At 40.6% G+C, this 72,089-nt stretch overlaps 1 long non-coding RNA gene across 1 annotated transcript in view; it reads right to left on the bottom strand.

Annotated features, from left to right (window-relative positions):
- Positions 1-71,724: 71,724 nt before the first annotated feature.
- The window catches only part of LOC130706682 (uncharacterized), a 5,060-nt gene continuing 4,695 nt past the window's right edge, over positions 71,725-72,089 (bottom strand). Inside the window, exon 3 of the long non-coding RNA XR_009006846.1 lies at positions 71,725-71,819. This is a non-coding gene — a long non-coding RNA (uncharacterized LOC130706682). The remainder of the gene's footprint in view (positions 71,820-72,089) is intronic.

Here is a 72,089-nt window from a genome sequence, read left to right as displayed (position 1 = left end):
GCCAGCACTTGGAAGCAATGAAAATGTCCATCAACCGAGGAATGCACCAAGAAGAAGTGGTCCACGTACACAATGGAATATTACTCTAATAATAAATATAGATTAAATCTGAAAACAAACAAAAGCAAGGAGACATCAACATTTGTGGGTTTACCCGGGCACATTGCACTCTAATTTATAAGCGAAGAACACCACTGGCCGGTAGGTCTGTTTCCCTAGTACCAGCAAGGGGAACGTAGAAAGGCTGCCGCTCTCTGGCCGTTACCTGCAAAAGCAGGTTTAAAGCCTGAGCTAATGGTCACTTCATATGAACAAGTACTGCAGGGCTGTAAATGAAACCTGCCCTCAAAATGTCTTGAGGGAGAAAATGGCCAAAATATTTCAAATGGTGACACATACTTTAAGAAAACACTTTGAAGAAAGAAGCTCTAATCACAGCTGGAAAAATAAAAAGGACATGTCTTAAAGCTCAATTTCAACGCATTATGAGACACATGCAAATTCAACCACAAAGAGGTATCAGCTCACACCACTCAGAATAACCATCAGCAAAAACTACAAAGAATAAATGCTGAAGGTGCTGGGAAGAAATACATACCCTCCACTTTAAGTGGGACCTAACCTGGAAAGAGCCACTAAGGAGAACAGAAGAGAGGTTCCTTTAAAAGGTAAACATTGAGCTACCATATGATCCAGCAGACCTATTCCTGGACCTAAAAACTAAGAAGACAGAATTGGAAGGACACAGGCACGCAAATCTGCATGGCCTAGTATTACAATAGCCAAGATATGGAAGTAACCAAAAAGTCCACAGACAGATGGGTGGACAAAGAAGAACTGCTACCTGTAGAGATGGAATATGAGCTAGTGAAAAAATGAAACAATGCCATTTGCAGCACCATAGATGAGTCTAGAAGTAATCACGCAACTTGGAGTAAGTGAGAAGGCAAAAGACACATATCCTATCATATCACATATAGGTGTTACCTAAAAAATGATACAAACAAAGATATTTCCACAGAGAAACTCTATCATAGATTCATTAAAAAAACTTATGCTTCACCAACTGGAAAGGTGTGAGGATTGGATACATTACCATATTGAGGTTAACAGAGAGATACAAACACATGTGAAATATAGAATCACCAAAGACCTACGCAATACCAAGAGAAGACTACTCAACATTGTGTCATAAGCTACGTGGGAAAAGGATCCGAAGAAGAATAGATATATGTATATGTGTGAAAGAACCACATCTTGCACACCTAGAACAAACAAAACATTGTAATCAAGTTTGCTGTGATAAAAAATAAAAATTAAGTTAAAACTACGAACAAGAAGTAATGAGACATAAACTTAAAGGGCTTTTTCCTCGCACATTCCATTCTAATTTAAAACCTACAACACCACTTCCAGTAAGGCTCTGTTGCCCTAGTAACCAGATTTGGTAAAGGAGAAATGCTGCCGCCTTGTGGCCGATTCCCGCAAGAGCAGCTTTTAACCCACAGCTAATGGTCACTTACCATTCACAAGGACTCAGGGCTGTAAAGGACACCTGCCCTCAAAATTGTGCTGAGGTAGGGAATGGATAAAAAAAAATTCAAAACAGGCAAAATTTTCCAGAAGATAGTATGAAGAGGTAAGTTTTCCTCACTGTCTTTTCAAAAAAAGGAAAATGGATAAAAGCTCCATCTCAGGAAGTATTAGACTCATGCAATCTAATCTACAAAAAGGTTTCAACTCAAACCAGTCGACTGACCATTGGCAAAAAGTCTACAAACAATAAATGTTGAAGAGGTTTTAGAGAAATGTGTACCCTCTAGCTGCTGGTGAGATGTAAAGGGGTTAACCGCCAATAATGAGAACAGAAAGGAGCTGCGTTTAAAAGGAAAAATTGAGGTACCATTCAATCCAGCAGGCGCACCAATGGGCCTCTCACCTGAGAAGACCAGAATGAAGAAGACCCGGGCTGCAAAAGCTGCACTGCAGCCTTATTCACAATAGACAAGACAGTGAAGCAACCAAAATGTCCATCAACAGATGAAAGGATAAAGAAGAAGTGGTCCATGTACACAATGAATACTAGCCATGGAAAACAATGAAACACTGCTCTTTGAGGCACCATAGATGATCTTGGAGATAATCACAGAACACGAGGTAAGTCGGAAAGCAAAAGTCCTATATCCTATGATCTCACTTATAGGCGTTATCTAATAACTGACACAAATGAACATATTTCCACAGAGAAAGTCAATCACAGACTTATTTAAAAAAACACTATGCTTATCTAAAAGGAAAGGTGGGGGGAATGGGTAAATGAAGATTAGCGTTACCATACGTGTACAAATACATATTATATACATATATCAAAAAGACCGACCATATAGCAAGGAAGGATTACGGAACACTCTGGAATAATTTACACGGGAAGAGGACCTCTACATAAATAGGTATATAGGATATGTAGATGAACCAGAGTGTGTACACCTTGGACAAGCAACATTCTAACGATTACCCCAATTGAAAAAATTAAAACAACGAACTAGGAGTAAGGAGACATAAACTTATGGGGGGTTGTCCTGGCACATTCCATCCAAATTTAAAACCTAGGCAAACAACTTCCAGAATGGCTCTGCTGCCCTAGTACCCAGATTTGGGAATGGAGAAATGCTGCATCCTTGTGGCCGTTTCCCACAACAGCAGCTTTAAACCCACTGCAAAAGGTCACTAAATATTCACCAATTGCAGGTGTGTAAATGACACCGGCCCTCCAAACAATACTGAGGTCGAAAATCGACCCAAAAATTCTAGAGTGCCACCTTCCAAAGAGAAAATTTGAAGAGGTATATTATACTCACACATTTTTTTCTTTTTTCTTTTAACAGAAAAGGAAAAGGCGTGGAAAAATGATGAATTGTAGGACTTTTTACAGACATGTAAACCCAAATTACAAAAACCTATCAGCTCACACCAGTCAGAATGGCCATCAACAGAAATGCTGCAAACAATAAATGCTGACGTGATTGTGGAGAAATGCGTACCCTCGATTCTAAGGGGGACGTGGTAAGAGCCACTAATGAAAGCACAATTGAGGTGCCTTGAAAAGGTCAACGTTGAGCTACCATACCAGTCAATCAATCAAACCCACTGCTGGGTCTATCACCTGAGAAAATGAAAATCAAAAATCACAGGCTGGCAATCCTGCACTCCAGCAATATTTACCATAGGCAACACTTGGAAGCAACGAAAATGTCCATCAACAGAGGAACGCACCAAGAAGAAGTGGTCCATGTACACACTGGAATATTAGCCATGGAAAACATGGAAGCACTGCTCTTTGAGGCACCACAGATGAGCCTGGAGATAATCACAAAACATGAAGTAGGTCGGAAAGCAAAAGACCTATAGCCTATATTATCACTTATGGCATTATCTACTAACTGACACAGATGAACATATTTCCAAAGAGAAAGACACTCACAGGCTTAGAAAACAAACCATGCTATCTAAAAGGAAAGGTGGGGGGGAAATTGAGAAATGAAGATTAGTGTCACTATACATATACAAATACATATTGTATACATGTATCAAAAAGACCGAACATATAGCAAGGGAGGTCGACGGAACAATGTAATATTTTACATGGGAAGAGGATCTGTACATTCATAGACATACATAATGTACAAATGAACCAGATTGTGTACACCTAGGACAAACAATATTCTAAACTTTACCCAGATTTAAAAAAAAATGTAAAAACCAAGAAGAAGTAATGAGACATAAACTTATGGGGATTTCTCCTGGCAAATTCCATCCTAATTTACAACCTAGGACAATGACTTCCAGAAAGGCTCTGCTGCCCTAGTACCCAGATTGGGGAATGGAGAAATGCTACCTCCTTGTGGCCGTTTCCCACAACAGCAGCTTTGAACGCACTGCAAAAGGTCACTAAATTTTCACCAACTTGCAGTTCTGTAAATGACACCTGCCCTCCAGAAAATTTCTGGGGTCAAAAATCGACCAAAAATTTCAGAAGAGGGCAACCTTCGAAGAAGACAATTTCAAGAGCTATATTGTACTCACGGTTTTTTCTTTTAAGAAAAAGGCATAGGAATATGATGAATTTTAAAAATTTTAATGACATGCATACCCATATTACAAAAACCTATCAGCTCACAGCAGTCAGAATGGCCATTAGGAAAAATGCTGCAAAAAATAAATGGTGAAGGGAGTGTGGAGAAATGCGTACCCTCGGTTGTAAGGGGGGGCATGTAAAGAGCCACTAAAGAAAACACAATGTAGGTGCTTTGAAAAGGGAAACATTGAGCTACCAGTCAATCAATCACAACCACTGCTTGGCCTATCACCTGAGAAAATGAGAATCAAAAAGTCACAGGCTGGCAAAGCTGTACGCCAGCAAGATTAACCATAGCCAGCACTTGGAAGCAATGAAAATGTCCATCAACCGAGGAATGCACCAAGAAGAAGTGGTCCACGTACACAATGGAATATTACTCTAATAATAAATATAGATTAAATCTGAAAACAAACAAAAGCAAGGAGACATCAACATTTGTGGGTTTACCCGGGCACGTTGCACTCTAATTTATAAGCGAAGAACACCACTGGCCGGTAGGTCTGTTTCCCTAGTACCAGCAAGGGGAACGTAGAAAGGCTGCCGCTCTCTGGCCGTTACCTGCAAAAGCAGGTTTAAAGCCTGAGCTAATGGTCACTTCATATGAACAAGTACTGCAGGGCTGTAAATGAAACCTGCCCTCAAAATGTCTTGAGGGAGAAAATGGCCAAAATATTTCAAATGGTGACACATACTTTAAGAAAACACTTTGAAGAAAGAAGCTCTAATCACAGCTGGAAAAATAAAAAGGACATGTCTTAAAGCTCAATTTCAACGCATTATGAGACACATGCAAATTCAACCACAAAGAGGTATCAGCTCACACCACTCAGAATAACCATCAGCAAAAACTACAAAGAATAAATGCTGAAGGTGCTGGGAAGAAATACATACCCTCCACTTTAAGTGGGACCTAACCTGGAAAGAGCCACTAAGGAGAACAGAAGAGAGGTGCCTTTAAAAGGTAAACATTGAGCTACCATATGATCCAGCAGACCTATTCCTGGACCTAAAAACTAAGAAGACAGAATTGGAAGGACACAGGCACGCAAATCTGCATGGCCTAGTATTACAATAGCCAAGATATGGAAGTAACCAAAAAGTCCACAGACAGATGGGTGGACAAAGAAGAACTGCTACCTGTAGAGATGGAATATGAGCTAGTGAAAAAATGAAACAATGCCATTTGCAGCACCATAGATGAGTCTAGAAGTAATCACGCAACTTGGAGTAAGTGAGAAGGCAAAAGACACATATCCTATCATATCACATATAGGTGTTACCTAAAAAATGATACAAACAAAGATATTTCCACAGAGAAACTCTATCATAGATTCATTAAAAAAACTTATGCTTCACCAACTGGAAAGGTGTGAGGATTGGATACATTACCATATTGAGGTTAACAGAGAGATACAAACACATGTGAAATATAGAATCACCAAAGACCTACGCAATACCAAGAGAAGACTACTCAACATTGTGTCATAAGCTACGTGGGAAAAGGATCCGAAGAAGAATAGATATATGTATATGTGTGAAAGAACCACATCTTGCACACCTAGAACAAACAAAACATTGTAATCAAGTTTGCTGTGATAAAAAATAAAAATTAAGTTAAAACTACGAACAAGAAGTAATGAGACATAAACTTAAAGGGCTTTTTCCTGGCACATTCCATTCTAATTTAAAACCTACAACACCACTTCCAGTAAGGCTCTGTTGCCCTAGTAACCAGATTTGGTAAAGGAGAAATGCTGCCGCCTTGTGGCCGATTCCCGCAAGAGCAGCTTTTAACCCACAGCTAATGGTCACTTACCATTCACAAGGACTCAGGGCTGTAAAGGACACCTGCCCTCAAAATTGTGCTGAGGTAGGGAATGGATAAAAAAAAGTTCAAAACAGGCAAAATTTTCCAGAAGATAGTATGAAGAGGTAAGTTTTCCTCACTGTCTTTTCAAAAAAAGGAAAATGGATAAAAGCTCCATCTCAGGAAGTATTAGACTCATGCAATCTAATCTACAAAAAGGTTTCAACTCAAACCAGTCGACTGACCATTGGCAAAAAGTCTACAAACAATAAATGTTGAAGAGGTTTTAGAGAAATGTGTACCCTCTAGCTGCTGGTGAGATGTAAAGGGGTTAACCGCCAATAATGAGAACAGAAAGGAGCTGCGTTTAAAAGGAAAAATTGAGGTACCATTCAATCCAGCAGGCGCACCAATGGGCCTCTCACCTGAGAAGACCAGAATGAAGAAGACCCGGGCTGCAAAAGCTGCACTGCAGCCTTATTCACAATAGACAAGACAGTGAAGCAACCAAAATGTCCATCAACAGATGAAAGGATAAAGAAGAAGTGGTCCATGTACACAATGAATACTAGCCATGGAAAACAATGAAACACTGCTCTTTGAGGCACCATAGATGATCTTGGAGATAATCACAGAACACGAGGTAAGTCGGAAAGCAAAAGTCCTATATCCTATGATCTCACTTATAGGCGTTATCTAATAACTGACACAAATGAACATATTTCCACAGAGAAAGTCAATCACAGACTTATTTAAAAAAACACTATGCTTATCTAAAAGGAAAGGTGGGGGGAATGGGTAAATGAAGATTAGCGTTACCATACGTGTACAAATACATATTATATACATATATCAAAAAGACCGACCATATAGCAAGGAAGGATTACGGAACACTCTGGAATAATTTACACGGGAAGAGGACCTCTACATAAATAGGTATATAGGATATGTAGATGAACCAGAGTGTGTACACCTTGGACAAGCAACATTCTAACGATTACCCCAATTGAAAAAATTAAAACAACGAACTAGGAGTAAGGAGACATAAACTTATGGGGGGTTGTCCTGGCACATTCCATCCAAATTTAAAACCTAGGCAAACAACTTCCAGAATGGCTCTGCTGCCCTAGTACCCAGATTTGGGAATGGAGAAATGCTGCATCCTTGTGGCCGTTTCCCACAACAGCAGCTTTAAACCCACTGCAAAAGGTCACTAAATATTCACCAATTGCAGGTGTGTAAATGACACCGGCCCTCCAAACAATACTGAGGTCGAAAATCGACCCAAAAATTCTAGAGTGCCACCTTCCAAAGAGAAAATTTGAAGAGGTATATTATACTCACACATTTTTTTCTTTTTTCTTTTAACAGAAAAGGAAAAGGTGTGGAAAAATGATGAATTGTAGGACTTTTTACAGACATGTAAACCCAAATTACAAAAACCTATCAGCTCACACCAGTCAGAATGGCCATCAACAGAAATGCTGCAAACAATAAATGCTGACGTGATTGTGGAGAAATGCGTACCCTCGATTCTAAGGGGGACGTGGTAAGAGCCACTAATGAAAGCACAATTGAGGTGCCTTGAAAAGGTCAACGTTGAGCTACCATACCAGTCAATCAATCAAACCCACTGCTGGGTCTATCACCTGAGAAAATGAAAATCAAAAATCACAGGCTGGCAATCCTGCACTCCAGCAATATTTACCATAGGCAACACTTGGAAGCAACGAAAATGTCCATCAACAGAGGAACGCACCAAGAAGAAGTGGTCCATGTACACACTGGAATATTAGCCATGGAAAACATGGAAGCACTGCTCTTTGAGGCACCACAGATGAGCCTGGAGATAATCACAAAACATGAAGTAGGTCGGAAAGCAAAAGACCTATAGCCTATATTATCACTTATGGCATTATCTACTAACTGACACAGATGAACATATTTCCAAAGAGAAAGACACTCACAGGCTTAGAAAACAAACCATGCTATCTAAAAGGAAAGGTGGGGGGGAAATTGAGAAATGAAGATTAGTGTCACTATACATATACAAATACATATTATATACATGTATCAAAAAGACCGAACATATAGCAAGGGAGGTCGACGGAACAATGTAATATTTTACATGGGAAGAGGATCTGTACATTCATAGACATACATAATGTACAAATGAACCAGATTGTGTACACCTAGGACAAACAATATTCTAAACTTTACCCAGATTAAAAAAAAAAAAATGTAAAAACCAAGAAGAAGTAATGAGACATAAACTTATGGGGATTTCTCCTGGCAAATTCCATCCTAATTTACAACCTAGGACAATGACTTCCAGAAAGGCTCTGCTGCCCTAGTACCCAGATTGGGGAATGGAGAAATGCTACCTCCTTGTGGCCGTTTCCCACAACAGCAGCTTTGAACGCACTGCAAAAGGTCACTAAATTTTCACCAACTTGCAGTTCTGTAAATGACACCTGCCCTCCAGAAAATTTCTGGGGTCAAAAATCGACCAAAAATTTCAGAAGAGGGCAACCTTCGAAGAAGACAATTTCAAGAGCTATATTGTACTCACGGTTTTTTCTTTTAAGAAAAAGGCATAGGAATATGATGAATTTTAAAAATTTTAATGACATGCATACCCATATTACAAAAACCTATCAGCTCACAGCAGTCAGAATGGCCATTAGGAAAAATGCTGCAAAAAATAAATGGTGAAGGGAGTGTGGAGAAATGCGTATCCTCGGTTGTAAGGGGGGGCATGTAAAGAGCCACTAAAGAAAACACAATGTAGGTGCTTTGAAAAGGGAAACATTGAGCTACCAGTCAATCAATCACAACCACTGCTTGGCCTATCACCTGAGAAAATGAGAATCAAAAAGTCACAGGCTGGCAAAGCTGTACGCCAGCAAGATTAACCATAGCCAGCACTTGGAAGCAATGAAAATGTCCATCAACCGAGGAATGCACCAAGAAGAAGTGGTCCACGTACACAATGGAATATTACTCTAATAATAAATATAGATTAAATCTGAAAACAAACAAAAGCAAGGAGACATCAACATTTGTGGGTTTACCCGGGCACGTTACACTCTAATTTATAAGCGAAGAACACCACTGGCCGGTAGGTCTGTTTCCCTAGTACCAGCAAGGGGAACGTAGAAAGGCTGCCGCTCTCTGGCCGTTACCTGCAAAAGCAGGTTTAAAGCCTGAGCTAATGGTCACTTCATATGAACAAGTACTGCAGGGCTGTAAATGAAACCTGCCCTCAAAATGTCTTGAGGGAGAAAATGGCCAAAATATTTCAAATGGTGTCACATACTTTAAGAAAACACTTTGAAGAAAGAAGCTCTAATCACAGCTGGAAAAATAAAAAGGACATGTCTTAAAGCTCAATTTCAACGCATTATGAGACACATGCAAATTCAACCACAAAGAGGTATCAGCTCACACCACTCAGAATAACCATCAGCAAAAACTACAAAGAATAAATGCTGAAGGTGCTGGGAAGAAATACATACCCTCCACTTTAAGTGGGACCTAACCTGGAAAGAGCCACTAAGGAGAACAGAAGAGAGGTTCCTTTAAAAGGTAAACATTGAGCTACCATATGATCCAGCAGACCTATTCCTGGACCTAAAAACTAAGAAGACAGAATTGGAAGGACACAGGCACGCAAATCTGCATGGCCTAGTATTACAATAGCCAAGATATGGAAGTAACCAAAAAGTCCACAGACAGATGGGTGGACAAAGAAGAACTGCTACCTGTAGAGATGGAATATGAGCTAGTGAAAAAATGAAACAATGCCATTTGCAGCACCATAGATGAGTCTAGAAGTAATCACGCAACTTGGAGTAAGTGAGAAGGCAAAAGACACATATCCTATCATATCACATATAGGTGTTACCTAAAAAATGATACAAACAAAGATATTTCCACAGAGAAACTCTATCATAGATTTATTAAAAAAACTTATGCTTCACCAACTGGAAAGGTGTGAGGATTGGATACATTACCATATTGAGGTTAACAGAGAGATACAAACACATGTGAAATATAGAATCACCAAAGACCTACGCAATACCAAGAGAAGACTACTCAACATTGTGTCATAAGCTACGTGGGAAAAGGATCCGAAGAAGAATAGATATATGTATATGTGTGAAAGAACCACATCTTGCACACCTAGAACAAACAAAACATTGTAATCAAGTTTGCTGTGATAAAAAATAAAAATTAAGTTAAAACTACGAACAAGAAGTAATGAGACATAAACTTAAAGGGCTTTTTCCTGGCACATTCCATTCTAATTTAAAACCTACAACACCACTTCCAGTAAGGCTCTGTTGCCCTAGTAACCAGATTTGGTAAAGGAGAAATGCTGCCGCCTTGTGGCCAATTCCCGCAAGAGCAGCTTTTAACCCACAGCTAATGGTCACTTACCATTCACAAGGACTCAGGGCTGTAAAGGACACCTGCCCTCAAAATTGTGCTGAGGTAGGGAATGGATAAAAAAAATTCAAAACAGGCAAAATTTTCAAGAAGATAGTATGAAGAGGTAAGTTTTCCTCACTGTCTTTTCAAAAAAAGGAAAATGGATAAAAGCTCCATCTCAGGAAGTATTAGACTCATGCAATCTAATCTACAAAAAGGTTTCAACTCAAACCAGTCGACTGACCATTGGCAAAAAGTCTACAAACAATAAATGTTGAAGAGGTTTTAGAGAAATGTGTACCCTCTAGCTGCTGGTGAGATGTAAAGGGGTTAACCGCCAATAATGAGAACAGAAAGGAGCTGCGTTTAAAAGGAAAAATTGAGGTACCATTCAATCCAGCAGGCGCACCAATGGGCCTCTCACCTGAGAAGACCAGAATGAAGAAGACCCGGGCTGCAAAAGCTGCACTGCAGCCTTATTCACAATAGACAAGACAGTGAAGCAACCAAAATGTCCATCAACAGATGAAAGGATAAAGAAGAAGTGGTCCATGTACACAATGAATACTAGCCATGGAAAACAATGAAACACTGCTCTTTGAGGCACCATAGATGATCTTGGAGATAATCACAGAACACGAGGTAAGTCGGAAAGCAAAAGTCCTATATCCTATGATCTCACTTATAGGCGTTATCTAATAACTGACACAAATGAACATATTTCCACAGAGAAAGTCAATCACAGACTTATTTAAAAAAACACTATGCTTATCTAAAAGGAAAGGTGGGGGGAATGGGTAAATGAAGATTAGCGTTACCATACGTGTACAAATACATATTATATACATATATCAAAATGACCGACCATATAGCAAGGAAGGATTACGGAACACTCTGGAATAATTTACACGGGAAGAGGACCTCTACATAAATAGGTATATAGGATATGTAGATGAACCAGAGTGTGTACACCTTGGACAAGCAACATTCTAACGATTACCCCAATTGAAAAAATTAAAACAACGAACTAGGAGTAAGGAGACATAAACTTATGGGGGGTTTTCCTGGCACATTCCATCCAAATTTAAAACCTAGGCAAACAACTTCCAGAATGGCTCTGCTGCCCTAGTACCCAGATTTGGGAATGGAGAAATGCTGCATCCTTGTGGCCGTTTCCCACAACAGCAGCTTTAAACCCACTGCAAAAGGTCACTAAATATTCACCAATTGCAGGTCTGTAAATGACACTGGCCCTCCAAACAATACTGAGGCCGAAAATCGACCCAAAAATTCTAGAGTGCCACCTTCCAAAGAGAAAATTTGAAGAGGTATATTATACTCACACATTTTTTTCTTTTTTCTTTTAACAGAAAAGGAAAAGGCGTGGAAAAATGATGAATTGTAGGAATTTTTACAGACATGTAAACCCAAATTACAAAAACCTATCAGCTCACACCAGTCAGAATGGCCATCAACAGAAATGCTGCAAACAATAAATGCTGACGTGATTGTGGAGAAATGCGTACCCTCGATTCTAAGGGGGACGTGGTTAGAGCCACTAATGAAAGCACAATTGAGGTGCCTTGAAAAGGTCAACGTTGAGCTACCATACCAGTCAATCAATCAAACCCACTGCTGGGTCTATCACCTGAGAAAATGAAAATCAAAAATCACAGGCTGGCAATCCTGCACTCCAGCAATATTTACCATAGGCAACACTTGGAAGCAACGAAAATGTCCATCAACAGAGGAACGCACCAAGAAGAAGTGGTCCATGTACACACTGGAATATTAGCCATGGAAAACATGGAAGCACTGCTCTTTGAGGCACCACAGATGAGCCTGGAGATAATCACAAAACATGAAGTAGGTCGGAAAGCAAAAGACCTATAGCCTATATTATCACTTATGGCATTATCTACTAACTGACACAGATGAACATATTTCCAAAGAGAAAGACACTCACAGGCTTAGAAAACAAACCATGCTATCTAAAAGGAAAGGTGGGGGGGAAATTGAGAAATGAAGATTAGTGTCACTATACATATACAAATACATATTATATACATGTATCAAAAAGACCGAACATATAGCAAGGGAGGTCGACGGAACAATGTAATATTTTACATGGGAAGAGGATCTGTACATTCATAGACATACATAATGTACAAATGAACCAGATTGTGTACACCTAGGACAAACAATATTCTAAACTTTACCCAGATTTTAAAAAAAAATGTAAAAACCAAGAAGAAGTAATGAGACATAAACTTATGGGGATTTCTCCTGGCAAATTCCATCCTAATTTACAACCTAGGACAATGACTTCCAGAAAGGCTCTGCTGCCCTAGTACCCAGATTGGGGAATGGAGAAATGCTACCTCCTTGTGGCCGTTTCCCACAACAGCAGCTTTGAACACACTGCAAAAGGTCACTAAATTTTCACCAACTTGCAGTTCTGTAAATGACACCTGCCCTCCAGAAAATTTCTGGGGTCAAAAATCGACCAAAAATTTCAGAAGAGGGCAACCTTCGAAGAAGACAATTTCAAGAGCTATATTGTACTCACGGTTTTTTCTTTTAAGAAAAAGGCATAGGAATATGATGAATTTTAAAAATTTTAATGACATGCATACCCATATTACAAAAACCTATCAGCTCACAGCAGTCAGAATGGCCATTAGGAAAAATGCTGCAAAAAATAAATGGTGAAGGGAGTGTGGAGAAATGCGTACCCTCGGTTGTAAGGGGGGGCATGTAAAGAGCCACTAAAGAAAACACAATGTAGGTGCTTTGAAAAGGGAAACATTGAGCTACCAGTCAATCAATCACAACCACTGCTTGGCCTATCACCTGAGAAAATGAGAATCAAAAAGTCACAGGCTGGCAAAGCTGTACGCCAGCAAGATTAACCATAGCCAGCACTTGGAAGCAATGAAAATGTCCATCAACCGAGGAATGCACCAAGAAGAAGTGGTCCACGTACACAATGGAATATTACTCTAATAATAAATATAGATTAAATCTGAAAACAAACAAAAGCAAGGAGACATCAACATTTGTGGGTTTACCCGGGCACGTTGCACTCTAATTTATAAGCGAAGAACACCACTGGCCGGTAGGTCTGTTTCCCTAGTACCAGCAAGGGGAACGTAGAAAGGCTGCCGCTCTCTGGCCGTTACCTGCAAAAGCAGGTTTAAAGCCTGAGCTAATGGTCACTTCATATGAACAAGTACTGCAGGGCTGTAAATGAAACCTGCCCTCAAAATGTCTTGAGGGAGAAAATGGCCAAAATATTTCAAATGGTGACACATACTTTAAGAAAACACTTTGAAGAAAGAAGCTCTAATCACAGCTGGAAAAATAAAAAGGACATGTCTTAAAGCTCAATTTCAACGCATTATGAGACACATGCAAATTCAACCACAAAGAGGTATCAGCTCACACCACTCAGAATAACCATCAGCAAAAACTACAAAGAATAAATGCTGAAGGTGCTGGGAAGAAATACATACCCTCCACTTTAAGTGGGACCTAACCTGGAAAGAGCCACTAAGGAGAACAGAAGAGAGGTGCCTTTAAAAGGTAAACATTGAACTACCATATGATCCAGCAGACCTATTCCTGGACCTAAAAACTAAGAAGACAGAATTGGAAGGACACAGGCACGCAAATCTGCATGGCCTAGTATTACAATAGCCAAGATATGGAAGTAACCAAAAAGTCCACAGACAGATGGGTGGACAAAGAAGAACTGCTACCTGTAGAGATGGAATATGAGCTAGTGAAAAAATGAAACAATGCCATTTGCAGCACCATAGATGAGTCTAGAAGTAATCACGCAACTTGGAGTAAGTGAGAAGGCAAAAGACACATATCCTATCATATCACATATAGGTGTTACCTAAAAAATGATACAAACAAAGATATTTCCACAGAGAAACTCTATCATAGATTCATTAAAAAAACTTATGCTTCACCAACTGGAAAGGTGTGAGGATTGGATACATTACCATATTGAGGTTAACAGAGAGATACAAACACATGTGAAATATAGAATCACCAAAGACCTACGCAATACCAAGAGAAGACTACTCAACATTGTGTCATAAGCTACGTGGGAAAAGGATCCGAAGAAGAATAGATATATGTATATGTGTGAAAGAACCACATCTTGCACACCTAGAACAAACAAAACATTGTAATCGAGTTTGCTGTGATAAAAAATAAAAATTAAGTTAAAACTACGAACAAGAAGTAATGAGACATAAACTTAAAGGGCTTTTTCCTGGCACATTCCATTCTAATTTAAAACCTACAACACCACTTCCAGTAAGGCTCTGTTGCCCTAGTAACCAGATTTGGTAAAGGAGAAATGCTGCCGCCTTGTGGCCGATTCCTGCAAGAGCAGCTTTTAACCCACAGCTAATGGTCACTTACCATTCACAAGGACTCAGGGCTGTAAAGGACACCTGCCCTCAAAATTGTGCTGAGGTAGGGAATGGATAAAAAAAAATTCAAAACAGGCAAAATTTTCCAGAAGATAGTATGAAGAGGTAAGTTTTCCTCACTGTCTTTTCAAAAAAAGGAAAATGGATAAAAGCTCCATCTCAGGAAGTATTAGACTCATGCAATCTAATCTACAAAAAGGTTTCAACTCAAACCAGTCGACTGACCATTGGCAAAAAGTCTACAAACAATAAATGTTGAAGAGGTTTTAGAGAAATGTGTACCCTCTAGCTGCTGGTGAGATGTAAAGGGGTTAACCGCCAATAATGAGAACAGAAAGGAGCTGCGTTTAAAAGGAAAAATTGAGGTACCATTCAATCCAGCAGGCGCACCAATGGGCCTCTCACCTGAGAAGACCAGAATGAAGAAGACCCGGGCTGCAAAAGCTGCACTGCAGCCTTATTCACAATAGACAAGACAGTGAAGCAACCAAAATGTCCATCAACAGATGAAAGGATAAAGAAGTGGTCCATGTACACAATGAATACTAGCCATGGAAAACAATGAAACACTGCTCTTTGAGGCACCATAGATGATCTTGGAGATAATCACAGAACACGAGGTAAGTCGGAAAGCAAAAGTCCTATATCCTATGATCTCACTTATAGGCGTTATCTAATAACTGACACAAATGAACATATTTCCACAGAGAAAGTCAATCACAGACTTATTTAAAAAAACACTATGCTTATCTAAAAGGAAAGGTGGGGGGAATGGGTAAATGAAGATTAGCGTTACCATACGTGTACAAATACATATTATATACATATATCAAAAAGACCGACCATATAGCAAGGAAGGATTACGGAACACTCTGGAATAATTTACACGGGAAGAGGACCTCTACATAAATAGGTATATAGGATATGTAGATGAACCAGAGTGTGTACACCTTGGACAAGCAACATTCTAACGATTACCCCAATTGAAAAAATTAAAACAACGAACTAGGAGTAAGGAGACATAAACTTATGGGGGGTTGTCCTGGCACATTCCATCCAAATTTAAAACCTAGGCAAACAACTTCCAGAATGGCTCTGCTGCCCTAGTACCCAGATTTGGGAATGGAGAAATGCTGCATCCTTGTGGCCGTTTCCCACAACAGCAGCTTTAAACCCACTGCAAAAGGTCACTAAATATTCACCAATTGCAGGTGTGTAAATGACACCGGCCCTCCAAACAATACTGAGGTCGAAAATCGACCCAAAAATTCTAGAGTGCCACCTTCCAAAGAGAAAATTTGAAGAGGTATATTATACTCACACATTTTTTTCTTTTTTCTTTTAACAGAAAAGGAAAAGGCGTGGAAAAATGATGAATTGTAGGAATTTTTACAGACATGTAAACCCAAATTACAAAAACCTATCAGCTCACACCAGTCAGAATGGCCATCAACAGAAATGCTGCAAACAATAAATGCTGACGTGATTGTGGAGAAATGCGTACCCTCGATTCTAAGGGGGACGTGGTAAGAGCCACTAATGAAAGCACAATTGAGGTGCCTTGAAAAGGTCAACGTTGAGCTACCATACCAGTCAATCAATCAAACCCACTGCTGGGTCTATCACCTGAGAAAATGAAAATCAAAAATCACAGGCTGGCAATCCTGCACTCCAGCAATATTTACCATAGGCAACACTTGGAAGCAACGAAAATGTCCATCAACAGAGGAACGCACCAAGAAGAAGTGGTCCATGTACACACTGGAATATTAGCCATGGAAAACATGGAAGCACTGCTCTTTGAGGCACCACAGATGAGCCTGGAGATAATCACAAAACATGAAGTAGGTCGGAAAGCAAAAGACCTATAGCCTATATTATCACTTATGGCATTATCTACTAACTGACACAGATGAACATATTTCCAAAGAGAAAGACACTCACAGGCTTAGAAAACAAACCATGCTATCTAAAAGGAAAGGTGGGGGGGAAATTGAGAAATGAAGATTAGTGTCACTATACATATACAAATACATATTATATACATGTATCAAAAAGACCGAACATATAGCAAGGGAGGTCGACGGAACAATGTAATATTTTACATGGGAAGAGGATCTGTACATTCATAGACATACATAATGTACAAATGAACCAGATTGTGTACACCTAGGACAAACAATATTCTAAACTTTACCCAGATTTAAAAAAAAAATGTAAAAACCAAGAAGAAGTAATGAGACATAAACTTATGGGGATTTCTCCTGGCAAATTCCATCCTAATTTACAACCTAGGACAATGACTTCCAGAAAGGCTCTGCTGCCCTAGTACCCAGATTGGGGAATGGAGAAATGCTACCTCCTTGTGGCCGTTTCCCACAACAGCAGCTTTGAACGCACTGCAAAAGGTCACTAAATTTTCACCAACTTGCAGTTCTGTAAATGACACCTGCCCTCCAGAAAATTTCTGGGGTCAAAAATCGACCAAAAATTTCAGAAGAGGGCAACCTTCGAAGAAGACAATTTCAAGAGCTATATTGTACTCACGGTTTTTTCTTTTAAGAAAAAGGCATAGGAATATGATGAATTTTAAAAATTTTAATGACATGCATACCCATATTACAAAAACCTATCAGCTCACAGCAGTCAGAATGGCCATTAGGAAAAATGCTGCAAAAAATAAATGGTGAAGGGAGTGTGGAGAAATGCGTACCCTCGGTTGTAAGGGGGGGCATGTAAAGAGCCACTAAAGAAAACACAATGTAGGTGCTTTGAAAAGGGAAACATTGAGCTACCAGTCAATCAATCACAACCACTGCTTGGCCTATCACCTGAGAAAATGAGAATCAAAAAGTCACAGGCTGGCAAAGCTGTACGCCAGCAAGATTAACCATAGCCAGCACTTGGAAGCAATGAAAATGTCCATCAACCGAGGAATGCACCAAGAAGAAGTGGTCCACGTACACAATGGAATATTACTCTAATAATAAATATAGATTAAATCTGAAAACAAACAAAAGCAAGGAGACATCAACATTTGTGGGTTTACCCGGGCACGTTGCACTCTAATTTATAAGCGAAGAACACCACTGGCCGGTAGGTCTGTTTCCCTAGTACCAGCAAGGGGAACGTAGAAAGGCTGCCGCTCTCTGGCCGTTACCTGCAAAAGCAGGTTTAAAGCCTGAGCTAATGGTCACTTCATATGAACAAGTACTGCAGGGCTGTAAATGAAACCTGCCCTCAAAATGTCTTGAGGGAGAAAATGGCCAAAATATTTCAAATGGTGACACATACTTTAAGAAAACACTTTGAAGAAAGAAGCTCTAATCACAGCTGGAAAAATAAAAAGGACATGTCTTAAAGCTCAATTTCAACGCATTATGAGACACATGCAAATTCAACCACAAAGAGGTATCAGCTCACACCACTCAGAATAACCATCAGCAAAAACTACAAAGAATAAATGCTGAAGGTGCTGGGAAGAAATACATACCCTCCACTTTAAGTGGGACCTAACCTGGAAAGAGCCACTAAGGAGAACAGAAGAGAGGTGCCTTTAAAAGGTAAATATTGAGCTACCATATGATCCAGCAGACCTATTCCTGGACCTAAAAACTAAGAAGACAGAATTGGAAGGACACAGGCACGCAAATCTGCATGGCCTAGTATTACAATAGCCAAGATATGGAAGTAACCAAAAAGTCCACAGACAGATGGGTGGACAAAGAAGAACTGCTACCTGTAGAGATGGAATATGAGCTAGTGAAAAAATGAAACAATGCCATTTGCAGCACCATAGATGAGTCTAGAAGTAATCACGCAACTTGGAGTAAGTGAGAAGGCAAAAGACACATATCCTATCATATCACATATAGGTGTTACCTAAAAAATGATACAAACAAAGATATTTCCACAGAGAAACTCTATCATAGATTCATTAAAAAAACTTATGCTTCACCAACTGGAAAGGTGTGAGGATTGGATACATTACCATATTGAGGTTAACAGAGAGATACAAACACATGTGAAATATAGAATCACCAAAGACCTACGCAATACCAAGAGAAGACTACTCAACATTGTGTCATAAGCTACGTGGGAAAAGGATCCGAAGAAGAATAGATATATGTATATGTGTGAAAGAACCACATCTTGCACACCTAGAACAAACAAAACATTGTAATCAAGTTTGCTGTGATAAAAAATAAAAATTAAGTTAAAACTACGAACAAGAAGTAATGAGACATAAACTTAAAGGGCTTTTTCCTGGCACATTCCATTCTAATTTAAAACCTACAACACCACTTCCAGTAAGGCTCTGTTGCCCTAGTAACCAGATTTGGTAAAGGAGAAATGCTGCCGCCTTGTGGCCGATTCCCGCAAGAGCAGCTTTTAACCCACAGCTAATGGTCACTTACCATTCACAAGGACTCAGGGCTGTAAAGGACACCTGCCCTCAAAATTGTGCTGAGGTAGGGAATGGATAAAAAAAAATTCAAAACAGGCAAAATTTTCCAGAAGATAGTATGAAGAGGTAAGTTTTCCTCACTGTCTTTTCAAAAAAAGGAAAATGGATAAAAGCTCCATCTCAGGAAGTATTAGACTCATGCAATCTAATCTACAAAAAGGTTTCAACTCAAACCAGTCGACTGACCATTGGCAAAAAGTCTACAAACAATAAATGTTGAAGAGGTTTTAGAGAAATGTGTACCCTCTAGCTGCTGGTGAGATGTAAAGGGGTTAACCGCCAATAATGAGAACAGAAAGGAGCTGCGTTTAAAAGGAAAAATTGAGGTACCATTCAATCCAGCAGGCGCACCAATGGGCCTCTCACCTGAGAAGACCAGAATGAAGAAGACCCGGGCTGCAAAAGCTGCACTGCAGCCTTATTCACAATAGACAAGACAGTGAAGCAACCAAAATGTCCATCAACAGATGAAAGGATAAAGAAGAAGTGGTCCATGTACACAATGAATACTAGCCATGGAAAACAATGAAACACTGCTCTTTGAGGCACCATAGATGATCTTGGAGATAATCACAGAACACGAGGTAAGTCGGAAAGCAAAAGTCCTATATCCTATGATCTCACTTATAGGCGTTATCTAATAACTGACACAAATGAACATATTTCCACAGAGAAAGTCAATCACAGACTTATTTAAAAAAACACTATGCTTATCTAAAAGGAAAGGTGGGGGGAATGGGTAAATGAAGATTAGCGTTACCATACGTGTACAAATACATATTATATACATATATCAAAAAGACCGACCATATAGCAAGGAAGGATTACGGAACACTCTGGAATAATTTACACGGGAAGAGGACCTCTACATAAATAGGTATATAGGATATGTAGATGAACCAGAGTGTGTACACCTTGGACAAGCAACATTCTAACGATTACCCCAATTGAAAAAATTAAAACAACGAACTAGGAGTAAGGAGACATAAACTTATGGGGGGTTGTCCTGGCACATTCCATCCAAATTTAAAACCTAGGCAAACAACTTCCAGAATGGCTCTGCTGCCCTAGTACCCAGATTTGGGAATGGAGAAATGCTGCATCCTTGTGGCCGTTTCCCACAACAGCAGCTTTAAACCCACTGCAAAAGGTCACTAAATATTCACCAATTGCAGGTCTGTAAATGACACCGGCCCTCCAAACAATACTGAGGTCGAAAATCGACCCAAAAATTCTAGAGTGCCACCTTCCAAAGAGAAAATTTGAAGAGGTATATTATACTCACACATTTTTTTCTTTTTTCTTTTAACAGAAAAGGAAAAGGCGTGGAAAAATGATGAATTGTAGGAATTTTTACAGACATGTAAACCCAAATTACAAAAACCTATCAGCTCACACCAGTCAGAATGGCCATCAACAGAAATGCTGCAAACAATAAATGCTGACGTGATTGTGGAGAAATGCGTACCCTCGATTCTAAGGGGGACGTGGTAAGAGCCACTAATGAAAGCACAATTGAGGTGCCTTGAAAAGGTCAACGTTGAGCTACCATACCAGTCAATCAATCAAACCCACTGCTGGGTCTATCACCTGAGAAAATGAAAATCAAAAATCACAGGCTGGCAATCCTGCACTCCAGCAATATTTACCATAGGCAACACTTGGAAGCAACGAAAATGTCCATCAACAGAGGAACGCACCAAGAAGAAGTGGTCCATGTACACACTGGAATATTAGCCATGGAAAACATGGAAGCACTGCTCTTTGAGGCACCACAGATGAGCCTGGAGATAATCACAAAACATGAAGTAGGTCGGAAAGCAAAAGACCTATAGCCTATATTATCACTTATGGCATTATCTACTAACTGACACAGATGAACATATTTCCAAAGAGAAAGACACTCACAGGCTTAGAAAACAAACCATGCTATCTAAAAGGAAAGGTGGGGGGGAAATTGAGAAATGAAGATTAGTGTCACTATACATATACAAATACATATTGTATACATGTATCAAAAAGACCGAACATATAGCAAGGGAGGTCGACGGAACAATGTAATATTTTACATGGGAAGAGGATCTGTACATTCATAGACATACATAATGTACAAATGAACCAGATTGTGTACACCTAGGACAAACAATATTCTAAACTTTACCCAGATTTAAAAAAAAAATGTAAAAACCAAGAAGAAGTAATGAGACATAAACTTATGGGGATTTCTCCTGGCAAATTCCATCCTAATTTACAACCTAGGACAATGACTTCCAGAAAGGCTCTGCTGCCCTAGTACCCAGATTGGGGAATGGAGAAATGCTACCTCCTTGTGGCCGTTTCCCACAACAGCAGCTTTGAACGCACTGCAAAAGGTCACTAAATTTTCACCAACTTGCAGTTCTGTAAATGACACCTGCCCTCCAGAAAATTTCTGGGGTCAAAAATCGACCAAAAATTTCAGAAGAGGGCAACCTTCGAAGAAGACAATTTCAAGAGCTATATTGTACTCACGGTTTTTTCTTTTAAGAAAAAGGCATAGGAATATGATGAATTTTAAAAATTTTAATGACATGCATACCCATATTACAAAAACCTATCAGCTCACAGCAGTCAGAATGGCCATTAGGAAAAATGCTGCAAAAAATAAATGGTGAAGGGAGTGTGGAGAAATGCGTACCCTCGGTTGTAAGGGGGGGCATGTAAAGAGCCACTAAAGAAAACACAATGTAGGTGCTTTGAAAAGGGAAACATTGAGCTACCAGTCAATCAATCACAACCACTGCTTGGCCTATCACCTGAGAAAATGAGAATCAAAAAGTCACAGGCTGGCAAAGCTGTACGCCAGCAAGATTAACCATAGCCAGCACTTGGAAGCAATGAAAATGTCCATCAACCGAGGAATGCACCAAGAAGAAGTGGTCCACGTACACAATGGAATATTACTCTAATAATAAATATAGATTAAATCTGAAAACAAACAAAAGCAAGGAGACATCAACATTTGTGGGTTTACCCGGGCACGTTGCACTCTAATTTATAAGCGAAGAACACCACTGGCCGGTAGGTCTGTTTCCCTAGTACCAGCAAGGGGAACGTAGAAAGGCTGCCGCTCTCTGGCCGTTACCTGCAAAAGCAGGTTTAAAGCCTGAGCTAATGGTCACTTCATATGAACAAGTACTGCAGGGCTGTAAATGAAACCTGCCCTCAAAATGTCTTGAGGGAGAAAATGGCCAAAATATTTCAAATGGTGACACATACTTTAAGAAAACACTTTGAAGAAAGAAGCTCTAATCACAGCTGGAAAAATAAAAAGGACATGTCTTAAAGCTCAATTTCAACGCATTATGAGACACATGCAAATTCAACCACAAAGAGGTATCAGCTCACACCACTCAGAATAACCATCAGCAAAAACTACAAAGAATAAATGCTGAAGGTGCTGGGAAGAAATACATACCCTCCACTTTAAGTGGGACCTAACCTGGAAAGAGCCACTAAGGAGAACAGAAGAGAGGTGCCTTTAAAAGGTAAACATTGAGCTACCATATGATCCAGCAGACCTATTCCTGGACCTAAAAACTAAGAAGACAGAATTGGAAGGACACAGGCACGCAAATCTGCATGGCCTAGTATTACAATAGCCAAGATATGGAAGTAACCAAAAAGTCCACAGACAGATGGGTGGACAAAGAAGAACTGCTACCTGTAGAGATGGAATATGAGCTAGTGAAAAAATGAAACAATGCCATTTGCAGCACCATAGATGAGTCTAGAAGTAATCACGCAACTTGGAGTAAGTGAGAAGGCAAAAGACACATATCCTATCATATCACATATAGGTGTTACCTAAAAAATGATACAAACAAAGATATTTCCACAGAGAAACTCTATCATAGATTCATTAAAAAAACTTATGCTTCACCAACTGGAAAGGTGTGAGGATTGGATACATTACCATATTGAGGTTAACAGAGAGATACAAACACATGTGAAATATAGAATCACCAAAGACCTACGCAATACCAAGAGAAGACGACTCAACATTGTGTCATAAGCTACGTGGGAAAAGGATCCGAAGAAGAATAGATATATGTATATGTGTGAAAGAACCACATCTTGCACACCTAGAACAAACAAAACATTGTAATCAAGTTTGCTGTGATAAAAAATAAAAATTAAGTTAAAACTACGAACAAGAAGTAATGAGACATAAACTTAAAGGGCTTTTTCCTGGCACATTCCATTCTAATTTAAAACCTACAACACCACTTCCAGTAAGGCTCTGTTGCCCTAGTAACCAGATTTGGTAAAGGAGAAATGCTGCCGCCTTGTGGCCGATTCCCGCAAGAGCAGCTTTTAACCCACAGCTAATGGTCACTTACCATTCACAAGGACTCAGGGCTGTAAAGGACACCTGCCCTCAAAATTGTGCTGAGGTAGGGAATGGATAAAAAAAAATTCAAAACAGGCAAAATTTTCCAGAAGATAGTATGAAGAGGTAAGTTTTCCTCACTGTCTTTTCAAAAAAAGGAAAATGGATAAAAGCTCCATCTCAGGAAGTATTAGACTCATGCAATCTAATCTACAAAAAGGTTTCAACTCAAACCAGTCGACTGACCATTGGCAAAAAGTCTACAAACAATAAATGTTGAAGAGGTTTTAGAGAAATGTGTACCCTCTAGCTGCTGGTGAGATGTAAAGGGGTTAACCGCCAATAATGAGAACAGAAAGGAGCTGCGTTTAAAAGGAAAAATTGAGGTACCATTCAATCCAGCAGGCGCACCAATGGGCCTCTCACCTGAGAAGACCAGAATGAAGAAGACCCGGGCTGCAAAAGCTGCACTGCAGCCTTATTCACAATAGACAAGACAGTGAAGCAACCAAAATGTCCATCAACAGATGAAAGGATAAAGAAGAAGTGGTCCATGTACACAATGAATACTAGCCATGGAAAACAATGAAACACTGCTCTTTGAGGCACCATAGATGATCTTGGAGATAATCACAGAACACGAGGTAAGTCGGAAAGCAAAAGTCCTATATCCTATGATCTCACTTATAGGCGTTATCTAATAACTGACACAAATGAACATATTTCCACAGAGAAAGTCAATCACAGACTTATTTAAAAAAACACTATGCTTATCTAAAAGGAAAGGTGGGGGGAATGGGTAAATGAAGATTAGCGTTACCATACGTGTACAAATACATATTATATACATATATCAAAAAGACCGACCATATAGCAAGGAAGGATTACAGAACACTCTGGAATAATTTACACGGGAAGAGGACCTCTACATAAATAGGTATATAGGATATGTAGATGAACCAGAGTGTGTACACCTTGGACAAGCAACATTCTAACGATTACCCCAATTGAAAAAATTAAAACAACGAACTAGGAGTAAGGAGACATAAACTTATGGGGGGTTGTCCTGGCACATTCCATCCAAATTTAAAACCTAGGCAAACAACTTCCAGAATGGCTCTGCTGCCCTAGTACCCAGATTTGGGAATGGAGAAATGCTGCATCCTTGTGGCCGTTTCCCACAACAGCAGCTTTAAACCCACTGCAAAAGGTCACTAAATATTCACCAATTGCAGGTGTGTAAATGACACCGGCCCTCCAAACAATACTGAGGTCGAAAATCGACCCAAAAATTCTAGAGTGCCACCTTCCAAAGAGAAAATTTGAAGAGGTATATTATACTCACACATTTTTTTCTTTTTTCTTTTAACAGAAAAGGAAAAGGCGTGGAAAAATGATGAATTGTAGGAATTTTTACAGACATGTAAACCCAAATTACAAAAACCTATCAGCTCACACCAGTCAGAATGGCCATCAACAGAAATGCTGCAAACAATAAATGCTGACGTGATTGTGGAGAAATGCGTACCCTCGATTCTAAGGGGGACGTGGTAAGAGCCACTAATGAAAGCACAATTGAGGTGCCTTGAAAAGGTCAACGTTGAGCTACCATACCAGTCAATCAATCAAACCCACTGCTGGGTCTATCACCTGAGAAAATGAAAATCAAAAATCACAGGCTGGCAATCCTGCACTCCAGCAATATTTACCATAGGCAACACTTGGAAGCAACGAAAATGTCCATCAACAGAGGAACGCACCAAGAAGAAGTGGTCCATGTACACACTGGAATATTAGCCATGGAAAACATGGAAGCACTGCTCTTTGAGGCACCACAGATGAGCCTGGAGATAATCACAAAACATGAAGTAGGTCGGAAAGCAAAAGACCTATAGCCTATATTATCACTTATGGCATTATCTACTAACTGACACAGATGAACATATTTCCAAAGAGAAAGACACTCACAGGCTTAGAAAACAAACCATGCTATCTAAAAGGAAAGGTGGGGGGGAAATTGAGAAATGAAGATTAGTGTCACTATACATATACAAATACATATTATATACATGTATCAAAAAGACCGAACATATAGCAAGGGAGGTCGACGGAACAATGTAATATTTTACATGGGAAGAGGATCTGTACATTCATAGACATACATAATGTACAAATGAACCAGATTGTGTACACCTAGGACAAACAATATTCTAAACTTTACCCAGATTAAAAAAAAAAATGTAAAAACCAAGAAGAAGTAATGAGACATAAACTTATGGGGATTTCTCCTGGCAAATTCCATCCTAATTTACAACCTAGGACAATGACTTCCAGAAAGGCTCTGCTGCCCTAGTACCCAGATTGGGGAATGGAGAAATGCTACCTCCTTGTGGCCGTTTCCCACAACAGCAGCTTTGAACGCACTGCAAAAGGTCACTAAATTTTCACCAACTTGCAGTTCTGTAAATGACACCTGCCCTCCAGAAAATTTCTGGGGTCAAAAATCGACCAAAAATTTCAGAAGAGGGCAACCTTCGAAGAAGACAATTTCAAGAGCTATATTGTACTCACGGTTTTTTCTTTTAAGAAAAAGGCATAGGAATATGATGAATTTTAAAAATTTTAATGACATGCATACCCATATTACAAAAACCTATCAGCTCACAGCAGTCAGAATGGCCATTAGGAAAAATGCTGCAAAAAATAAATGGTGAAGGGAGTGTGGAGAAATGCGTATCCTCGGTTGTAAGGGGGGGCATGTAAAGAGCCACTAAAGAAAACACAATGTAGGTGCTTTGAAAAGGGAAACATTGAGCTACCAGTCAATCAATCACAACCACTGCTTGGCCTATCACCTGAGAAAATGAGAATCAAAAAGTCACAGGCTGGCAAAGCTGTACGCCAGCAAGATTAACCATAGCCAGCACTTGGAAGCAATGAAAATGTCCATCAACCGAGGAATGCACCAAGAAGAAGTGGTCCACGTACACAATGGAATATTACTCTAATAATAAATATAGATTAAATCTGAAAACAAACAAAAGCAAGGAGACATCAACATTTGTGGGTTTACCCGGGCACGTTGCACTCTAATTTATAAGCGAAGAACACCACTGGCCGGTAGGTCTGTTTCCCTAGTACCAGCAAGGGGAACGTAGAAAGGCTGCCGCTCTCTGGCCGTTACCTGCAAAAGCAGGTTTAAAGCCTGAGCTAATGGTCACTTCATATGAACAAGTACTGCAGGGCTGTAAATGAAACCTGCCCTCAAAATGTCTTGAGGGAGAAAATGGCCAAAATATTTCAAATGGTGACACATACTTTAAGAAAACACTTTGAAGAAAGAAGCTCTAATCACAGCTGGAAAAATAAAAAGGACATGTCTTAAAGCTCAATTTCAACGCATTATGAGACACATGCAAATTCAACCACAAAGAGGTATCAGCTCACACCACTCAGAATAACCATCAGCAAAAACTACAAAGAATAAATGCTGAAGGTGCTGGGAAGAAATACATACCCTCCACTTTAAGTGGGACCTAACCTGGAAAGAGCCACTAAGGAGAACAGAAGAGAGGTGCCTTTAAAAGGTAAACATTGAGCTACCATATGATCCAGCAGACCTATTCCTGGACCTAAAAACTAAGAAGACAGAATTGGAAGGACACAGGCACGCAAATCTGCATGGCCTAGTATTACAATAGCCAAGATATGGAAGTAACCAAAAAGTCCACAGACAGATGGGTGGACAAAGAAGAACTGCTACCTGTAGAGATGGAATATGAGCTAGTGAAAAAATGAAACAATGCCATTTGGAGCACCATAGATGAGTCTAGAAGTAATCACGCAACTTGGAGTAAGTGAGAAGGCAAAAGACACATATCCTATCATATCACATATAGGTGTTACCTAAAAAATGATACAAACAAAGATATTTCCACAGAGAAACTCTATCATAGATTCATTAAAAAAACTTATGCTTCACCAACTGGAAAGGTGTGAGGATTGGATACATTACCATATTGAGGTTAACAGAGAGATACAAACACATGTGAAATATAGAATCACCAAAGACCTACGCAATACCAAGAGAAGACGACTCAACATTGTGTCATAAGCTACGTGGGAAAAGGATCCGAAGAAGAATAGATATATGTATATGTGTGAAAGAACCACATCTTGCACACCTAGAACAAACAAAACATTGTAATCAAGTTTGCTGTGATAAAAAATAAAAATTAAGTTAAAACTACGAACAAGAAGTAATGAGACATAAACTTAAAGGGCTTTTTCCTGGCACATTCCATTCTAATTTAAAACCTACAACACCACTTCCAGTAAGGCTCTGTTGCCCTAGTAACCAGATTTGGTAAAGGAGAAATGCTGCCGCCTTGTGGCCGATTCCCGCAAGAGCAGCTTTTAACCCACAGCTAATGGTCACTTACCATTCACAAGGACTCAGGGCTGTAAAGGACACCTGCCCTCAAAATTGTGCTGAGGTAGGGAATGGATAAAAAAAATTCAAAACAGGCAAAATTTTCAAGAAGATAGTATGAAGAGGTAAGTTTTCCTCACTGTCTTTTCAAAAAAAGGAAAATGGATAAAAGCTCCATCTCAGGAAGTATTAGACTCATGCAATCTAATCTACAAAAAGGTTTCAACTCAAACCAGTCGACTGACCATTGGCAAAAAGTCTACAAACAATAAATGTTGAAGAGGTTTTAGAGAAATGTGTACCCTCTAGCTGCTGGTGAGATGTAAAGGGGTTAACCGCCAATAATGAGAACAGAAAGGAGCTGCGTTTAAAAGGAAAAATTGAGGTACCATTCAATCCAGCAGGCGCACCAATGGGCCTCTCACCTGAGAAGACCAGAATGAAGAAGACCCGGGCTGCAAAAGCTGCACTGCAGCCTTATTCACAATAGACAAGACAGTGAAGCAACCAAAATGTCCATCAACAGATGAAAGGATAAAGAAGAAGTGGTCCATGTACACAATGAATACTAGCCATGGAAAACAATGAAACACTGCTCTTTGAGGCACCATAGATGATCTTGGAGATAATCACAGAACACGAGGTAAGTCGGAAAGCAAAAGTCCTATATCCTATGATCTCACTTATAGGCGTTATCTAATAACTGACACAAATGAACATATTTCCACAGAGAAAGCCAATCACAGACTTATTTAAAAAAACACTATGCTTATCTAAAAGGAAAGGTGGGGGGAATGGGTAAATGAAGATTAGCGTTACCATACGTGTACAAATACATATTATATACATATATCAAAAAGACCGACCATATAGCAAGGAAGGATTACGGAACACTCTGGAATAATTTACACGGGAAGAGGACCTCTACATAAATAGGTATATAGGATATGTAGATGAACCAGAGTGTGTACACCTTGGACAAGCAACATTCTAACGATTACCCCAATTGAAAAAATTAAAACAACGAACTAGGAGTAAGGAGACATAAACTTATGGGGGGTTGTCCTGGCACATTCCATCCAAATTTAAAACCTAGGCAAACAACTTCCAGAATGGCTCTGCTGCCCTAGTACCCAGATTTGGGAATGGAGAAATGCTGCATCCTTGTGGCCGTTTCCCACAACAGCAGCTTTAAACCCACTGCAAAAGGTCACTAAATATTCACCAATTGCAGGTGTGTAAATGACACCGGCCCTCCAAACAATACTGAGGTCGAAAATCGACCCAAAAATTCTAGAGTGCCACCTTCCAAAGAGAAAATTTGAAGAGGTATATTATACTCACACATTTTTTTCTTTTTTCTTTTAACAGAAAAGGAAAAGGCGTGGAAAAATGATGAATTGTAGGAATTTTTACAGACATGTAAACCCAAATTACAAAAACCTATCAGCTCACACCAGTCAGAATGGCCATCAACAGAAATGCTGCAAACAATAAATGCTGACGTGATTGTGGAGAAATGCGTACCCTCGATTCTAAGGGGGACGTGGTAAGAGCCACTAATGAAAGCACAATTGAGGTGCCTTGAAAAGGTCAACGTTGAGCTACCATACCAGTCAATCAATCAAACCCACTGCTGGGTCTATCACCTGAGAAAATGAAAATCAAAAATCACAGGCTGGCAATCCTGCACTCCAGCAATATTTACCATAGGCAACACTTGGAAGCAACGAAAATGTCCATCAACAGAGGAACGCACCAAGAAGAAGTGGTCCATGTACACACTGGAATATTAGCCATGGAAAACATGGAAGCACTGCTCTTTGAGGCACCACAGATGAGCCTGGAGATAATCACAAAACATGAAGTAGGTCGGAAAGCAAAAGACCTATAGCCTATATTATCACTTATGGCATTATCTACTAACTGACACAGATGAACATATTTCCAAAGAGAAAGACACTCACAGGCTTAGAAAACAAACCATGCTATCTAAAAGGAAAGGTGGGGGGGAAATTGAGAAATGAAGATTAGTGTCACTATACATATACAAATACATATTATATACATGTATCAAAAAGACCGAACATATAGCAAGGGAGGTCGACGGAACAATGTAATATTTTACATGGGAAGAGGATCTGTACATTCATAGACATACATAATGTACAAATGAACCAGATTGTGTACACCTAGGACAAACAATATTCTAAACTTTACCCAGATTAAAAAAAAAAAATGTAAAAACCAAGAAGAAGTAATGAGACATAAACTTATGGGGATTTCTCCTGGCAAATTCCATCCTAATTTACAACCTAGGACAATGACTTCCAGAAAGGCTCTGCTGCCCTAGTACCCAGATTGGGGAATGGAGAAATGCTACCTCCTTGTGGCCGTTTCCCACAACAGCAGCTTTGAACGCACTGCAAAAGGTCACTAAATTTTCACCAACTTGCAGTTCTGTAAATGACACCTGCCCTCCAGAAAATTTCTGGGGTCAAAAATCGACCAAAAATTTCAGAAGAGGGCAACCTTCGAAGAAGACAATTTCAAGAGCTATATTGTACTCACGGTTTTTTCTTTTAAGAAAAAGGCATAGGAATATGATGAATTTTAAAAATTTTAATGACATGCATACCCATATTACAAAAACCTATCAGCTCACAGCAGTCAGAATGGCCATTAGGAAAAATGCTGCAAAAAATAAATGGTGAAGGGAGTGTGGAGAAATGCGTATCCTCGGTTGTAAGGGGGGGCATGTAAAGAGCCACTAAAGAAAACACAATGTAGGTGCTTTGAAAAGGGAAACATTGAGCTACCAGTCAATCAATCACAACCACTGCTTGGCCTATCACCTGAGAAAATGAGAATCAAAAAGTCACAGGCTGGCAAAGCTGTACGCCAGCAAGATTAACCATAGCCAGCACTTGGAAGCAATGAAAATGTCCATCAACCGAGGAATGCACCAAGAAGAAGTGGTCCACGTACACAATGGAATATTACTCTAATAATAAATATAGATTAAATCTGAAAACAAACAAAAGCAAGGAGACATCAACATTTGTGGGTTTACCCGGGCACGTTGCACTCTAATTTATAAGCGAAGAACACCACTGGCCGGTAGGTCTGTTTCCCTAGTACCAGCAAGGGGAACGTAGAAAGGCTGCCGCTCTCTGGCCGTTACCTGCAAAAGCAGGTTTAAAGCCTGAGCTAATGGTCACTTCATATGAACAAGTACTGCAGGGCTGTAAATGAAACCTGCCCTCAAAATGTCTTGAGGGAGAAAATGGCCAAAATATTTCAAATGGTGTCACATACTTTAAGAAAACACTTTGAAGAAAGAAGCTCTAATCACAGCTGGAAAAATAAAAAGGACATGTCTTAAAGCTCAATTTCAACGCATTATGAGACACATGCAAATTCAACCACAAAGAGGTATCAGCTCACACCACTCAGAATAACCATCAGCAAAAACTACAAAGAATAAATGCTGAAGGTGCTGGGAAGAAATACATACCCTCCACTTTAAGTGGGACCTAACCTGGAAAGAGCCACTAAGGAGAACAGAAGAGAGGTGCCTTTAAAAGGTAAACATTGAGCTACCATATGATCCAGCAGACCTATTCCTGGACCTAAAAACTAAGAAGACAGAATTGGAAGGACACAGGCACGCAAATCTGCATGGCCTAGTATTACAATAGCCAAGATATGGAAGTAACCAAAAAGTCCACAGACAGATGGGTGGACAAAGAAGAACTGCTACCTGTAGAGATGGAATATGAGCTAGTGAAAAAATGAAACAATGCCATTTGGAGCACCATAGATGAGTCTAGAAGTAATCACGCAACTTGGAGTAAGTGAGAAGGCAAAAGACACATATCCTATCATATCACATATAGGTGTTACCTAAAAAATGATACAAACAAAGATATTTCCACAGAGAAACTCTATCATAGATTCATTAAAAAAACTTATGCTTCACCAACTGGAAAGGTGTGAGGATTGGATACATTACCATATTGAGGTTAACAGAGAGATACAAACACATGTGAAATATAGAATCACCAAAGACCTACGCAATACCAAGAGAAGACGACTCAACATTGTGTCATAAGCTACGTGGGAAAAGGATCCGAAGAAGAATAGATATATGTATATGTGTGAAAGAACCACATCTTGCACACCTAGAACAAACAAAACATTGTAATCAAGTTTGCTGTGATAAAAAATAAAAATTAAGTTAAAACTACGAACAAGAAGTAATGAGACATAAACTTAAAGGGCTTTTTCCTGGCACATTCCATTCTAATTTAAAACCTACAACACCACTTCCAGTAAGGCTCTGTTGCCCTAGTAACCAGATTTGGTAAAGGAGAAATGCTGCCGCCTTGTGGCCAATTCCCGCAAGAGCAGCTTTTAACCCACAGCTAATGGTCACTTACCATTCACAAGGACTCAGGGCTGTAAAGGACACCTGCCCTCAAAATTGTGCTGAGGTAGGGAATGGATAAAAAAAATTCAAAACAGGCAAAATTTTCAAGAAGATAGTATGAAGAGGTAAGTTTTCCTCACTGTCTTTTCAAAAAAAGGAAAATGGATAAAAGCTCCATCTCAGGAAGTATTAGACTCATGCAATCTAATCTACAAAAAGGTTTCAACTCAAACCAGTCGACTGACCATTGGCAAAAAGTCTACAAACAATAAATGTTGAAGAGGTTTTAGAGAAATGTGTACCCTCTAGCTGCTGGTGAGATGTAAAGGGGTTAACCGCCAATAATGAGAACAGAAAGGAGCTGCGTTTAAAAGGAAAAATTGAGGTACCATTCAATCCAGCAGGCGCACCAATGGGCCTCTCACCTGAGAAGACCAGAATGAAGAAGACCCGGGCTGCAAAAGCTGCACTGCAGCCTTATTCACAATAGACAAGACAGTGAAGCAACCAAAATGTCCATCAACAGATGAAAGGATAAAGAAGAAGTGGTCCATGTACACAATGAATACTAGCCATGGAAAACAATGAAACACTGCTCTTTGAGGCACCATAGATGATCTTGGAGATAATCACAGAACACGAGGTAAGTCGGAAAGCAAAAGTCCTATATCCTATGATCTCACTTATAGGCGTTATCTAATAACTGACACAAATGAACATATTTCCACAGAGAAAGCCAATCACAGACTTATTTAAAAAAACACTATGCTTATCTAAAAGGAAAGGTGGGGGGAATGGGTAAATGAAGATTAGCGTTACCATACGTGTACAAATACATATTATATACATATATCAAAAAGACCGACCATATAGCAAGGAAGGATTACGGAACACTCTGGAATAATTTACACGGGAAGAGGACCTCTACATAAATAGGTATATAGGATATGTAGATGAACCAGAGTGTGTACACCTTGGACAAGCAACATTCTAACGATTACCCCAATTGAAAAAATTAAAACAACGAACTAGGAGTAAGGAGACATAAACTTATGGGGGGTTGTCCTGGCACATTCCATCCAAATTTAAAACCTAGGCAAACAACTTCCAGAATGGCTCTGCTGCCCTAGTACCCAGATTTGGGAATGGAGAAATGCTGCATCCTTGTGGCCGTTTCCCACAACAGCAGCTTTAAACCCACTGCAAAAGGTCACTAAATATTCACCAATTGCAGGTGTGTAAATGACACCGGCCCTCCAAACAATACTGAGGTCGAAAATCGACCCAAAAATTCTAGAGTGCCACCTTCCAAAGAGAAAATTTGAAGAGGTATATTATACGCACACATTTTTTTCTTTTTTCTTTTAACAGAAAAGGAAAAGGCATGGAAAAATGATGAATTGTAGGAATTTTTACAGACATGTAAACCCAAATTACAAAAACCTATCAGCTCACACCAGTCAGAATGGCCATCAACAGAAATGCTGCAAACAATAAATGCTGACGTGATTGTGGAGAAATGCGTACCCTCGATTCTAAGGGGGACGTGGTAAGAGCCACTAATGAAAGCACAATTGAGGTGCCTTGAAAAGGTCAACGTTGAGCTACCATACCAGTCAATCAATCAAACCCACTGCTGGGTCTATCACCTGAGAAAATGAAAATCAAAAATCACAGGCTGGCAATCCTGCACTCCAGCAATATTTACCATAGGCAACACTTGGAAGCAACGAAAATGTCCATCAACAGAGGAACGCACCAAGAAGAAGTGGTCCATGTACACACTGGAATATTAGCCATGGAAAACATGGAAGCACTGCTCTTTGAGGCACCACAGATGAGCCTGGAGATAATCACAAAACATGAAGTAGGTCGGAAAGCAAAAGACCTATAGCCTATATTATCACTTATGGCATTATCTACTAACTGACACAGATGAACATATTTCCAAAGAGAAAGACACTCACAGGCTTAGAAAACAAACCATGCTATCTAAAAGGAAAGGTGGGGGGGAAATTGAGAAATGAAGATTAGTGTCACTATACATATACAAATACATATTATATACATGTATCAAAAAGACCGAACATATAGCAAGGGAGGTCGACGGAACAATGTAATATTTTACATGGGAAGAGGATCTGTACATTCATAGACATACATAATGTACAAATGAACCAGATTGTGTACACCTAGGACAAACAATATTCTAAACTTTACCCAGATTAAAAAAAAAAAATGTAAAAACCAAGAAGAAGTAATGAGACATAAACTTATGGGGATTTCTCCTGGCAAATTCCATCCTAATTTACAACCTAGGACAATGACTTCCAGAAAGGCTCTGCTGCCCTAGTACCCAGATTGGGGAATGGAGAAATGCTACCTCCTTGTGGCCGTTTCCCACAACAGCAGCTTTGAACGCACTGCAAAAGGTCACTAAATTTTCACCAACTTGCAGTTCTGTAAATGACACCTGCCCTCCAGAAAATTTCTGGGGTCAAAAATCGACCAAAAATTTCAGAAGAGGGCAACCTTCGAAGAAGACAATTTCAAGAGCTATATTGTACTCACGGTTTTTTCTTTTAAGAAAAAGGCATAGGAATATGATGAATTTTAAAAATTTTAATGACATGCATACCCATATTACAAAAACCTATCAGCTCACAGCAGTCAGAATGGCCATTAGGAAAAATGCTGCAAAAAATAAATGGTGAAGGGAGTGTGGAGAAATGCGTATCCTCGGTTGTAAGGGGGGGCATGTAAAGAGCCACTAAAGAAAACACAATGTAGGTGCTTTGAAAAGGGAAACATTGAGCTACCAGTCAATCAATCACAACCACTGCTTGGCCTATCACCTGAGAAAATGAGAATCAAAAAGTCACAGGCTGGCAAAGCTGTACGCCAGCAAGATTAACCATAGCCAGCACTTGGAAGCAATGAAAATGTCCATCAACCGAGGAATGCACCAAGAAGAAGTGGTCCACGTACACAATGGAATATTACTCTAATAATAAATATAGATTAAATCTGAAAACAAACAAAAGCAAGGAGACATCAACATTTGTGGGTTTACCCGGGCACGTTGCACTCTAATTTATAAGCGAAGAACACCACTGGCCGGTAGGTCTGTTTCCCTAGTACCAGCAAGGGGAACGTAGAAAGGCTGCCGCTCTCTGGCCGTTACCTGCAAAAGCAGGTTTAAAGCCTGAGCTAATGGTCACTTCATATGAACAAGTACTGCAGGGCTGTAAATGAAACCTGCCCTCAAAATGTCTTGAGGGAGAAAATGGCCAAAATATTTCAAATGGTGTCACATACTTTAAGAAAACACTTTGAAGAAAGAAGCTCTAATCACAGCTGGAAAAATAAAAAGGACATGTCTTAAAGCTCAATTTCAACGCATTATGAGACACATGCAAATTCAACCACAAAGAGGTATCAGCTCACACCACTCAGAATAACCATCAGCAAAAACTACAAAGAATAAATGCTGAAGGTGCTGGGAAGAAATACATACCCTCCACTTTAAGTGGGACCTAACCTGGAAAGAGCCACTAAGGAGAACAGAAGAGAGGTGCCTTTAAAAGGTAAACATTGAGCTACCATATGATCCAGCAGACCTATTCCTGGACCTAAAAACTAAGAAGACAGAATTGGAAGGACACAGGCACACAAATCTGCATGGCCTAGTATTACAATAGCCAAGATATGGAAGTAACCAAAAAGTCCACAGACAGATGGGTGGACAAAGAAGAACTGCTACCTGTAGAGATGGAATATGAGCTAGTGAAAAAATGAAACAATGCCATTTGCAGCACCATAGATGAGTCTAGAAGTAATCACGCAACTTGGAGTAAGTGAGAAGGCAAAAGACACATATCCTATCATATCACATATAGGTGTTACCTAAAAAATGATACAAACAAAGATATTTCCACAGAGAAACTCTATCATAGATTCATTAAAAAAACTTATGCTTCACCAACTGGAAAGGTGTGAGGATTGGATACATTACCATATTGAGGTTAACAGAGAGATACAAACACATGTGAAATATAGAATCACCAAAGACCTACGCAATACCAAGAGAAGACGACTCAACATTGTGTCATAAGCTACGTGGGAAAAGGATCCGAAGAAGAATAGATATATGTATATGTGTGAAAGAACCACATCTTGCACACCTAGAACAAACAAAACATTGTAATCAAGTTTGCTGTGATAAAAAATAAAAATTAAGTTAAAACTACGAACAAGAAGTAATGAGACATAAACTTAAAGGGCTTTTTCCTGGCACATTCCATTCTAATTTAAAACCTACAACACCACTTCCAGTAAGGCTCTGTTGCCCTAGTAACCAGATTTGGTAAAGGAGAAATGCTGCCGCCTTGTGGCCAATTCCCGCAAGAGCAGCTTTTAACCCACAGCTAATGGTCACTTACCATTCACAAGGACTCAGGGCTGTAAAGGACACCTGCCCTCAAAATTGTGCTGAGGTAGGGAATGGATAAAAAAAATTCAAAACAGGCAAAATTTTCAAGAAGATAGTATGAAGAGGTAAGTTTTCCTCACTGTCTTTTCAAAAAAAGGAAAATGGATAAAAGCTCCATCTCAGGAAGTATTAGACTCATGCAATCTAATCTACAAAAAGGTTTCAACTCAAACCAGTCGACTGACCATTGGCAAAAAGTCTACAAACAATAAATGTTGAAGAGGTTTTAGAGAAATGTGTACCCTCTAGCTGCTGGTGAGATGTAAAGGGGTTAACCGCCAATAATGAGAACAGAAAGGAGCTGCGTTTAAAAGGAAAAATTGAGGTACCATTCAATCCAGCAGGCGCACCAATGGGCCTCTCACCTGAGAAGACCAGAATGAAGAAGACCCGGGCTGCAAAAGCTGCACTGCAGCCTTATTCACAATAGACAAGACAGTGAAGCAACCAAAATGTCCATCAACAGATGAAAGGATAAAGAAGAAGTGGTCCATGTACACAATGAATACTAGCCATGGAAAACAATGAAACACTGCTCTTTGAGGCACCATAGATGATCTTGGAGATAATCACAGAACACGAGGTAAGTCGGAAAGCAAAAGTCCTATAGCCTATGATCTCACTTATAGGCGTTATCTAATAACTGACACAAATGAACATATTTCCACAGAGAAAGTCAATCACAGACTTATTTAAAAAAACACTATGCTTATCTAAAAGGAAAGGTGGGGGGAATGGGTAAATGAAGATTAGCGTTACCATACGTGTACAAATACATATTATATACATATATCAAAAAGACCGACCATATAGCAAGGAAGGATTACGGAACACTCTGGAATAATTTACACGGGAAGAGGACCTCTACATAAATAGGTATATAGGATATGTAGATGAACCAGAGTGTGTACACCTTGGACAAGCAACATTCTAACGATTACCCCAATTGAAAAAATTAAAACAACGAACTAGGAGTAAGGAGACATAAACTTATGGGGGGTTGTCCTGGCACATTCCATCCAAATTTAAAACCTAGGCAAACAACTTCCAGAATGGCTCTGCTGCCCTAGTACCCAGATTTGGGAATGGAGAAATGCTGCATCCTTGTGGCCGTTTCCCACAACAGCAGCTTTAAACCCACTGCAAAAGGTCACTAAATATTCACCAATTGCAGGTCTGTAAATGACACCGGCCCTCCAAACAATACTGAGGTCGAAAATCGACCCAAAAATTCTAGAGTGCCACCTTCCAAAGAGAAAATTTGAAGAGGTATATTATACTCACACATTTTTTTCTTTTTTCTTTTAACAGAAAAGGAAAAGGCGTGGAAAAATGATGAATTGTAGGACTTTTTACAGACATGTAAACCCAAATTACAAAAACCTATCAGCTCACACCAGTCAGAATGGCCATCAACAGAAATGCTGCAAACAATAAATGCTGACGTGATTGTGGAGAAATGCGTACCCTCGATTCTAAGGGGGACGTGGCAAGAGCCACTAATGAAAGCACAATTGAGGTGCCTTGAAAAGGTCCACGTTGAGCTACCATACCAGTCAATCAATCAAACCCACTGCTGGGTCTATCACCTGAGAAAATGAAAATCAAAAATCACAGGCTGGCAATCCTGCACTCCAGCAATATTTACCATAGGCAACACTTGGAAGCAACGAAAATGTCCATCAACAGAGGAACGCACCAAGAAGAAGTGGTCCATGTACACACTGGAATATTAGCCATGGAAAACATGGAAGCACTGCTCTTTGAGGCACCACAGATGAGCCTGGAGATAATCACAAAACATGAAGTAGGTCGGAAAGCAAAAGACCTATAGCCTATATTATCACTTATGGCATTATCTACTAACTGACACAGATGAACATATTTCCAAAGAGAAAGACACTCACAGGCTTAGAAAACAAACCATGCTATCTAAAAGGAAAGGTGGGGGGAAATTGAGAAATGAAGATTAGTGTCACTATACATATACAAATACATATTATATACATGTATCAAAAAGACCGAACATATAGCAAGGGAGGTCGACGGAACACTGTAATATTTTACATGGGAAGACGATCTGTACATTCATAGACATACATAATGTACAAATGAACCAGATTGTGTACACCTAGGACAAACAATATTCTAAACTTTACCCAGATTTAAAAAAAAATGTAAAAACCAAGAAGAAGTAATGAGACATAAACTTATGGGGATTTCTCCTGGCAAATTCCATCCTAATTTACAACCTAGGACAATGACTTCCAGAAAGGCTCTGCTGCCCTAGTACCCAGATTGGGGAATGGAGAAATGCTACCTCCTTGTGGCCGTTTCCCACAACAGCAGCTTTGAACGCACTGCAAAAGGTCACTAAATTTTCACCAACTTGCAGTTCTGTAAATGACACCTGCCCTCCAGAAAATTTCTGGGGTCAAAAATCGACCAAAAAATATAGAAGAGGGCAACCTTCGAAGTAGACAATTTCAAGAGCTATATTGTACTCACGGTTTTTTCTTTTAAGAGAAAAGAAAAAGGCGTAGGAATATGATGAATTTAAAAAATTTTAATGACATGCATACCCATATTACAAAAACCTATCAGCTCACAGCAGTCAGAATGGCCATTAGGAAAAAAGCTGCAAAAAATAAATGGTGAAGTGAGTGTGGAGAAATGTGTTCCCTCGGTTGTAAGGGGGGGCATGTAAAGAGCCCCTAATGAAAACACAATGTAGGTGCTTTGAAAAGGGAAACATTGAGCTACCAGTCAATCAATCACAACCACTGCTTGGCCTATCACCTGAGAAAATGAGAATCAAAAAGTCACAGGCTGATAATCCTGCACTCCAGCAATATTTACGATAGGCAACACTTGGAAGCAACGAAAATGTCCATCAACAGAGGAATGCACCAAGAAGTGGTCCATGTACAAAATAGAACATTAACTCCAATAATAAATATAAATTAAATTTAAAAATCCAACAAAAGTAAGGAGACAGCTTTTGTGTGTTTATCTGGGCACATTCTACTCTAATTTACAACGGAGGAACACCACTGGCCGTAAAGTCTGTTTCCCTAGTATCAGCGTGGTAAATATAGAAAGGTAGCAGCCCTGTGGCCATTACCTGCAAAAGCAGTTTAAAGCCTGTGCTAATGGTCACTTCATATGAACAAGTACTGTAGGGCTGAAAATGAAACCTGCCCTCAAAATGTCTTGAGGGAGGTAATAGCCAAAACATTTCAAAATTTGACACATACTTTAAGAAACCACTTTGAATAACTAAGCTGTAATTACAGCTTGAAAAATAAAAATGACTTGCCTTAAAGCTCAATTGCAACGGAATATGAGACCCATGCAAATTCAACCATAAAGAGGTGTCAGCTCACACCCATCAGAATAACCATCAGCAAAAACTACAAAGAATAAATGCTGAAGGTGCTGTGGAGAAATGCATACCCTCAACTTTAAGTGGGACGTAACCTGGAAAGAGCCACTAATGATAACAGAATGGAGGTACCTTTAAAAGGTAAACACTGAGCTACCATATGACCTAGCAGACCTATTCCTGGACCTATAACCGACGAAGACAGAATTGGAAGGACACAGGCAGGCAAATCTGCAATGCATACTATTACAATAGCCAATATATGGAAGTAACCAAAAAGTCCACTGACAAATGGGTGGACAAAGAAGAACTGCTACATGTACAAATGGAATATGAGCTAGTGAAAAAAGGAAACAATGCCATTTGCAGCACCAAAAATGAGTCTAGAGGTAATCACACAACTTGTAGTAAGTGAGAAAGTGAAAGACACATATCCTATCATATCAGATATAGTTGTTACCTAAAAATTGATACAAACGAAGATATTTCCACAGAGAAAGGCAATCACAGATTCATTAAAGAAACTTGTGGTTCACCAAATGGAAAGGTGTGAGGATTGGATACATTACCATATTGAGGTTAACAGAGACATACAAACACATGTGAAATATATAATCACCAAAGACCTACAGAATACCAAGAGAAGACTACTCTACATTGTGTCATAACCTACATGGGAAAAGGATCCGAAGAAGAATAGATATATTTATATGTGTGAAAGAACCACATCTTGCACACCTAGAACCAACAAAACATTGTAATCAAGGTTGCTGTGATAAAAAATAAAAATTAACTTAAAAATACGAACAAGAAGTAATGAGACATAAACTTAAAGGGCTTTTTCCTGGCACATTCCATTCTAATTTGCAACCTAGACCACCACTTTCAGTAAGGCTCTGTTGCCATAGTAACCAGATTTGGTAAAGGAGAAATGCTGCCGCCTTGTGGCCGTTTCCCGCAAGAGCGGCTTTAAACCCACAGCTAATGGTCACTTAAAATTCACAAGGACTCAGGGCTGTAAAGGACACCTGCCGTCAAAAATTGTGCTGAGGTAGGGAACGGACAACAACATTTAATACAGGCAAATTTTTCAAAAAAATACTATGAAGAGGTAAGTATTACTCACTGTCTTTAAAAAAAGGAGAATGGATTAAGGTTCAACCTCAGGAATTATTAGACTCATGCAATCTAATCAACAAAAAGGTTTCCAATCACACCAGTCGACTGACCATCAGCAAAAAGTCTACAAACCATAAATGCTGATGCGGTTGTAGAGAACTGTGTATCCTCTAGCTGCTGGTGAGATGCAAAGTGGTTAACAGCCAGTAATGAAAACAGAAAAGAGCTGCATTTCAAAGTAAAAATTGAGGTACCATTCAATCCAGCAGGCGCACCATTGGACCTCTCACCTGAGAAGACAAGTATCGAGAAGACACAGGTTGCAAAAGCTGCAGTGCAGCATTATTCACAATAGCCAAGGCAGTGAAGCGATACAAATGTCCATCAACAAGTGAATGGATATAGAATAAGTGGTCCAGGTACACAATGGAATATTAGCCATGGAAAACAAGGAAACCCTGCTCTTTGAGGCACCACAAATGAGCCTCGATATAATCACAAATCATGAGGTAAGTCGGAAAGCAAAAGACTTATATCCTATGATATCACTTATATGCGTTATCTAAAAACTGACACAAATGAACACAATTCACAGAGAAATACACTCACAAATTTAGAAAACCAACTTTGCTCATCTAAAGGGAAAGGTGGGGGGAATGGATAAATGAAGATTAGTGTTACTATATGATATGGATATGATCCAAATACATATTATACACATATTACAAAAAGACCGACCATGTAACAAGGGAGGTCTACAGAACACTCTGTAATAATTTGCATGGGAAGAGGATCTCTACATAAATAGATATAAATAATGTGTAAATGAACAAGACTGTGTACACCTTGGACAAACAACATTCTAACCATTACCCTGATTTAAAAAATTAAAACAACGAAAAAGAATTAATCAGACATAAACTTATGGGGCGTTTTCCAGCCCATTCCATTCAAATTTACAACCTAGGGAAACGACTTCCAGAATGGCTCTGCTGCCCTAGTAACCAGATTTGGTAATGGAGAAATGCTGCTGCCTTGTGGCCGTTTTGAACAACAGCAGCTTAAACCTAGTGCTAATGGTCCCTAAATATTCACACTCATTGCAGGCCTGTAAATGACACCTACATTTCAAAACAATCCTGGGGTTGAAAATTGACCAAAAAATTCAAAAGAGGGCAACGTTCCAGGAAGACACTTTCAAGACAGATATTGTACTCACACTTTTTTTTCTTTTTTCTTTTAACAGAAAAGAAAAAGGTGTGGAAAAATGATGAATTTTAGAATATTTAACGACATGCATACCCATATTACAAATACCTATCAGCTTACAGCAGTCAGAATGGCCATTAGCAAAAATGCTGCAAAAAATAAATGCTGAAGGGATTGAGGAGAAATGCGTAACCTTGGTTGTAAGGGGGGGCATGTTAAGAGCCACTAATGAAAACACAATGTAGGTGCTTTGAAAAGGGAAACATTGAGCTACCAGTCAATCAATCAAAACCACTGCTGGACCTATCACCTGAGAAAATGAGAATCAAAAAGTCACAGGCTGGCAATCCTTCACTCCAGCAATATATACCATAGCCAACACTTGGAAGCAATGAAAATGTCCATCAACCGAGGAATGCAGCAAGAAGAAGTGGTCCATGTACACAATGGAATATTACTCCAATACTAAATATAAATTAAATTTAAAAAAACAAACAAAAGTAAGGAGACATCAGCATTTGTGGGTTTATCCGGGCACATTGCACTCTAATTTATAACCGAGGAACACCACAGGCCGGAAGGTCTGTTTCCCTAGTTACCAGAGTGGGGAACGTAGAAAGGCTGCCACCCTCTGGCCGTTACCGCAAAAGCAGGTTTAAAGCCTGTGCTAATGGTCACTTCATATGAACAAGTAATGCAGGGCTGTAAATGAAAACTGCCCTCAAAATGTCTCGAGGGAAGTAATGGCCAAAAATTTTCAAAATGTGACACATACTTTAAGAAAACACCTTGAAGAACTAAGCTGTAATCACTGTTTGATAAATAAAAAGGACATGCTTTAAAGCTCAATTTCAACAGATTATGGGACACATGCAAATTCAACCACAAAGCGGTATCAGCTCACACCTGTCAGAATAACCCTCAGCAAGAAAACTACAAACAATAAATACTGAAGGTGTTTTGGAGAAATGCATACCCTCAACTTTAAGTTGGACGTAACCTGGAAAGAGCCACTAATGAGAACTGAATGGTGGTGCCTTTAAAACGTACACACTGAGTTACCATATGATACAGCAAGCCCACTCCTTGGACTATAACATAAGAAGATAGAACTGGAAAGACACAGGCAAGCAAATGTGTATTGCAGCAGTATCACAATAGCCAAGACATGGAGACAACCAAAAAGTCCATCAAGAGGTGCGTGGCCAAAGAAGAACTGGTACACGTACAGATGGAATATTAGCCAGGGGAAAAAATAAAACAATGCCATTTGCAGCACCATGTATGATTCTTGAGGTAATCAGGCAAATTGTACTAAGTCAGAAAGCAAAAGACACATATCCTATAATATCACTTATAGGTCTTAGCTAAAAATTGATACCAATGAAGATATTTCCACAGAGAAATGCAATCACAGATTCACTAAACTAACTTATGGTTCACCAAATGGAAAGGTGTGAGGATTGGATACATTAGGATATTGGGGTTAACATAGATATAGAAACAAACGTGAAATGTGTAATCACAAAGACCTAGGTAATACCAAAAGAAGATTATTCAACATTGTATCATAACCTACATGGGAAAATGATCCAAAGAAGAATAGATATATGTATAGGTTTAAAAGAACCACATCTTGCACACCTAGAAGAAACAAAACATTTTAATCAAATTTGCTCTGATAAAAAATAAAAATTAAATTAAAAAAGAACAAGAAGTAATGAGAAATAAACTTAAGGGGCTTTTTGCTGGCACATTGCATTCTAATTTACAACCAGAACATGACTTCCATTAAGGCTCTGTCATCACTAATAAAGCAGCTTTATAATCAATGTTGAAGGTAGCTTAAAAGAAGTCTCACTAATTATTGATAGTAACAAGAAAACAAAGAAAAGTAAAAATCTCACTGCAAAAAGTATACATAGAGTAAGTCAAGGTAGATCAAACACTTATTAAACTTCTGTAAAGAATAAAAGACAACAGTAGTATGTTTTTTTTAAAAAGAGAGGGCCCAAATAAATCTGAAATGAAAGAGTTGATGTTACAACAGACCCCACAGAAATGCAAAGTATCCTAAGATACACACAGGGTAACTCAGGGGTCAGATTGGACAGAGCCCACTCTCCAGTCCCCTGTACATGACTTACAGGAGCCTCAGGAACTGAGGAGGGGGTCCCTGAGGAGAGGCTCAAGATAGAATATGGTAGGCATTAACATGGCTCCATTCATCTTAAACATGCCTGAACTACATTCACACGAGATGATTTTGTCCTGTATGTACATCGGCACCTCTAGTCGGAACTGCAGATCTTTGGCTTCACCACCTCTACTGACAGCATTAGCTTCACCTGCTGTGGACCGTCTCCTATAGGATCTCTAGAAACACAAAGCATCGAAGCTTCACAGGACCCAGAGTCTGTGCGACTCCACGCAGAGTCTCAGAGTCTCAACTCCACTCAGATACTCCACTCTTGGAGGGCACACACAAAGTAGTGAGCACATCAGAACCCAGGGGAAGGAGCAGTGACCCCGTAGGAGAATGACCAGAACTACCTGATAGTTTTAGAGGGTCTCCTTCAGAGGCAGGTGGTAGCTGTGGCTGTGGCTCACCGTGAGGACAACGACACTGGCAGCAGAAGTTCTGGGAAATACTCCTTAGTGTGAGCCCTCCCAGAGTCCGCCATTAGCCCCACCAAGAGCAAGGTAGGCTCCAGTGCTGGGTCACCTCAGGCGAAACTACCAACAGGGAGGGAACCCAGCCCCATGCATCAGCAGAGAAGTGGATTAAACTTTTTATTAAAGTTTTATTTAATCTGCAGACAAGCAGATTAAAGCTTTGCCCACCAAAGCAACACCCAGCTCTACCCACCACCAGTCCCTCCCATCAGGAAGCTTGCACAAGCCTCTAAGATAGACTCATCCACTGGAGAGCAGACAGCAGAAGCAAGAAGAACTACAATTCTGCAGCCTGTGGAAGGAAAACCACATTCACAGAAAGATAGACAATATGAAAAGGCAGAGGACTTTATACCAGATTAAGGAACAAGAGAAAACCCTAGGAAAAAACCGAAATGAGGTGGAGATAGGGAACCTTCCAGGAAAAGAATTCAGAATAATGATAGTGAACATGATCCAAGACCTTGGCAAAAGAATGGAGGCAAAGATCGAGAAGATGCAAGAAATGCTTAACAAAGACCTAGAAGAATTAAGGAGCAAACACCTAGAACAATTAAAGAAGAAACAAACAGAGGTGAACAATATAATAACTGAAATGAAAAATACACTAGAAGGAATCAGTAGCAGAATAACTGTGACAGAAGAACGGATAAGTGACCTGGAAGACAGAAAGGTGGAAATCACTGCCATGGAACAGAATAAAGAAAAAGAATGAAAATAAATGAAGACACCCTAAGAGTCCTCTGGGACAACATTAAACGCAACAACATTCACATCATAGGGGTCCCAGAAGGAGAAGAGAGAGAGAAAGGACCCGAGAATACATTTGAAGAGATTATAGTCGAAAACTTCCCTAGCATGGGAAAAGAAATAGCCACCCAAGTCCAGGAAGTGCAGAGAGTCCCAGTCAGGATAAATCAAAGGAGAAAAATGCCAAGACCCATAGTTACCAAATTGACAAAAATTGAAGACAAAGAAACATTATTGAAAGCAACAAGGGAAAAATGGCAAATAACATACAAGGGAACTCCCATAAGGATAACAGCTGATTTCTCAGCAGAAAATCTACAAGCCAGAAGGGAGTGGCATAAATTTAAAGTGATGAAAGGGAAGAACCTACAACCAAGAGTACTCCACCCAGCAAGGATCTCATTCAGATTTGACAGAGAAATCATAAGCCCTACAGACAAGCAAAAGCTAAGAGAATTCAGCACCATGAAACCAGCTCTACACCAAATGCTAAAGGAACTTCTCTAAGTGGGAAACACAAGAGAAGCAAAGGACCCACCAAGACAAACCCATAACAATTAAGAAAATAGTAATAGGAACATACATATCAATAATTACCTTAAACGTGAATGGACTAAATGTTCCAACCAAAAGACACAGGCTCTCTGAATGGATACAAAAACAAGACCCATATATATGCTGTCTACAAGAGACCCATTTCAGACCTAGGGACACATACAGACTGAAAGTGAGGCAATGGAAAAATATATTCTATGCAAATGAAAATCAAAAGAAAGCTGGAGTAGCAATACTCATATCAGATAAAATAGACTTTAAAATAAAGAATGTTACAAGAGACAAGGAAAGACACTACATAATGGTCAAGGGATCAATCCAAGAAGAAGATATAACAATTATAAATATATATGTGCCCAACATAGGAGCACCTCAATACAAAAGGCAACTGCTAACAGCTATAAAAGAGGAAATCAACAGTAACACAATAATAGCAGGGGAATTTAACAGCTCACTTACACCAGTGGAGATCATCCAGACAGAAAATTAATAAGGAAACACAAGCTTTAAATGACAAAATAGACCAGATATAGTTAATTGATATTTATAGGACATTCCATCCAAAAACAGCAGATTACACGTTCTTCTCAACTGCACACGGAACATTCTCCAGGATAGATCACATCTTGGGTCACAAATGAAGCCTCAGTAAATTTAAGAAAACTGAAATCATATCAAGCAGCTGTTCCGACCACAATGCTATGAGATTAGAAATCAATAACAGGGACAAAACCGTAAAAAACACAGACACATGGAGGCTAAACAATACGTTACTAAATAACCAAGAGATCACTGAAGAAATCAAAGAGGAAATCAAAAACTACCTAGAGACAAATGACAACAAAAACACGATGATCCAAAACCTATGGGATGCAGCAAAAGCAGTTCTAACAGGGAAGTTTATAGCAATACAAGCCTACCTCAAGAAACAAGAAAAATCTCAAATAAACAATCTAACCTTACACCTAGAGGAACTAGAGAAAGAAGAACAAAACCCAAAGTTAGTAGAATGAAAGAAATCATAAAGATCAAAGCAGAAATAAATGAAATAGAAGCCAAGAAAATGAAAGCAAAGATCAATCAAACTAAAAGCCGGTTCTTTGAGAAGATAAACAAAAATGATAAACCTTCAGCCAGACTCAAGAAAAAGAGGGAGAGGAATCAAATCAACAAAATTAGAAGTGAAAAAGGTGAAGTTACAACAGACACCACAGGAATACAAAGCATCCTAAGAGACTGCTACAAGCAACTCTATGCCAATAAAATGGAAAACCTGGAAGAAATGGACAAATTCTTAGAAAGGGATAACCTTCCAAGACTGAACCAGGAAGAAATAGAAAATATGAACAAACCTATCACGAGCAATGAAATTGAAACTGTGATTAAAAATCTTCCAACAAACAAAAGTCCAGAACCAGATGGCATCACAGGTGAATTCTGTCAAACATTTAGAGAAGAGCTAACACCCAACTTTCTCAAATTCTTCAAAACAATTGCAAGGGAAGGAACACTCCCAAACTCATTCTATGAGACCACCGTCACCCTGATACCAAAACCAGACAAAGATACTACAAGGAAAGAAAATTATAGACCAATATCACTGATGAATATAGATGTAAAAATCCTCAACAAAATACTAGCAAACAGAATCGAACAACACATTAAAAGGATCATACACCATGATCAAGTGGGGTTTATCCCAGGGATGCAAGGATTCTTCAATATACACAAATCAATGTGATACACCATATTAACAAATTGTAGAATAAAACCATATGATCATCTCAATAGATGCAGGAAAAGATTTTGAGAAAATTCAACACCCATTTATGATAAAAACTCTGCAGACTGTGGGCATAGAGGGAAACTACCTCAACATAATAAAGGCCATATATGACAAACGCACAGCAAACATCATTCTCAACGGTGAAAAACTGAAAACGTTTCCTTTAAGATCAGGAACAAGACGAGGATGTCCACTCTCACCACTACTATTCAACATAGTTTTGAAAGTCCTAGCCATGGCAATCAGAGAAGAAAAAGAAATAAAAGGAATACAAAAAGGAAAAGAAGAAGTAAAATTGTCACTGTTTGCAGATGACATCATATCATAGATAGAGAATCCTAAAGATGCCACCAGAAAACCACTGGAGCTAATCAATGAATTTGATAAAGTTGCAGGATACAAAGTTAATGCACAGAAATTGCTTGCATTCCTATACACTAACAATGAAAGAACAGAAAGAGAAATTAAGGAAACAATCCCATTACCACTGCAAGAAAAATAAAATACCTAGGAGTAAACCTACCTAAGGAAGTAAAAGACCTGTACTCAGAAAACTATAAGACACTGATGAAAGAAATCAAAGATGATATAAACAGATGGAGACATATACCATGTTCTTGGATTAGAAGAATCAATATTGTGAAAATGACTATACTACCCAAAGCAATCTACAGATTCAATGCAATCCCTATCAAAATACCTTTGGAACTTTCTACAGAACTAGAAAAAAAAATCTTAAAATTTGTCGGGAGACACAAAAGACCCCGGATAGCCAAAACAGTCTTGAGGGGGAAAAAAAAGAGCTGGAGGAATCAGACTTCCAGACTTCAGACTATATTACAAAGCTACAGTAATCAAGATAATATGGTACTGGCACAAAAACAGAAATATAGATCAATAGAACAGGATAGAAAGCACAGAGTTAAACCCACGTACCTACGGTCCACTAATCTATGACAAAGGAGGCAAGGGTATACAATGGAGAAAAGACCGTGTCTTCAGTAAGTGGTGCTGGGAAAACTGGACAGCTACATGTAAAAGAATGAAATTAGAACACTCCCTAACACCATACACAAAAATAAACTCAAAATGGATTAGAGACCTAAATGTAAGACCAGCCACTATAAAACTCTTAGAGGAAAACATAAGCAGAACAGTCTATGACATAAATCACAGCAAGATCCTTTTTGACCCACCTCCTAGAGAAATGGAAATAAAAACAAAAATTAAAAAATGGGACTTAATGAAATTTAAAATCTTTTGCACAGCAAAGGAAAACATAAGCAAGATGAAAAGACAACCATCAGAATGGGAGAAAATATTTTCAAATGAAGCAAATGGCAAAGGATTAACCTCCAAAAAGCAGCTCCTGTAGCTCAATATCACAAAAGCAAACGACCCAATCCAAAAATGGGCAGAAGACCTAAATAGACATTTCTCCAAAGAAGATATACAGGTTGCCAACAAACACATGAAAGGATGCTGAACATCACTAATTATTAGAGAAATGCAAATCAAAACTACAATGAGGTATCACCTCACACCAGTCAGAATGGCCATCATCAAAAAATCTACCAACAATAAATGCTGGAGAGGCATTTACTGGAGAAAAGGGAACCCTCTTGCACTGTTGGTGGGAATGTAAATTGATATAGCCACTAGGGAGAACAGTATGGGGGTTCCTTAAAAACTAAAAATAGAACAACCGTACAACCCAGCAATCCCACTACTGGACATTTACCCTGAGAAAACCATAATTCAAAAAGAGTCATGTACCACAATGTTCATTGTAGCTCTATTTACAATAGCCAGGACATGGAAGCAACCTAAGTGTCCATCAACAGATAACTGGATAAAGAAGATGTGGCACATATATACAATGGAACATTATTCAGCCATAAAAAGAAACGAAATTGAGTTATTTGTAGTGAGGTGGATGGATCTAGAGTCTGTCCTACAGAGTGAAGTAAGTCAGATAGAGAAAAACAAATACCGTATGCTAACACATATATGGAATCTAAAAGAAAAAAGATTATGAAGAACCTAGGGGCAGGAAAGGATTAAGGACACAGACGTAGAGAAAGGACTTGAGGACACGGGGAGGGGGAAGGGTAAGCTGGGACAAAGTGAGAGAGTGGTATGGACATATATACACTACCAAATGTAAAATTGATAGCTACTGGGAAGCAGCCACATAGCACAGGGAGATCAGCTCAGTGCTTTGTGACCACCTAAAGGGGTGGGATAAGGGAGTGAGAGGGTGGTGCAAGAGGGAGGGGATATGGTGTTATATGTATACGTATAGCTGATTCACTTTTTTATACAGCAGAAACTAACACACAATTGTAAAGCAATTATACTCCAATAAAGATGTAAAAGGAAAAAAAAGAAAGCCCAGAGATAAACCTACACACCTATGGTCCACTAATCTATGACAAAGGAGGCAAGGATATACAATGGAGAAAAGACAGTCTCTTCAATAAGTGGTGCTGGGGAAAATGGACAGCTACATGTAAAAGAATGAAATTAGAACACTCCCTAACACCATACACAAAAAATAAACTCAAAATGGATTAGAGACCGAAATGTAAGACCGGACACTATAAAACTCTTAGAGGAAAACATAGGAAGAATACTCTTTGAGAAAAATCACAACAAGATCTTTTTTGATCCACCTACTAGAGTAATGGAATAAAAAACAAAAATAAACAAATGGGAGCAAATGAAACCTAAAAGCTTTTGCAAAGCAAAGGAAACTACAAACAAGACGAATAGACAACCTCAGAATGGGAGAAAATATTTGCAAATGAATCAATGGACAAAGGATTAATCTCCAATATATATAAACAGCACATGCAGCTCAACAGTAAAAAAACAAACAACCCAATCCAAAAATGGGCAGATGTCCTAAATAGACATTTGTCCCGAGAAGACATACAGATGGCCAAGAAGCACATGAAAAGCTGCTCAACATCACTAATTATTAGAGAAATATAAACCAAAACTACAATGAGGTATCACCTCACACAAGTTAGAATGGGCATCATCAGAAAATCTACAAACAACAAATGCTGGAGAGGGTGTGGAGAAAAGGGAACCCTCTTACACTATTTGTGGGGATGTAAATTGATACAGTCACTATGGAGAACAGTATGGAGGTTCCTTAAGAAACTAAAAATAGAATTACCATATGACCCAGCAATCCCACTACTGGGCATATACCCAGAGAAAAGCATAATTCAAAAAGAAATCCACACAATGTTCATTGCAGCACTATTTACAATAGCCAGGTCATGGAAGCAACCTAAATGCCCATAGACAGACGAATGGAAAAGATGTGGTACATATATAAAATGGAATATAACTCAGCCATAGAAAGGAACGAAATTAGGTCATTTGTAGAGATGTGGATAGATCTTGAGACTGTCATACAGAGTGAAGTAAGTCAGAAAGAGAAAAACAAATATCATATTTAAGCGCATACATGTGGAACCTAGAAAAATGGTACAGATGAACCGGTTTGCAAGGCAGAAATAGAGACACAGATGTAGAGAACAAATGTATGGACACCAAGGGGGGAAAGTGGCAGGGTGGTGGTGGTGGGATGAATTGCGAGCCTGGGATTGACATATATACACTTATATGTATAAAATAGATAACCAGTAAGAACCTGCTGTATAAAAAAATGAATAAAATTAAAAAATTAAAACATAAATAATATTTTAAAAACATAAAACAGAAAGAAAGTTCTTTCCTTCCCATAGACGTATGTATATGAATGAATTATTTCCATGCTTATATCTATAAATACAAAAAGAGGAATAAAACCTACCTTGAACCAAAAAAAAAAAAAAAACAGAACCCACTGGTCATACAGAGGAAAACCCTATCAGGGCACTTGCTCCAGTGGTAAACAATTCTGAAGTTGGTCAGAGGTGGGGAATCGTCTCCCATGCAGCCAGCAGCCCCCCCGCAAGGAGTGTCCTCATTGCAAAGCTGGGGGACCGTGAGGAGGTGTCTCTGAATAAACGTGAGCTGAGCCCCAGGCCAGCTGCTGCTGAACTTTTCCCACCCTTCCCAGGTAAAACACCTGAATGTGTGCAAAGACTTTAAAGCCTAGAGGAAGGGGCTTGGAGTCACACCAGCGACAGCACGCAGGACAACTTGGTGCCTGCAGGTCAGCCAGGATGGTCCTGGCCCCAGGCGCTCTTCTGGAAGCTTTCCATTTCCCTGCCTGAGGTACCCCTCCTGTCCCGGCCCCCACTGCTATTTTCCTTCCTCACCTCTGCCCGGGTAGAAATTCCAGCAGCAGGTGTGGGTGACACATCCTCTTCTTTAGCAGGTGGCAGCCCGGCAACTCCTGCAGAAAGTCCAGCAGAGCCCCACTCACACGGGGCCACTCATAGAGCCGTGGGCGCTACTCCCTCCCACCAGCACAGCCCCGAGACTGCTGACGGGGCAGAGAATATGGCATCAGGCACAGCTGCAGAGGCTTTTGCTGCCTGGAGGGGTGTTTATATTGACCTCAACCCAGGCACACCTGGGAAGGGCTGGCCGGCAGGGTCAGGCTGCCCAGGTCAGCCAATCTTCGCCCCTCAGGGTCTCAGAGTTGCAGAAAATGGGCTTTGCTGCACCGACCAGGTCCAAGGAACAGATGTAGGGTCCCGAGAGTCAGGATAGACCAGGGGCGGCAGCCCTGGCTTGTTTTCTAATCATTTTATCTGGTCCATGAGTGGGAGACAACTTCAAGAAGACCCTCTCCTAATGAGAGGAACCCAGGAGTCAGGGTGAGGAGGGGTGGTGGATGGAGACAGAGGCCTGGTGCCCCGGCTGCAGTGGAAGCCCCTGGAAGACCAGGCGGAGGGAGGCCGCACAGAGAGAAGCCTAGGGTCACAGACGTGTCGGAGCTGATGTTTGTTAGTTCAAGCCCTGCTCTGAGGTGCTCTGTGTCAGCTCTGAGCGACAGGTGTGCTGGGGGTGCTCTGCAATGAGGGCTATGTGCACGGTTCCTGTGTGCCCAGCCCTTCCAGGGTACCTGTCCAGGGGAGCTCCATATCCAGGGAGGGGCCTGCCCACGAGAGCCCCGTGGGCTGCTGGGTACCTGCCCAGGTGAGTTCCATATCTTGGGAGGGGCCTGACCATGAGAGCCCCGTGGGCTGCTGGGTACCTGCCCAGGTGAGTTCCATATCCTGGGAGGGGCCTGCCCACGAGAGCCCCGTGGGCTGCTGGGTACCTGCCCAGGTGAGCTCCATATCCTGGAAGGGGCCTCCCCACGAGAGCCCCGTGGGCTGCTGGGTACCTGCCCAGGTGAGCTCCATATCCTGGGAGGGGCCTGCCCACGAGAGCCCCGTGGGCTGCTGGGTACCTGCCCAGGTGAGCTCCATATCCTGGGAGGGGCCTGACAATGAGAGCCCCGTGGGCTGCTGGGTACCTGCACAGGTGAGCACCATATCTTGGGAGGGGCCTGACCATGAGAGCCCCGTGGGCTGCTGCATACCTGCCCAGGTGAGTTCCATATCCTGGGAGGGGCCTGACCATGAGAGCCCCGTGGGCTGCTGGGGACCTGGTAAAGGACGCCAGGACAGTCAGTGAAGCCACAGAGGATATACATCCAGTAGTTCCTAATTCCTATACCCTGCTGGTCATTCTACCATCCACCAAGACATGGTATTCTGTATTAGACTTCAATGATGCCTTCTTCTGTATTCCATTAGTCCCAGAGTCACAAGAAATTTTGGCTATGAGTGGCAAGACTCAACGTACAACAAAAATAATACTGCTGGGCTGTCCTGCCCCAGGGGTTCAAAAATTCCCACACCATCTTTGGGGAAATGTTAGCTAAAGCCCTAAAAGATCTACCTCGGGAGAAGGGAACCCTCCTCCAATATGCAGACGACATTCTGATCGCCAGCCCTACTAAGGAGGCCTCTGCACTACCTAGCCAATAAAAGATAGAAGGTGTCCAAGAAAAAGGCTCAAATATCACAGACTAAGGTGACTGCCTGGGCTTCTATTCTCACAGAAGATCGGAGAAGCCCATCCCAGGAAAGGGAAGAAGCCATTTGCAGCCTCACCTGTCCTAAAACTAGAAGACAGCTTAGGGGTTCCTGGGGAGACCGGGGTTTGCTGCATCTGGATCCCTAACTACAGTCTAATAACTGGGCCTCTATATGAAACACTGAAAGGAAAAGATGATGATCCTTTTGAATAGAATCCAGAAGCGGCCTTTCAAGAAAGGAAAGAGCAGTCAATTCAGACCCTTGTCCTGGACCTCCCTAATTTAGCTAAACCCTTTGACCTTTACATTCCTGGTCGAAGGCGAATCACCCTTGGAGTATTAGTGCAAAAACTGGGACCACTTGAAATGGAACAACGCAAGAATGCCCTCCAGGCATTGGCCAGCCACCCCATCCGACCAGGATACTGGGGGTATCTAAAAACCTGGAAATGAGCAGCCCGCAAGGCCAGCTCCCTCCTAAGGGAAAAGGACGCCACTTGGTGTTCCTAACCACCCACCATGCCCTGAAGTTGCAGGGATCACTCCGTGGGCACAATGACCTCGAGTGAGGAGGCCCTCCAACTCCAACCTCCAGAGAGACAACCTGGGGCAACGGGCCCCCATGACGACTCGTGTGACCATCACTTGACCTGGAGCTTCTCTCAGAAAACCACAAGAGTGTGCCCCAAAAGAACAGACTATGGCTTGCAGGACTTACTGCACCCAGAGCGGAGCTAATAAACTTGGCAGGGGAACCGTAAATAACGCTGCCACCATAGAAAAGCCTACAGACACCACTGTGACGGCGACCAATGAGACCAGCTGGACTCCTGGCTACTTCAAAAGGCCGTTGACTGAGTGGCCGTCATGGTCCTGGATCACCACCGGCCCTGGACTGTCTGGGAGTTGAGCAGGCAGGGCTCTGACACCTGGTGTTGTTTGTATGTTAATTCAGTGGCCTAACTGAAGAAAGCGCAGACTACTGGTCAGAGCATCTAGGCTGGCAGAAACCGTCAGCCTAAGGGGGCCGAACCAATGTGGAACAGGGTAAAACCGGCCCCCCCAGCGTCCCTGCGCATATATTTCCTGGACCCTTAAAGGTCATTAGAATCTATAAAGCTTCCAACGCTGGTGCTCAGGCAGACGAGCAGTGAGGGAGGAGGCCTGGGGACAATCAACCTCACCTGGAGGCTGCTGGGGAGAAGTCCTGCCCCTCCCCCCGGGTATGAGGACACCCAACTCAACACGAAGCATTTACAGAAGAGGTGTCTGCACCCTCAGCGCCCCAAGAATGTGGAATGGGACAAGAGGCAGAGGAGGGGTTTGTCACTGGCAAAGCCCATTAAAAATTCCTGGGAGATAAAAATAGAATCTGGGCAATAAAATAAAGTCTAACCTTTTTTTCCTTTGTGCTTTTTCTAATTTCACTTGTTCCTAGGTTTCCACAGGCAGAGGTCCCACACCCGGCACTTCAGACCCGATTTCCTAGTGCAAGATGGCTGGGCCGACACCTCAGCTCTCCGGGCCCCGTGCAGACTCCGCCACATAGAGCCTGAGCTCCAGCCAACCCAGCCCTCGAGAGCTCCGCCCCGTCCCTCCCGCTGACGCTGACGGGATCCCTACACAGCAGCCCGGCCCACAGCCCGCGGGGGAGCGCATGCTCTCACCTCTCCATTCTCTGATCAAAATATAAAGTTTTCCTTTGCTTCTGAGCCAAACTCAGTCTCGATCTGTTGGCTCCAATGACACTCGGCAGGGGGACCCTTGTTGGGGCCCACTCTGCAGGATCAGTAACAGAATTTGAGAACATTGTAACTTCAAAGAATAGATGCGTGAGCCAAACTGTTATTAACAAAGAGCAGTGTATAAGGCTCGTGTAAAATAAGATGTTTCTAACACTTCCATTTGATATTTCCATCACTTTATTATAAGCAAGTTCAGTGGAGGGGTTTGTCATATTTGTCAGGCCAACATTAGAGAAATGCAGTGATTTCTTTCCAAGGATGTGGATCTACTAATCTTGGCTGAAGGTTCAATCTTGTTTTGAATGATTTTCCATTGAAAATGATACCTCTCTTTCAGCTCCTGGATTTCTGCGAAGTATAAAATCTTATATATTTTATTACCAAAGGGTAAAGGTGGGAGGAGGGATAAATTAACAGTTTCGGATTAACATATACACACTTCTATGTATAAAATATATCATCAACAAGGAACTATTGAATAGCACAGGGAACTATACTCAATATTTTGTAATAACCCCTAAGGGGAAATAATCTGAAAAAAAATAGATATCTATATCGACATCATGTATCAACTACAGATAAAAAGGAACCTAAAGGAGGCCGATGGCGAGCGTTTCTGACCCTGAAGACTTCACTCACCTAAATTTCGGACTCTGCTTACGGCCCAAGTCCCTTAATGAACATACATGTACCAGTGGCTTAAAAATTCGCCAGATTGGGGTTTGGGGAGACACTGATTTGGGAAAATCCCTGGTGTTCTCCTTACATACATGGGAACTTTCCTACAGCTAAAACATGCCTGTGATACCCAGAAGATGGTACACGGTTGGATCAGGAAGATTTTGGAAAAGGCACCTCATCTCTTAATCTCACGGTGGTCGAGTTCACCCCACCAGCCTCTTTCCTAACAATCTCCCCACTTGAGGATGTCAGCACCTTCAATGTCCTGTTACACAGAGTTGGGAATTTGTCCACAGGATGAAGGGGAAGGAGGAGAAACAATGAGAGACAAGCCCTAGATGTTCGGACAGGCAAATGTCACTCTAATTTCCAATCAGGAAGAAGAATTAAGCAAAGGCTTAGCCTGCCGCCCGAAACCACAGTAGGAGCAGAAGCACACCACCAGTTTTGCGGCCAGCTCCCAAAAAAGCGAGTTGACAAATGAAGCTCAGGAAACTTCAATTCACAAATCTGCAGAATTATAAATTATGACTCTCCAAGCAAGCCGGAAATGCAAATCAGCAATACAAAGAAGTCTCACTTCCCATCGGTCAAAGGGGACCATGCGGAAAAAAGGGTAAAAACCAGAAATGCAGAAAAGGCCATGGAGAAAAGGGAGACTTGTTATGCTGATGGGGGGGATGTAAACTGTTAACGGCCACTCTGTAGAAGTGTATGGTGTTTCCTAAAACATCTAAAAATCACAGCTAGAGAGCATAGGGCACTTCCACTCATGGGCGTATAAATTGGGAAATCTAAAATTCAACAAGACACGGGCACCCCGAAGTTTAGGGCTGCTCTGTTGACAAGAAACTCCAATTCGGTACACCTTAAATATCCCAGGTGAGAGAAAAATGGATAAAGAAGTTGTGGTACTTACGTACAATGGAATATCACTCAGCCATGTAATAAATGTTATAAGGCTAGTAGCAGCATGCTGACTGGATTTACGTACGACGTTTAGAAGTGAAATAAGTCACACAGAAAAAGACACTTATTATAAGATATCACTTATAGAGGGAATGTAAACATCGCTACAAAGGACCTGTACTACAAAACAGAATAGAGCCACACATTTAGAGAACACACCATGGCTGCTTAACGGAAAGGTGAGGTGGGGTGAGGCATAAAACAAGGGTTTGAAATTACCACAGATAGCGTTCCATAAACCACATATGTAACAGACAAGCCCTATTCCTTGCTCAGTGAACTGGACTCCAAACCCCCTATTCAATGCACAAAAAATATATCTGACTAGTAAGAATCTTAAAACCTATGTATTGATATCTCTCTGTAAGTGAATCAAGTGGGTTTAAAACGGTGTAAACACAGCAGTGAAAATCAGCTAAACCCCAATATAAAAATAAATTTCAAAAAAAAAAACAACAAAGATATTGAAAGAGAGAGAAATTCTTACAGAGATCGTTCAGGGGCTTTGAAGCAACTTGGATTGAGCATATCTAGACCCACAGCTGGATTACACATAAGGCTGGAAACTGTTCGGGCTGAGAGGATTGGTGAGATTGGGTGAGCAAACGAAGACACTTTAAAGTAATACTGCGTGGTACCCATTTCATTTGTTCCAAATCTCCAGGTTCAAGGGAATCATCCTACAGCGAAAACATGCATGGGAAACCCAGATGATGATACACCGTGTGATCAGGAAAGGTTTCTAAAATGCACCTCATTTCACATCTCCTGGTGCTCGGGTTCCCCCCATCCAGCAGCTTTACCAACAATCTCCCCACTTGGAGAATCAGCACCTTTAACCTATTGTTTCATACAGGTTGCAATTTGTCCTGAGGATGAACGGGATGACGGGGAACCCATGAGAGACTAGCTCTAGGTGTTGGGACAGGCACAGGTCACTCTAATTTCCCATCAGGAAGAAGAATTAACGACAGGCTCATCCTGCCCCATGGAACCAGAATAGTGCCTGAAGCAATCCTGCGGTTTTGCAGCCAGCTCCCAAAAAAGCCATTTGAAAAATGTAGCTCAGGGGCACTGTAATTCACAACCTTGCAGGGTTATAAATGATAACTCTCATCCAAAAATATACCAAGGGGAGGCAACGAACAGTATTTGAAAGCAAGGCAGAATTGCAGGAAACAGATTTCAGGAGGAAGATACGAATTGTCTTTAAAGCACATGAAAAGCGGGAAAACGTGGACAATGATGCACTTGGCCAAAAAGGGCGTATGCATTTTTTCCTGAATATATTTAGGAAAAAACGCATACGCTCTTTTTGGCCAATCAAGCAACCCGGAAAGGAAAATCAGCACTACAAAGAAGTCTCACTTCCCATAGGTCAAAAGGGCCATCCTTAAAAAGTGTAAAAACCAGACATGCAGGCAGGACAGGCCAGGGAGAAAAGGGAGCCTTGTTAGGCTGATGGGCGGGATGAGAAATGCCAATGGTAACTCGGGTATGGTGTTTCATAAAACATCTAAAAAACACAGCTAGAGAGCATAGGGCTCTTCCACTCATAGGTGTATACAATGGGAAATCTAAAACTCAACAAGACACGGGCACCCCAAAGTTTAGGGCTGCTCTGTTTACAAGAACCTCCACTTTGGTACACCTTAAATATCCCAGGAAAGACAAAAATGGATAATGAAGTTGTGGTACTTATGTACAATGGAATATCACTCAGCCATGAAATCAATGTCATAAGGCTAGTAGCAGCAGGCTGAGTGGATTTACGTACCATGTTTCTAAGTGAAATAAGTCACACAGAAAAAGGCACTTATCATAAGATATCACTTATACAGTGAATGTAAAAATCGCTACACATGACCTGTACTACAAAACAGAGCAGAGTCACACATTTAGAAAACAAACTATGGCTACTTAACAGGAAACGTGAGGTGGCGTGAGACATAAAACAAGGGTTTGAAATTAGCACAGATAGCGTTCCATAAACCACATATGTAACAGACAAGCCTTAAACTTTTCTAAGTGAACTGGACTCCACACCCCCTATTCAAGGCACAAGAATATATCTGACTAGTAAGAATCTTAAAACCTATGTATTGATACAGCTTTGTAAGTGAATCAAGTGGGTGTAAAGTGGCATAAACACAGCAGTGAAAATCAGCTAAACCCAGTTATAAAAAAAAACCCAAGAAAGACAGTGAAAGAGAGAGAAATTCGTACATAGTTCGTTCAGGGGCAGTGAAGCAACCTGGACTGACCATATCAAGACCCACAGCTGGATTAGACATAAGGCTGGACACTCTTGGGGCCGAGAGGATTGGTGAGGTTGGGTGAGCAAACGCAGACCCTTTAAAGTAATACTGTGTTGTACCCATTCTATGGGTCCTAAAATCTCCAGGTTCAAGGGAATCTTCCTACAGCGAAAAAATGCATGGGAAACCCAGTGGATGGTATACAGTGTGATTGGGAAAGGCTTCTGAAACGCACCTCATTTCTCATCTCCTGGTGCTCGGGTTCGCCATTCCAGGCGCTTTACTAACAATCTCCCCACTGGAGAATCAGCACCTTTAACTTCCTGTCTCGTACAGGTTGCAATTTGTCCTGAGGATGAATGCTAAGGGGGGAACCCATGAAAGAGGAGCTCTACGTGTTGTGACAGGCACACATCATTCTAATTTCCCATGAGAAAGAAGAATTAAACACAGGCTCAGCCTGCCCCACGGAACAAGAATAGGGCCTAAAGCAATCCTGCAGTTTTGCGGCGAGCTGCCAAAAAAGCGAGTTGAAAAATGGAGCTCAGGGGCACTGCAATTCACTAACCTGCAGAGTTATAAATGATCACTCTCGTCCAAAAATATATTGAGGGGAGGCAATGAAGACGATTTGAAAGAAGGCAACATTACAGGAAACAGATTTCAGGAGGTAGATTCAAATCGCCTTTAAAGCACATGAAAAGCGGCAAAACAACGACAATCCTGCACTTGGCCAAAAAGGGTGTAGGCGTTTTTTCCTGAATATATTCAGGAAAAAACGTATACGCCCTTTTCAGCCAACCAAGCAAGCCGGAAAGGCAAATCAGCACTACAAAGAAGTCTCCCTTGCCATGGGTCAAAGGGGCCATCCTAAAAAAGTACAGAATCCAGAAATGCAGGACAGGCCAGGGAGAAAAGGGAGCCTTGTTAGGCTGATGGGCGGGATGTAAATTGCCAACGGCCACTCTGGAGAAGTGTATGGTGTTTCCTAAAACATCTAAAAAACACAGCTTGAGAGCATAGGGCACTTCAACTCCTGGGCGTACAAAATGGGAAAATTAACAATCAACAAGACACGGGCACCCCACAGTTTAGGGCTGCTCTGTTTACAAGAACCTCCACTTCAGTACACCTTAAATTCGCCACAATAGAGAAAAATGGATAAAGAAGTTGTGCTACTTATGTACAATGGAATAGCACTCAGCCATGAAATCAATGTCATACGGCTAGTAGCAGCATGATGAGTGGATTTCGGTATGCTGTTTCTACGTGAAATAAGTCACCCAGAAAAAGACACTTATCATAAGATAACACTTATAGAGGGAAAATAAAAATCGCTACACATTACCTGATTACAAAACAAAACAGAGTCACACATTTAGAAAACACTGGATGGCTGCTTAACTGGAAAGGTGAGGTGGGGTGAGGCATAAAACAAGGGTTTGAAATTAGCACAGATACCGTTTCATAAACCAAATATGTAACAGACAAGACCTACCCCTCGCTCAGTGAACTGGACTCAACATCCCCTATTCACCACACAAGAACATATCTGACTAGTAAGAATCTTAAACCCTATGTATTGCTATCTCTCTGTAAGTGAGTCAAGTGGGTGTAAAGCATCATAAACACAGCAGTGAAAAGCAGCTAAACCCCATTATAAAAATCAATTACTTTTAAAAACCCGTGAAACAAAGACAGTGAAAGAGAGAGAAATTCTTAACAAATTCGTTGAGGGGCTGTGATGCCACCTGGATTGACCATATCTAGACCCACAGCTGATTGAGACATAAGGGTGGACACTCTTGGGGCTGAGAGGTTTGGTGAGGTTGGGGGAGCAAACGCAGACCCTTTAAAGTAATACTGCGTGGTACCCATCCCATGGGTCCCAAATCTCCAGGTTCAAGGGCATCTTCCTACATCGAAAACAAGCATGAGAAACCCAGACGATGGTACACCGTGTGATCGGGAAAGGTTTCTAAAACGCACCTCATTTCTCATCAGCTTGTGCTCGGATTCGCCATTCCAGCCGCTTTACTAGCCATGACCCTCCGTGAAGAATCAGCACCTTTAACCTCCTGTTCCGTACAGGTTGCAATTTGTCCTGAGGATGAACGGGAAGAGGGGGAACCAATGGGAGACTAGCTCTAGGTGTTGGGACAGGCACAGGTCACTCTATTTTCCCATCAGGAAGAAGAATTAACCACAGGCTTAGCCTGCTGCCCGGAACCACAATAGGACCTGTAGCAATCCTGTGCTTTTGCGGCCAGCTCCCAGAAAGCGAGTTGAAAAATGGAGCTCAGGGGCACTGCAATTCACAAACCTGCAGAGTTATAAATGATAACTCTTGTCCACAAATATATTGAGGGAAGGCAACGAAGAGGATTTGAAAGCAAGGCAGAATTGCAGGAAACAGATTTCAGGAGGTAGATTCGAATCGCCTTTAAAGCACAGGAAAAGCGGCAAAACCTCGACAATGATGCCCTTGGCCAAAAAGGGCGTATGCGTTTTTTCCTGAATATATTCAGGAAAAAACGCATACGCCCTTTTTGGCCAACCAAGCAACTTGGAAATGCAAATCAGTGCCACAAAGAAGTCTCGCTTCCCATCGGTCAAAAGGGTCATGCTGAAAAAAGTGTCAAAACCAGAAATGCAGGACAGGCCATGGAGGAATGGGAGCCTTGATACGCTGATGCGCGAGATATAAATTGCCAACAGCCACACTGGAGAAGTGTACGGTGTGTCCTGAAGCATCTAAAAAACCCAGCTTAGAGAGCATAGGGCACTTCCACTCATGGGCGTATAAATTGGGAAAACTAAAAATCAGCAAGACACAGGCACCCCAAAGTTTAGGGCTGCTCTGTTGACAAGAACCTCCACTTCATTACACCGTAAATATCCCAGGAAATAGCAGAATGGATAAAGAAGTTGTGGTCCTTATGTAGAATGGAATATCACTCAGCCAGGAAATCAACATCATAAGGCTAGTAGCAGCATGATGAGTGGATTTAGGTACGACGATTCTAAGTGAAATAAGTCACACAGAAAAAGACACTTATCATAAGATATCACATATAGAGGGAATGTAAAAACCACTACATTTGAACTGAATTACAAAACAGAACAGAGTCACACGTTTAGAAAACACACTATGTCTGCTTAACGGAAAGGTGAGGTGGGGTGATGCATAAAACAAGGGTTTCAAATTAGCTCAGATACCGTTCCATAAACCCAATATGTAATAGACAAGACATACTCCTTGCTAAGTTAACTGGACTCTGCACCCCCTATTCACAGCACAAGAATATATCTGACTAGTAAGAATCTTAAAACCTATGTATTGATATCTCTCTGTAAGTGAGTCAAGTGGGTGTAAAGCGGCAGAAACACAGCAGTGAAAAACAGCTAAACCCCATTATAAAAATCAATTACTGACTTATCATAAGATATTACTTATAGAGTGAATGTTAAAACTGCTACCCTTGAACTGAATTACAAAACAGAACAGAGATACGGAACCAAGATGGCGGAGTAGAAGTACGTGCTCTCACTGCCTCTTGCGAGAGCACCAGAATCACAACTGGCTGCTGGACAATCATTGACAGGAAGACCCTGGACTTCACCAAGGAGGATACCCCACGTCTAAGGACCGAGGAGAAGCCGCAGTGAGACGGTAGGAGGGGCGCAATCAGAGTAAAATCAAATCCCATAACTGATGGGTGGGTGACTCACAGACTGGCGAACACTTATACCACAGAAGTCCACCCAGTGGACTGAAGGTTCTGAGCCCCACGTCAGGCTTCCCAACCTGGGGGTCCGGCAACGGGAGGAGGAATTCCTAGAGAATCAGACTTTGAAGCCTAGTGGGAATTGATTGCAGGACTTTGACAGGACTGGGGGAAACAGAGACCCTGCTCTTGGAGGGCACACACAAAGTAATGTGTGCATCGGGACCCAGGGGAAGGAGCAGTGACCCTGGGGGAGACTGAACCAGACCTACCTGCTGGTGTTGGGGGGTCTCCTGCAGAGGCCGGTGGTGGCTCTGTTTCACCATGGGGATAAGGACACTGGCAGCAGAGGTTCTGTGAAGTTCTCCTTGGTGTGAACCCTCCCAGAGTCTGCCATTAACCCCACCAAAGAGCACGGGTAGGCTCCAGTGTTGGGTTTCCTCAGGCAAAACAACCAACAGGGAGGGAACCCAGCCCCACCCATCAACAGTCAAGTGGATTAAGGTTTTACTGAGCTCTGACCGCCACAGCAACAGTCAGCTCTACCCACCACCAGAGCCTCCCATCAAGCCTCTTAGATAGCCTCAACCACCAGAGGGCAGACAGCAGAAGCAAGAAAAACTACAATCCTGCAGCCTGTGGACCAAAAACCACAGTTACAGAAAGATAGAGAAGATGAAAAGGCAGAGGGCTATGTACCAGATGAAGGAACAAGAAAAAAACCCAGAAAAACAACTAAATGAAGTGGAGATAGGCAACCTTCCAGAAAAAGAATTCAGAATAATGATAGTGAAGATGATCCAGGACCTCGGAATAAGAATGGAGGCAAAGATTGAGAAGATGCAAGAAATGATTAACAAAGACCTAGAAGAATTAAAGAACAAACAAACAGAGATGACCAATACAATAACTGAAATGAAAACTACACTAGAAGGATTCAATAGCAGAATAACTGAGGCAGAAGAACGGATAAGTGACCTGGAAGACAGAATGGTGGAATTCACTGCTGCGGAACAGACTAAAGAAAAAAGAATGAAAAGAAATGAAGACAGCCTAAGAGACCTCTGGGACAACATTAAACGCAACAACATTCGCATTATAGGGGTCCCAGAAGGAGAAGAGAGAGAGAAAGGACCCGAGAAAATATTTGAAGAGATTATAGTCGAAAACTTCCCTAACATGGGAAAGGAAATAGCCACCCAAGTCCAGGAAGCACAGAGAGTCCCATACAGAATAAACACAAGGAGAAACACACCGAGACACATAGTAATCAAAGTGGCAAAAATTAAAGACAAAGAAAAATTATTGAAAGCAGCAAGGGAAAATCGACAAATAACATACAAGGGAACTCCCATAAGGTTAACAGCTGATTTCTCAGCAGAAACTCTGCAAGCCAGAAGGGAGTGGCATGATATAATTAAAGTAATGAAAGGGAAGAACCTACAACCAAGATTACTCTACCCGGCAAGGATCTCATTTAGATTTGATGGAGAAATCAAAAGCTTTACAGACAAGCAAAAGCTAAGAGAATTCAGCACCACCAAACCAGCTCTACAACAAATGCTAAAGGAACTTCTCTAAGTGGGAAACACAAGAGAAGAAAAGGACCTACAAAAACAAACCCAAAACAATTAAGAAAATGGTCATAGTAACATACATATCGATAATTACCTTAAACGTGAATGGATTAAATGCCCCAACCAAAAGACATAGACTGGCTGAACGGGTACAAAAACAAGACCCATATATATGCTGTCTACAAGAGACCCACTTTAGACCTAGGGACACATACAGACTGAAAGTGAGGGGATGGAAAAAGATATTCCATGCAAATGGAAATCAAAAGAAAGCTGGAGTAGCTATACTCATATCAGATAAAATAGACTTTAAAATAAAGAATGTTACAAGAGACAAGGAAGGACACTACATAATGATCCAGGGATCAATCCAAGAAGAAGATATAACAATTATAAATATATATGCACCCAACATAGGAGCACCTCAATACATAAGGCAACTGCTAACAGCTATAAAAGAGGAAATCGACAGTAACACAATAATAGTGGGGGACTTTAACACCTCACTTACACCAATGGACAGATCATCCAAAATGAAAATAAATAAGGAAACAGAAGCTTTAAATGACACAATAGACCAGATAGATTTAATTGATATATATAGGACATTCCATCCAAAAACAGCAGATTACACGTTCTTCTCAAGTGCGCACGGAACATTCTCCAGGATAGATCACATCTTGGGTCACAAATCAAGCCTCAGTAAATTTAAGAAAATTGAAATAATATCAAGCATCTTTTCGGACCACAACGCTATGAGATTAGAAATGAATTACAGGGAAAAAAACGTAAAAAAGACAAACACATGGAGGCTAAACAATACGTTACTAAATAACCAAGAGATCACTGAAGAAATCAAAGAGGAAATCAAAAAAATACCTAGAGACAAATGACAATGAAAACACAACGACCCAAAACCTATGGGATGCAGCAAAAGCAGTTCTAAGAGGGAAGTTTATAGCTATAAAAGCCTACCTAAAAAACAAGAAAAATCTCAAGTAAACAATCTAACCTTACACCTAAAGAAACTAGAGAAAGAAGAACAAACAAAACCCAAAGTTAGCAGAAGGAAAGAAATCATAAAGATCAGAGCAGAACTAAATGAAATAGAAACAAAGAAAACAATAGCAAAGATCAATAAAACTAAAAGTTGGTTCTTTGAGAAGATAAACAAAATTGATAAGCCATTAGCCAGACTCATCAAGAAAAAGAGGGAGAGGACTCAAATCAATAAAATCAGAAATGAAAAAGGAGAAGTTACAACAGACACCGCAGAAATACAAAGCATCCTAAGAGACTATTACAAGCAACTTTATGCCAATAAAATGGACAACCTGGAAGAAATGGACAAATTCTTAGAAAGGTATAACCTTCCAAGACTGAACCAGGAAGAAACAGAAAATATGAACAGACCAATCACAAGTAATGAAATTGAAAGTGTGATTAAAAATCTTCCAACAAACAAAAGTCCAGGAGCAGATGGCTTCACAGGTGAATTCTATCAAACATTTAGAGAAGAGCTAACACCCATCCTTCTCAAACTCTTCCAAAAAATTGCAGAGAAAGGAACACTCCCAAACTCATTCTATGAGGCCACCATCACCCTGATACCAAAACCAGACAAAGACACTACAAAAAAAGAAAATTACAGACCAATATCACTGATGAATATAGATGCAAAAATCCTCAACAAAATACTAGCAAACAGAATCCAACAACACATTAAAAGGATCATACACCACGATCAAGTGGGATTTATCCCAGGGATGCAAGGATTCTTCAATATACGCAAATCAATCAATGTGATACACCATATTAACAAATTGAAGAATAAAAACCATATGATCATCTCAATAGATGCAGAAAAAGCTTTTGACAAAATTCAACACCCATTTCTGATAAAAACTCTCCAGAAAGTGGGCATAGAGGGAACCTACCTCAACATAATAAAGGCCATATATGACAAACCCACAGCAAACATCATTCTCAATGGTGAAAAACTGAAAACATTTCCTCTAAGATCAGGAACAAGACAAGGATGTCCACTCTCACCACTATTATTCAACATAGTTCTGGAAGTCCTAGCCACGGCAATCAGAGAAGAAAAAGAAATAAAAGGAATACAAATTGGAAAAGAAGAAGTAAAACTGTCACTCTTTGTGGATGACATGATACTATACATAGAGAATCCTAAAACTGCCACCAGAAAACGGCTAGAGCTAATTAATGAATATGGTAAAGTTGCAGGATACAAAATGAATGCACAGAAATCTCTTGCATTCCTATACACTAATGATGAAAAATCTGAAAGAGAAATTATGGAAACACTCCCATTTACCATTGCAACAAAAAGAATAAAATACCTAAGAATAAACCTACCTAGGGAGACAAAAGACCTGTATGCAGAAAACTATAAGACACTGATGAAAGAAATTAAAGATGATACCAACAGATGGAGAGATATACCATGTTCTTGGATTGGAAGAATCAACATTGTGAAAATGAGTATACTACCCAAAGCAATCTACAGATTCAATGCAATCCCTATCAAATTACCAATGGCATTTTTTATGGAGCTAGAACAAATCATCTTAAAATTTGTATGGAGACACAAAAGACCCCAAATAGCCAAAGCAGTCGTGAGGCAAATAAATGGAGCTGGAGGAATCAGACTCCCTGACTTCAGACTATACTACAAAGCTACAGTAATCAAGACAATATGGTACTGGCACAAAAACAGAAACATAGATCAATGGAACAAGATAGAAAGCCCAGAGATTAACCCACGCACCTATGGTCAACTAATCTATGACAAAGGAGGCAAAGATATACAATGGAGAAAAGACAGTCTCTTCAATAAGTGGTGCTGGGAAAACTGGACAGCTACATGTAAAAGAATGAAATTAGAATACTCCCTAACACCATACACAAAAATAAACTCAAAATGAATTAGAGACCTAAATATAAGACTGGACACTATAAAACTCTTAGAGGAAAACATAGGAAGAACACTCTTTGACATAAATCACAGCAAGATCTTTTTTGATCCACCTCCTAGAGTAATGGAAATAAAAAGAAAAATAAACAAGTGGGACCTAATGAAACTTCAAAGCTTTTGCACAGCAAAGGAAACCATAAACAAGACGAAAAGACAACCCTCAGAATGGGAGAAAATATTTGCAAACGAATCAACGGACAAAGGATTAATCTCCAAAATATATAAACAGCTCATTCAGCTCAATATTAAAGAAACAAACACCCCAATCCAAAAATGGGCAGAAGACCTAAATAGACATTTCTACAAAGAAGACATACAGACGGCCACAAAGCACATGAAAAGATGCTCAACATCACTAATTATTAGAGAAATGCAAATCAAAACTACAATGAGGTATCACCTCACTCCTGTTAGAATGGGCATCATCAGAAAATCTACAAACAACAAATGCTGGAGAGGATGTGGAGAAAAGGGAACCCTCTTGCACTGTTGGTGGGAATGTAAATTGATACAGCCACTATGGAGAACAATATGGAGGTTCCTTAAAAAACTAAAAACAGAATTACCATATGACCCAGCAATCCCACTACTGGGCATATACCCAAAGAAAACCATAACTGAAAAAGACACATGCACCCGAATGTTCATTGCAGCACTATTTACAATAGCCAGGTCATGGAAGCAACCTAAATGCCCATCAACAGACGAATGGATAAAGAAGTCGTGGTACATATATACAATGGAATATTACTCAGCCATAAAAAGGAATGAAATTGAGTCATTTGTTGAGACGTGGATGGATCTAGAGACTGTCATACAGAGTGAAGTAAGTCAGAAAGAGAAAAACAAATATCGTATATTAATTCATGTATGTGGAACCTAGAAATATGGTACAGATGAGCCAGTTTTCAGGGCAGAAGTTGAGACACAAATGTAGAGAATGGACATATGGACACCAAGGGGGGAAAACTGCGGTGGTGTGGGGATGGTGGTGTGCTGAATTGGGCAATTGGGATTGAAATGTATACACTGATGTGAATAAAATTGATGCCTAATAAGAACCTGCAGTATAAAAAAACAAACAAAAGAACTAATACTAAACTTTCATTGGGCTATTTGTATGGAAATATGTTAATACAAATGTTTCAAACATTAAAAAATAATCAATTACTTTTAAACACCCATGAAACAAAGACAGTGAAAGAGAGAGAAATTCTTACAAGATTCGTTCAGGGGCTGTGATGCAACCTGGATTGACCATATCTAGACCCACAACTGATTGAGACATAAGGGTGTACACTCCTGGGCCTTAGAGGTACGGTGAGGTTGGGTGAGCAAACGCAGACCCTTTAAAGTACTACTGTGTGGTAACCATCCCATGGGTCCCAAATCTCCAGGTTCAAGGGAATCTTCCTACATCGAAAACATGCATGAGAAACCCAGAAGATGGTACACCGTGTGATCGGGAAAGGTTTCTAAAACGCACCTCATTTCTCATCTCCTTGTGCTCGGGGTCGCCATTCCAGCCACTTTACTAGCAATCTCCCTCCTTGGAGAATCAGCACCTTTAACCTCCTGTTCCGTACAGCTTGCAATTTGTCCTGAGGATGAACGGGAAGAGGGGGAACCAATGAGAGACTAGCTCTAGGTGTTGGGACAGGCACAGGTCACTCTATTTTCCCATCAGGAAGAAGAATTAACCACAGGCTCAGCCTGCCCCCCGGAACCACAATAGGGCCTGAAGCAATCCTGTGCTTTTGCGGCCAGCTCCCAAGAAAGCGAGTTGAAAAATGGAGCTCAGGGGCCCTGCAATTCACAAACCTGCAGAGTTATAAATGATAACTCTCGTCCACAAATATATTGAGGGAAGGCAACGAAGAGGATTTGAAAGCAAGGCAGAATTGCAGGAAACAGATTTCAGCAGGTAGATTCGAAACGCCTTTAAAGCCCATGAAAAGCGGCAAAACCTCGACAATGATGCCCTTGGCCAAAAAGGGCGTATGCGTTTTTTCCTGAATATATTCAGGAAAAAACGCATACGCCCTTTTTGGCCAATCAAGCAACCTGGAAAGGCAAATCAGCACTAGAAAGAAGTCTCGCTTCCCATCGGTCAAAAGGGCCATGCTGAATAAAGTGTCAAAACCAGAAATGCAGGACAGGCCATGGGGAAATGGAAGCCTTGCAACGATGATGGGCGGGATGTAAATTCCCAACAGCCACTCTGGAGAAGTGTACGGTGTGTCCTGAAACATCTAAAAAACTCAGCTTAGAGAGCATAGGGCACTTCCACTCATGGGTGTATAAATTGGGAAAACTAAAAATCAGCAAGACACAGGCACCCCAAAGTTTATGGCTGCTCTGTTGACAAGAACCTCCACTTCGTTACACCTTAAATATCCAAGGAAAGAGAAAAATGGATAAAGAAGTTGTGGTCCTTATGTACAATGGAATATCACTCAGCCATGAAATCAACGTCATAAGGCGAGTAGCAGCATGATGAGTGGATTTAGGTATGATGATCCTAAGTGAAATAAGTCACACTGAAAAAGACACTTATCATAAGATATCACTTATAGAGGGAATGTAAAAACCGCTAAACCTGAACTGAATTACAAAACAGAACAGAGTCACACGTTTAGAAAACACACTATGGCTGCTTAACGGGAAAGGTGAGATGGGGTGATGCATAAAACAAGGGTTTGAAATTAGCTCAGATACCGTTCCATAAACCCAATATGTAATAGAGAAGACCTACTCCTTGCTCAGTGAACTGGACTTAACACCCCCTATTCACCGCCCAAGTATATATCGGACTAGTAAGAATCTTAAAACCTTGTATTGATATCTCTCTGTAAGTGAGTCAAGTGGGTGTAAAGCGGCAGAAACACAGCAGTGAAAAGCAGCTAAACCCCAGTATAAAAATCAATTACTTTAAAAAACCCGTGAAAGAAATACAGTGAAAGAGAGAGAAGTTCTTACCAAATTCGTTCAGGGGCTGTGATGCCACCTGGATTGACCATATATAGACCCACAGCTGATTGAGACATAAGGGTGGACACTCAGGGGCTGAGAGGTTTGGTGAGGTTGAGGGAGCAAACGCAGACCCTTTAAAGTACTACTGCGTGGTACCCATCCCATGGGTCCCAAATCTCCAGATTCAAGGGCATCTTCCTGCATCGAAAACATGCATGAGAAACCCAGACGATGGTACACCGTGTGATCGGGAAAGATTTCTAAAACGCCCCTCATTTCTCATCTCCTTGTGCTCGGGTTCGTCATTCCAGCCGCTTTACTAGCAATCTCCCTCCTTGGAGAATCAGCACCTTTAACCTCCTGTTCCGTACAGGTTGCAATTTGTCCTGAGGATGAACGGGAAGAGGGGGAACCAATGACAGACTACCTCTAGGTGATGGGACAGGCACAGGCCACTCTATTTTCCAATCACGAAGAAAAATTAACCTCAGGCTCAGCCTGCAGCCCGGAACCAGAATAGGACCTGAAGCAATCTTGCGCTTTTGCGGCCAGCTCCCCAGAAAGCGAGTTGAAAAATGGCGCTCAAGGGCACTGCAATTCACAAACCTGCAGAGTTATAAATGATAACTCTCGGCCACAAATAAATTGAGGGAAGG

This window comes from Balaenoptera acutorostrata, unplaced genomic scaffold (genome assembly GCF_949987535.1).
Source record: "Balaenoptera acutorostrata unplaced genomic scaffold, mBalAcu1.1 scaffold_317, whole genome shotgun sequence".
Lineage (NCBI taxonomy): Eukaryota > Metazoa > Chordata > Mammalia > Artiodactyla > Balaenopteridae > Balaenoptera > Balaenoptera acutorostrata.
The sequence above is the reverse complement of the archived record's forward strand: the minus strand, read 5'-3'. Positions and strand labels throughout refer to the sequence as shown.